The sequence below is a fragment of the Polyergus mexicanus genome, unplaced genomic scaffold (assembly GCF_030449975.1).
Source record: "Polyergus mexicanus isolate NDT 795.1 unplaced genomic scaffold, iyPolMexi1.0 SCAF_17, whole genome shotgun sequence".
NCBI classification, from domain to species: Eukaryota; Metazoa; Arthropoda; class Insecta; order Hymenoptera; family Formicidae; genus Polyergus; species Polyergus mexicanus.
Genome location: NW_027223337.1, coordinates 4,141,487 through 4,213,575, shown reverse-complemented (window position 1 = coordinate 4,213,575; position 72,089 = coordinate 4,141,487). Strand labels below are relative to the sequence as shown.

Here is a 72,089-nt window from a genome sequence, read left to right as displayed (position 1 = left end):
GAAGCGAGGGAGTCCCAAGGACGGGGCGACGAGCGGACTCTCAATCCGGAACCTATTCCATCAAATAGGGAAGAGAGCCGATCGGGCGCAGCCGTAAGCCCGCACCTTTAAGCCGAACAAGAAAATCTGGGAAACTCCGGGGCGATGAACCCACCAACACGGCCGTGATGACAACAAGGATCGCGAGGACCGCAGGACGGCCCTGCGTAACGCGAAAGCGCCACAAGTGGCGCGATAGCGATTTATCGCGTCGACGTGTCTCCTGCAGGACTCTCGCTCGGCACTGTTCGGCGAGGTGTACGAGAAGACGCAGGTTTTCCCAGGAGCGAGCGAAATACCGAACCGATTAAGGGAAGCACCGAGAACTTCCTGCCGGTGGGACGAGTGTCGTCGACCGATTTTGTTGCCGAATAATTGTAGGTAATTAATTCGGATGAGTCGCGCCCTTAATAGTTGTCGAGCCACGCGTTTTGGTGGATTAATTTGGTGAATATTTTTGGTAGATTAAGTCGCACGGCCGACGGGCACATGTCGCTCATCCAAAATAGGCTCTCTCTATTCACTTCGCCGCCGCCGACAGTCATTAGTGTTATTTTCGCGTTTGTCTGTATAATATGTTGTGAATTATCGGGATTTTTGCGTTCACGCGATCGATATTCCGACTCGCGCAAAGTATTGCGCCGCGCGACTCGTACACCACAGTCGTTATCGATAGTTTCCGTATTGTTTCTGTGTATTGTTAGCGCGTGTTTCGTGAGTATTGTAAGAAATTGGAGTCAGGAGGAAGCGAAATCCTCAAAAGTCGTACAAGAAATCTATCGGGTGTCCGCTATTAGTTTCCGCGAGTCATGCGAGTTAGATATTCGGTATTTCAACGGAAAGGTCACCGTCATTGTTATTGAGACGTATATCGGCTTACCGCGAGCCGGACCAACGGATCGATTTGAGTCGTGCAACCATTTTCTATTATGTCGATTCACGAGCGTGCGTAAAGTAGTTACCGGCGTATTCGAGAGATTTCTTTAGCTGTCGCGGCCTAATTAAGTCTCGTACAGCGGAAATCCTCGCGGCCGCAAAATCGAGTTAAAGCGCGTAAGACGCCCGGTAATTTGATACTGTTGCGCACGGTCGTGCCGATCTCCGCGGAAATAATATAGCTTATTCGCCTGTAAAATAATTACTGTCATCCAAGGCTATTATTTATGCGAACTGCTCTACACTCTGGTTTCTTTTCAATATATTATTGTTATTTCTATTTTAACATATCGAATGCTCATTTTGGATCCCGTGTTCTGGACTCTCAAGATTTCTCCCGTCTTCCCCGACCCCCCCCCCCCCTCTACCATTCCGGGTATACTGAATAGCCGCGGAATTTTGCCGTCGCGTTAATTATCGGTCGCGCGATTATCTTTCGGTGTTGCGTTTATCGTGAATGGTGCGGCCTGCCGTACTTGGCGCCCAACTTGGTTTATTTTGCGATTCCGGGAATTTTTGTGGATCGCAAGATCGATAGTCGAAATACGCGCCGAAGGTGTACCGTGGGCATCGGAGAACCGCCCGCCGAATAAATAATTGTTAATTAAATAATTTTAAAAGAAATATACGGTTACAATATATATATATATATATATATATATATATATATATATATAAGTAAAGAAAGCTAATTTAAATTTTTATTTAGAAAATTAATTATGAAAAATATTTATTCTAATATCTTTTGTAAATAATTATTATAAAATTATTTTACATTTACTTTCTTAGTAATTTTTTTAAATTGGTGAAAAACTGTCAAAAACATTTTTTGAATTGAGATTATAAAATTCTTGAGTTTATAAAAAAATAAAATAAAATGACTTATTTAATGTTAAAATATATATTTATTTATATCGTTTTACTTTAATTTAAATTAATATTAAATTTTATTTACTTACATCTTTTTTATATAATTATTTAATTCTATATACACATACATATTAGAATCTATATATATATATATATATAAACATAGTGTCCCATCAAATGTGGGCACCCTATTTGATCTTATAAATTAAAAAATTTAAATTATAACAGATATGTATGAAATACTTTATTATGAACATAGTGGTTGCTAACAAAAATGAAAACGGAAAAATATGCATAATATTTTTTTATTAATATCAATATTTCAATAAAATAAAAGTTATACTCTTTCAGACAAATACAATGATGTGTGATGCTAATATATTTTACATATTATCTTTATATTTTACGAATTTTATCGGTTTGAAATCTCGCAGGTGACATATATCTTTTCATTTTTGATGATGCGATAAGTCTATTTTCTGCCTCATTGTTATGATGAAATGACAACGTGATATACGTCAATCTGTAAAACACGAATTAGAAATTAGTCATATCGTGGGGCCAAAAGCGAAAAGGTAAATGTTGGCCACGAAATTTCAAGCCAATAAAACTCTAGGAGTGTAAAATATTTACATTAAATAATACATTGTTGTATCCGTCTGCAATAGTGGTACAATGATTGTTATTATTATTTTTATATTGAAATTTAATATCATTATGAAAAAATTATGCACATTTCTCCGTTCATAAACACAGATAATTGTTGTAAACATATACGCTTACAATAGAGTTCGGTTTAAACAATTTACTTGTTATGATTTTCCTCTTTTAGTTTTAAATATAAAAGAAGGTCGCCACTTTTGGTGGGACATCCTGTATAAAATGAATTTTTTACGTAAATAATTTTCTAATTCGTGTCTTACAGATTGACGTATATCACGTTGTCATTTGATCATAAAAATGAGGCAGAAAATAGACTTATCGCATCGTCAAAAATGAAAAGATATATGTCACCTACGAGATTTCAAACCGGTAGAACTCGTAAGATATAAACATATGTAAAATATTAGCATTATACATCATTGTATTTGTCTGAAAGAGTATAACTTTTATTTTATCGAAATATTGATACATTAATAAAAAAATATTATGCATATTTTTCCGCGCGCGTTTTCATTTTTGTTAGCAATCACTATGCTCGCAATAAAGTATTTCATAAATATTTGTTATAATTTAATATTTTTAATTTATAAGATTAAATAGGGTGCCCATTTTTGATGGGACACCATGTATATATATAAAAAATACAAAATTGTGCCAACTCTCGTGAGTAGAGCAAAGGACTTTTACATTCAGTTTACTATGTTTTACGCAATGACAAGTGTTGGTACAATCTTTTTGCGTGAAATTGGCACCCGATTTTAACCAGATCAAATTTTGAAGTTTGTTTCTCATAGAATTTCGCCTGCAGGTGATTGCAGTAATAATTGTTTTGTTTGTAGTTGAAATATAAATATGATAGTGATTTTTAAATGACAGTAAGGAATTTATTTATAACTAGAGCGCAACTGGCATCAGATTATAATCTGAAATCGTTTGTAATTGTTTGTAGTACAAGAATTTTTGTTTATAGTTGAAAAATAAATAAATAAATTACCAACAAAATAATTAGTGAAACTACGAAATGTTAACTAACAAAAAGTAGGCAATCAGGAGCAAGCGCAGTGTGTAGGACGTAATTAGATTTATTGACAATAGAAAATTATATGTAAATAAAATTCGCCAATGTTTTGGTCTTTTTTGAGACTCTTTTCAGCGCGAAACAAAATTAATAGATAACTTTTACATAATATTATAAATCAATGATCGCAAATAAATAAATACATAATAATAAATAATAATAAATAAATAAATAATTAATTAATAGATAAATGGTACAACAGTAAAATAAATAAGAATCAACCGCCGCATAGCAAGTCAGTACATATAAAGATCAAATGTCAACGGAATAGAATGATCGATATAAAGATTTTCTTATAATGCTTGTACCACAAACAATTACAAACGATTTTAGATTATAATCTGATGTTGAGCCCAGTTGGGCTCTAATTATAAATTAATTCCTTACTGTCATTTAAAAATCGCTATCATATTTATATTTCAACTGCAAACAAAACAATTATTACTGCAATCACCTGCAGGCGAAATTCTATGAGAAACAAATTTCAACATTTGACTTGGTTAAAATCGGGTGCCAACTTCACGCAAGTCAATCTGTATTACATTTACCTTATATATAAATAATACTAACCTTGTGACCCTTATCTTTTTTAAAGAAAGTCTGCGGACAGAGAGAGGCAAGCGTTTCTACACTTTTGTCCCATTATGTGGACACACTATATATTATAAATTAAAAACACAAAAACGCAGTTTTTTCACTTTAACGTGTTATAACGCGTTATAACGGTTGAGCGATAATCTCTTGTTACGCGTATGTACAAAACATACGCGACGAACTGAGACTGAGCTGCCGCGCACTGATATGATCGCGTACGTCTGTTTGCATGTGTGTGTGCGTACAGCCGACTTACTGCCCGATACATACATACTTACGTACTGACTGCTATAGATATCGCGTTATGATGAAAATGAAAACTAATGCACATCTTTATAAATGTTTATCTTTATAAATTAATATTCTATAACCGAATAAAAACACTGTTTTTATATTGCTAAATTAATTTTATACATAAAATTATTTATATTTTACGAAACTTATATAAAATGAATTATATAGATTATTCTGTATAATTAATAATAATTGTATTACCTTTGTATATTACACATTATATGCTATATACAAGGTGTCCCTTAAAATTTCGAGATTTAAATTTTGCAATGGAATAATTCTGGAAATATTAAATAACATAAATTTTTATCAAATTATTTTTAAGCAGTATTTTCCAAAATGTAATAACTTTCACTTTACAACTTACGATTTAGATGATCGCCTGTGATTCTTTGCGTCTAATAATTGATAACCGAGCATTTAAAGTTTCACTTACTTTATATACAATAATTAATTGATAAATTACCAAATTTTAATATCAATCTTGTTACTAATAAAATACTAATAACATATAAATATATATAAAAATTAAAAAAAAATATATATATATATATATATATATATATATACTTTCATTTTTGTATAAAGTTCCCAACTTCTAATTATCAACTTTTTAATATCAACATGTTTAAAACAAAAATATAATAAGTAATTCAATTCAATACCGAGTTGAACTTGTTAGTTATTATCTGATAATATATATATATCAGGGTTGGGAAGTAACGCGTTACTTGTAACGCCGTTACCGTTACAGTTACTTTTTTCGGTAACTGTAACGGTAATGGCGTTACAAATTTTATTTGTAACGGAAAAAGTAACTTCGTTACATTTTTCGGTAACGAGTAACGAATTTAACAGTTACTTTTATCGTTACTTTTTTCAAATTTTTTGATTTATTTAAGATATTATTCTTGCTATTGTACGTGATAAAATTTTTATCTTAACCGTAAAGCCGTAAGCAAATCGACCAATTAGCATTCTTATTATGTTGTAAAAATGCTTGAATGTGATTGATCAACTTATGGCTCTTGCAGACCAGTGCGATGACGCGACGCGCGATATCCAATGAGAGCTTTATCTTTTCGGAAAAGCAGAGCTCTCATTTACTACCAGTTCTAAGTACCTTGCAACGAAAATTAGAAAATCTCAATAAATCTGACCTTACAGATTGCCATTCATTAGTTGAAGCTATTCAGCAAGGTTTAAATAAAAGGTAACTTATTAATTTGATTAATACATATGTTATTTAATTTTAAATAAGGATTTAATTGAAAAATATTATTTTATTTTAAACTATTGATTCAAAAGTATTAATTTCAATAAAACAAACAATGTCGCTTAATTTACTATATTTGATGTTAGATTTCTTACAATATTTGAAACAAAAGAATTAATAATAGCAGCATGTTTACATCCAAAATTTAAGTTAAACTGGTTAACCGGAGAAAAAAGAAAACGTGCTGAAAATTACTTGGAGGATTTATTGGGAATCCGATCAACTGAAAATTCTCCAAAAGCTGGAAAATCTGACGATCACGATGATTTTTTCATTTTTGAGCAAAAAACGGTGCAAAATGAATCTGAACAAGAAGAATTGCAACGGTTTTTAAAATCAAATAATTGTAATATAGAAATGTTAAACGACTATCCAAAACTTAAAAAACTTTTTATTAAATATAATACAGCTCTACCAAGCAGTGCATCTGTAGAAAGAATGTTTAGCATCGGTGGTTCTGTATTAACACCACAAAGAGGGCATTTAAATGATGATACTATGAAGCAACAAATTTTATTAAAAATTAATAAAGAATTTCGATAAAATTTAATCATTTATTTTGTAATAAACCTTGAATGAAATCTTGCTTACAATTTTTTAAGGACCAATTTTTCGGGACCAATTGCGCGATCGAAATCGTCGCGGGGAAAGTCCACGAAGATCGTATAAATTAGATGCAGTCTTGCCAAACAAACACGACACTGGGAGAAATCGCTACGTTAGAAACGTACGAAACACGGAGAGAGTCGTACGTGCTTTCGAGGATAATCCCGAAACTAGTATTCGGGTAGTTGCTCGAGAACATGATTTATCTTGTGCAACCGTACAAAGAATATTGAAACAAGAAAAGTTGCACGCGTTTCATTATACACGCGTGCAACATTTACGACCAGCAGATTATCCCACAAGACGAATGTTTTGAGAAAATTTTTTGCGAAACATCGATCGAGATCCAAGATATTCCTCTCGTGTGATGTTCAGCGATGAATCGCTATTTACACAGGAAGGAATTTTTAATGCGCATAATATGCACTTTTGGAGCGAGGAAAATCCAAGAGTCACGCGACTTCAAAATTTTCAAACTCGTTGGAAGATTAACGTGTGGGCTGGAATAATGGGCACTGAAATACTTGGTCCAGTTATTCTTCCAGATACTTTAACTGGAAGAACTTACGTCGACTTTTTAACAGAAAATCTTCCAGATTTTCTAGAAGATGTGCCATTATTTGAAAGAAACGAGATTGTCTTTCAACAAGACGGTGCTGGGCCACACAACGCCAGGATCGTTACAAATTACTTAAACGAGCATTTTCCCGGACGTTGGATGGGTCGGTACGGCCCGATACGTTGGCCCGCAAGATCTCCGGATCTCAATCCTCTGGATTTCTTTTTATGGGGATATTGTAAGGAAGTAATTTATAAAACGCTTCCCGAAAATATCGAAGAACTTGAAACAAAATTACGACGTGCTATTTGGAATATCGACGAAGAAGTAATGGAGAACGTCCAAACAAATTTATTAAAACGCATGAGAGCTTGCATTAGGATGGATGGCGGGCATTTCGAGCATCTGCTCTAAAATTTTTTTTTAATCAATTCGCTCTTTTCAGAGCGACCAATACATTTTAACGTGGAACATCTGATTTGAGCAGAATAAAAATAAATTTTCCCAAGTGTAATTTATTAATTACATTATTCTTGCGATCTTGCGATTGACTGAAACTTTCGCATCGTGAATGCAATAATTTCGAAAACATAATAACGTATAATACATGCTTTTTAAAATAATAATTATTTATTATAATTATAAATAGTTATTAATTATGATAAATAATTAATTTTTTTAAGTACGTCATTATACGTTTTATGTTTTCTATCGCATTCGTAATGCGAAGGTTTCAGAAGATCGTTCGTCTTATCTCGCGTCAACCACGCGCCACACGCACGTCGCAACTTGCACGGTACATGTCGCGTTTCTCGCATCGCTAGGCAACGTAACAATGTGATCGCGCAGTCTCCGCGGTACGTCGCTAAATAATAATCGTGCAGCAGTTAACGAAAATACGTAACATGAAGATTCGCTACGCTGCGAGTGAATAGGTGAGTGAGTGAGTGCGTGAATAAGTGAGCGAATGAGAGAGTGTATGAGTGTTGTGTAAAAGAGAGAAAGAGAGCGAGAAAAAAGTGTATGTGTACGTGCGCGTGTGTGTACAAACGTCTCTCTCTTATTCCCTCCTACCTCCCCCCCTCTCTCCTCTCTTTCTCTCTCTCTCTCTATCTGTCTCTTCCTTCCTTTTACGCACACACTCCGTCATACACACATCGCGTATAGCAACCAGCTGATCGCAGCGTTCGACGAGCGGTGATTCGGAACAACTTTCGCTAAAGTGACGTTATTTTAAATACGTATTCCTGACGTAATTCTAAGACATTTTCTTCTTTACCAAAATTTTATTTAAAGCATAATTTTATGTTATAAGGTAAAATAGTTAGCGACTCATGCGGTGGTAATCACGCATCGGACGGTCAGCTGTGGCGTGTTGCGCCGCTCCTGCCTGCCTTCTGTACTCGATGCGTGATTTGCTAACTATTTTTGCTTATAACTCAAAAATTACGCTTCAATTCAAATTTTGGTAAAGGAAAAATCGTCTTAGAATCGTATCAGGAATACGTCATTTTAAGGATGGAAGCTTGTTCTGAAACACCCTGTATATTATATATATTTTATATTTTATATATTTATTTTAAATTAAATAAATTCTCAATAATTATGTGTCCTGTGTTCAACACAAACGCATCAATACAAATAGAACCATTTCTAAAAATAATCTTTATCATTTATAATCGCTTCAATATAAATTTATTTTGAACAAGAATAATTTACGAGAATATTTGTTCATCAAAAATCAAGTCTTTAAAATATACAGTTGGCAATTAACAACGGACAATACATATATATATATTTATTTATTTCAATACACATCACAACTATAACGACCTTATAATTTACATAAACCACGTATTTTCAACAGAAAAGTTATTATTTTGAGCGTTTAATCGCCTTATATGCCTTCCGTGGCAGAGTCTTGACTGCGGAAAAAGTTCGCCGCAGAGCCATCTCGCAACATAATGGCGGTACTGATTGTGACCATGTATAGCATTCGCGAGAAAACATATTTATTATCCTTGAAAAGTAATTGCGATACGCTCAGACATCAGGCTCTTTGGCCGCAATATAAATTTAAATAGTAAGCTTTTCAACAACTTAAAAAAAAAAAAATTTATGAAAAGATTAAAAATTATATAGACTGTATGTAAAATTCACTGAAAAATTAAATTTTTATGCATTTTATGCATATTAAATAGAATTGATGAAATTATATTAGAAACAATCTGTCTATAATATAATTGAACATAAATATGCAAAATAAATTTAATATTGAATTTCTAAACAGAATATTTATGTATGATGCAAAAAACATTTATCAAATATTAAGATTGAATGTAATTTTATATACTAGACAAGTTTATTGAAGATATCAATTTATTTAATACAAATAAAGAAGAAAGAGAAACAAATTTAGGAGATTGATTAGATATTTAATTTTAAAATATTTGTTATGTATATATATATATTTGTAAAATATATATACCATATATGTGTATATATATATATATATATATATATATATATATATATATAATTACATATATCTATGTCCAAATATTTTAGAATTAAGTATCTAATAAATTTTCTAAATTTGTTTCTTACTTCTATATTTTTATTAAATAAATTTATATCTTTAATAAACTTTTCTAGTAGATGAAACTCTACAAAATTACCTTTTTAAAAAAAGGTAAAAAAGGCGCCAAGTATATGCATTAATTGTGAAAAATTGGTATAAATATTTATTAAAAAAATTTCATATAAAAATAATATCAAAAAATTGCGCCAGATGAATAAAAATTTATGCTACAAAAGTTTCTTTTTTTATTATTATTTAAATAAAAACATATATTAAGAAACTGTTATACAAAGTAGTTTTAATTTCCTAGAAAAATAATGATATCAAAAAATTATGCCAACTGAATAAAAATTTGTTATAAAATTTTTTCATTTTATTATTTCTGTTATTAAGAAAAAAATATATTTAATAAATCACAATATAATTAAAGTAGTAGGGCGTATAGCTAAAATAGAAATATTCTATAATTAAATGCACAGTATACACACATCTGACGTTTTAGGATATTGTAATTTTATTGTAGTTTTATTAAAAGAAAATTTCGCACAAACTCTAAGTCGCATAAAACAAACTTACACCAAAGCAAAGTATAGAAACTTGTCGTGTCCGGGTCGCATTAAAACCTTGTCCCAAATTTATTGTACAATATCTCATATTTATTGAACAAATTTATTGTACAATATCTCATATTAAGTGAAAATTATTTGCATCATTCATATAATAAAAGTATTATTATATTAAATATTTACATTTTATATAAAATTTTATTAAGTTTTATACAAAAGGCATGTATCAAAAACATATATATAATAAGTTATAAATCTACTAAAATTTCAACTATATGGGAAAATAGGGTAAAACCGGGTACCTTTTTAGATATGTCTTCCTACAAAAAATCTGAGAGTAAAAAAATTTTACCGACCGTTACTAGCCTTTAATGAACCTTAAACTATAAGAAAATAAGGCTAGTTGCTGAAAAAAAATATTTAGTTACTAAGAATAACAAGATTTTGTGGAGAAGTCAAAGTACCCGGTTTTGTCCTACCAGTAGGGTCAAACCGGGTACTCATTCGAAAATATGCAAAACACCGTGTAATTACAAAATCTAGATTTATTTTAATCAAAAGAATATAAAGATTATTATATTCACAAGAAATACAAATAAAGATATCCTCTTGTTCGACATTGCTGCAGGACTTTTTTATTTAACTTTTTAACTTTAGGGATCCCAAAAAGCTTTTTTTAGCGGTTTCTTTTTCTGAGCGTTAGTTTTAGTTTTTAACTGCTTTTTGTAGGGACACAAAGTCAGGATAACAGGTCTCCTTCTTTTCATTATATCAAATATGTAAGTATATATATATATATATATATATATATATATATATATATATATTACATCATATCACTTACATATCACTTACATATCACTTACATATTATATATATATACTTACATATTATATATATATATATATATATATCCGGTTTTGCCCCAACACAAGGAAAGTAACAAATACGGCGGTATTCCCGCATACAAAGTGGCGATCAAAACTAATATGGTATACTCTCTAATATGTACGGAATACTATGTTACACTTACCGAAACAGATGCTCTATACAGAAAAAGTGCACGACGACTCGATTCTTGCGATAACGATCTTTTGTGGACCAAAAACTTTGAATTTCTATTAAAAAAGAAATATCGTGTGCACAGGGGCACGGTTTGTTTTAAAATAATGATAGCGCCAATTTACAACTAATAATATAAGTTAGACATATATAGCAGTATTTATTACGAAAAAACAGAGTCACCCGATTTGATCCGCCTACCTGGTTTTACCCAATTTTCCCCTATATGGTATATTATCTACATATATTATCATTTACATATATAATTAAAAAAAAAAATTATATACAGGATGTAACAGAGCGCCCGTATCAGCAATTTTTTGAGGAAACAACGCATTTTCGTGAAAAATGTTTCATGCAAAAGTTATAGAGCTCTAAGTGGCGTACTATATAATAATATTAGTATGATCTTGATTAGCACCATATATAAAGGTCATATAAAAATCACTTTGAATTTTTTAAATGGAACCTCCTATTTTTCATTCTTATAGCTTACCTCGAGAGCTTTCTAAAACACTATGATAAAGTATTTTTTCATTAAGTACTTTTTGAGTTATTATATATTTTATTTGACATATTTTTATACAGAAAATTAAATATCTCGTAAAACATTTCGCTAATTTTACCGTAATAATCTTATGTACAGAATAATAAGACAAATCAATTAGTGCAAAAAAAAAAAAAAAAAAATTAAAGAAAAAAAAACAAATTGTTTAAAGAAATACATTGTATATAATTTTCTTAGAAACAATTATTCTTTTATACTAATTGATTTGTTTCATTATTCTGTATATAAAAATATTACGGTAAGATCATCGAAAACTAAATGTTTTACGAGATATTTAATTTTTTATATCAAAATACACTACGCAAAAAAATTAAAGGGCCACTTTCTTCCTTCTACAAAAAAGGCAATTTTCAAGTGGCTGCAACTTCGTCGCATATAATCAGATTGAGATCAATAAAAAAGCGTTACAAAGCTTGAAGTTTCTAGTTTTAGAATCTTTTAGTCAAGTTCAATTCCTTTCATTTGTTACGAAGTTACATCATGAAAAAGCAACGTCCGTCGATTGACTAAATTTTTCAAAAGTTTGTCAAAGAATGACGAAGAAACAAAAAATTATAGCACAATTTCGTTAATTGGATTTTGAAGAGCAGAGTTTTATCTTTAATTTGCTTTTTTAATGAATGTCCTACGATTTCTTTTCGCCGAGTTATTCACTACTGAAGTAATGAAAAAATACTTTATAGCGTTTTGGAAAGCTCTCGAGGTAAGCTATAAGAATATGTAATGAAAAATAGGGGGTTCCATTTAAAAAATTCGAAGTGATTTTTATATAACCTTGACGATGCCATTCGAGATCATACTAATATTATTATGTAGTACGCCACTTAGAACTCTACAACTTTTCGCCGAGTTATTCACTACTGAAGTAATGAAAAAATACTTTATAGCGTTTTGGAAAGCTCTCGAGGTAAGCTATAAGAATATGTAATGAAAAATAGGGGGTTCCATTTAAAAAATTCGAAGTGATTTTTATATAACCTTGACGATGCCATTCGAGATCATACTAATATTATTATGTAGTACGCCACTTAGAACTCTACAACTTTTGCATGAAACATTTTTCACGAAAATGCTTTGTTTCCTCAAAAAATTGTTGAGACGGGCGCTATGTTACATCCTGTATACAGGGTGGGGCATTTATATTGAGACACCTAAATATCTAAAAAATAAAGCAAGATAGAATGAAATGTTTCAGACAAAAGTTGTTTGGTTCTAAGGGGGTCATAAGATGGTGCCATTAGTTCGACCTTGGATGGAGGCGCTTTGGAGATTTCAATCTCAATCTTATTTCTTAAAATAGTAACATCTCAATTTTTTTACATAAATCGATTCCCTGCAATATTCTACATAAAAACTTTTAGAGGTATGATGGCTAAAAGTTTAATAGTTTACGAGATATTTTATATTGTATTTTATTACTTTACTTCAATGTACCCAGACAGCACAAAACATCCTCAGGATCATCCTGAATATGTCCAGGACGGTTCAGGACATTTGTAGGATGTTTTAAGATATTATTATAAATATATTTATAAAAGTTTAATATATGCATACATAATTATTCTTAGTTGTGTCGGCTAATTTATATAATTTAGAAATCTTAAGTATTATAATAAGTATTAATGTCCTATAAATGTCCACTGGATAACCCCTGGATGTCTGTAGGATATATCTGCCCTGTCTATTATATTGGATGTCTTTTGGATTTCCAGAGGACATATACATGTGCAATTAATTGTTAACGTTAATTTCGTTTAATATTAATAATTGAGTTTGATGCGCACATTTTCATATATCCAAAATTATTATTTATTTAATATTTCATGAGAAATGTTACCGTTCGCAACATTCCAAAAACTTTACAAACAATAGTATTCAACCGCTGGTTCGTTTGTTTACCGCTATGCGACACGCGAACTCATATTTGAGATTTGGTCATGAGAATTATATAAAGCTTGCAAAGAGCAACTGACAGGAAATTACAAATGTAATTATTTTCTATCAGTTCAATTTCTGATGCAATCCCAACATAGGAAATTCAGATATTGGATTGTTTAGAAAATATTACACAACTCAAACCCGGGAGCCAAACCTAAAATATTCATGTACAGCACGAAAGCCTCAAATATTAATGAACGGTGAACTATTTTTAATATTAGATTTTTAATATTGGCAGTAAATAACAAAACATAATTTTAATTTATATTGAAATTTTAAAATTTGCTCCTTGAAACATACAAAAAATATCCTTAACATATCCTATAAAAATCCTTAGGATGTTCCACAGGATCTCCCTGGATTCTCCAGAGATTAATATACGGCTATCATTTACTCTTCCTCAGGACATCCAGAGGAGATCTGAGGATTACAATGGGATATCCTGAGGATATCCTACATGTATGTCCTGGATGCCCTTTGGACGTCCTAAGGACATCCTTGTGCTGTCTGGGTAGTTTCATCGTTTGACATGTAACAATTAATAAATCTTCTTATAATATTCCTATGCTCAAGACGAAGCAACAATTTTCTGAGAATGGAAGAATGAAGTATACATTGAATAGTAACATTAGCATAGCAAGATATATTATCAACATTTGGAAGTCCTCTTATATGCCATAAAGTAGAATCATTAATATCCTTATCATTAACTTGACATTCCAAGATATTTTTTGATGATATTGCCCAAATTGTATCACGAATCTTGTGAACACGTTATTTCAAAATATTAATATGTATAAGATCTGGCCTGTATTGTGTTCGCAATCTATTATATTCTATTATAGCTAACTCATTTGCTTTTACAGAAAAGGGATCAAAATTTATAAGGTGCAATCCAGAGTAGTCACTCGTGAAAGAGCGACATATACTTGTCCACAACTGAATATAGAATTTCCAACTTCCACAACAGCATGTTTTAAACTCAGACCTTGACTTTTATGAATAGCCATACCATAACTTAGACATATAGAAAATTGTTTTCTTATAACAAATGCTCTATCCATTACTTGAAACTTGACATTTAAACGTTCTATAATATGCTCTATTCCTGATGACACTATTATCTTAATTTTTTCTACTTCATTGTCAATTGCGCTACGTATAATTGATGTATTTGTACCAATCGTACCATTTACAAGACCTAAACTAACATCGATATTTCTTCTAACCATTATACGTGCTCCTAATTTGACAGTTATGATTCTTGCTAATCCAGCTGTTCGAGAACTATCTTCATCTTTATTTAATATCTTCATAACTTTTTTCTTTAAATATGGTGCACATTCTGCCAGATCTTGAGCAACGAATTCTATCTTATCCGAAGAAATACAATTTAACATTGCAGTATTCAAAATATCGCATAATGCACAAGTTGGAAGTAAGCAAACAGTATCCATTGGTAAATTTTGTAAATAATTACATATTTCTTGTAATCGGTCGTTACAATTAGTTTCTCTAAAATTGATTTTCCTCGTTTCTAAAATAGTTACGTCCGAATCTGTAATTGTTCCAATTCGAATTCTCGTTAATATATCTCGATAAGAATTATCACCTTGTTGTCATACATTAATTTGTAATTCATCATAACTAAATAAAGACCATAAATTTATAGAACCCATTGCACCAATGTATTTCTCAATTTTTGATTTTGATAATTCAATAAAAGGCGGATTTTCATGCACAGGTGGCAATGGCAATAAATCTCCAAAAAGAAGTACCATATATGTTTTTTGCCGAACCATCCATTATCGCAATCTATGGTATTAAATATCTCTGTTAATCGAAGATGTATGTACATTAAAGTGATATTTGAAATCATTGAAGCTTCATCGATAATTATTAAAACAACATGTTTAAGTTCCTCTCGTATAATTTTAAGAACTACATCAGAAAGTTGTATATATTTGGCAGTACGACCATGTTCTACCGGTAATTGAAATAATCTATGAATAGTAAGTCCACCAATATTAAAAGCTGCTATATCAGTTGGTGCAGTTACCGCTGTGTCTTTTTCAATATATTTTTTAATCCAACATCTAATAGTTTTTATCAAAAAACTCTTTCCAGTACCACCTTCACCGCTTATATAAAGTCTAAGAACTTCACTATTATCATCAGATATACCAGCAGTAATTTGATCAAAGATTCGTTTTTGATCAATATTGCGTCACCATTTCATCGACATTAACTTCAAATTTATTGCCAACATCTTTAAAATCTCTCATAGCTCCTTCAACTTCGACAGGAACACATTCTAATGCACCATTTTCAAGACAATCATTTTCATCTTCATTTTTTGTAATTTCTGATATTTGTTCATGATACTGAAGAGCATCTTTCAATTTATATTTGTAACGATGCACCCCGGCGTTACCCTCCATCGTTACGCCGATCCGCCGGAAGTTTGCCGCCCGACGAACACCGGTCGGGCAAAATGCGGAGGCGCTGAGCGCCCATTCTTAAACGATAGACAAAACGCGTAAACATCGAACCGCCGTTAAGCGCGCGTAATCGTCAAGAGCCGGTGACGCACTCGGGTACCGATCGACCGATACCGAAAACATCCGAGTCGCGCGCGCCGGTTCTATGACGAAAACACTGTTAAGACAATAGGCAAATTACGCAGACGCGTGCGTCGGAAAAACCGTATAAATAGGGCGCGTTTTCGTCTATCTGGACCAGATTTTCCGATCCGCCAGAGTCAGAAAGACGCCTGGAGAATATCCTAGATCCATAAAAAGCTCCTACGAGAGAGAAAACGGGGTTGGGCGTACCCAGCCTCCGCTGAGAGTTTGCGGTATCTCAAACAAATTATCGTTAGAGGCAAAACGGATTCGGGCGTACTCGACCCCGCCGAGTGTTCTCAACACTTCGCAGATTCCCGACCGCCTGCGTGTACCGGCAGCATTCACGTGGAGGGGAGTTCTCCGCCACGGACGGGTGTTCTCGTCATCCGCCACGCTCCCGAGTCCAAGCAAAATCCCCATCGCGACTCCACTAAACCGACGCTAGTAAAACCCGCGCGCATTTCGAAAATTTACGGCCGACCGCCATCGATACGCCGAACTTGCCATCGATACGGAGCGCTAAGTCCCACACCGAGGGACGATCGGCATCCCTACCACGACAACGATCGACGCGCAGGAATCGATACCACCACCCCTACGCGACAAGGGACCGCCCACTGGGATTACCGAAATTACCGCCCGCACGATCCACGATCCGATAGCTAGCGGGCACCACGCGAATCCGCGCCGTGCGATATACATATAATCGATAATTCGAATTTCGAAACGGCCGGAGATTAACTGCGCTGCATTGTATGCAATAACGCCCGCACTTGTATTAACCACGCGCCATCCATATACATACCCGCACCCTCTGTATCATACTGACTTACACGCTCATATTCCACGTACACACACGCCCCAGGGTAGCGTATATTTTGGCGATTTCGCACACATCTTATGCATATACACACACATATATAGTTCGTACACTCACCCACCCATTGTACCTCGCAAACACGCTCTAGCGCAATAAATCTTCTTGTTACAATTACATAACTGTGCATTCGTATCTCGATACCCCTTTTTCGAGCTCAGGATCCCGACCGAGCTGTTCTCGTCCGTCTCGCGAAAGCGGAACGTTACATATTGTATTAAAGAAAATGCTTCTGCATAATTATCACATTCATTCTTTAATTCACTAATATCTCTCCATAATTGAAATAATAACAATAATGAAAAATAGTAACGCTCTGGTTGAGTATGAACATTATATTTGTAATGATTGATAAGATATCCACGTTTACGTTTCTTTAAATATAAAGATTCACCAAGCACGTAATATTTTATTGTCTTAGAAATTGGTTTAGTTTTCGTAATATCATACCATTTTTCATAATTTTTCATGTTTACAAATTAGTAGTATTCTAGTTCTTTAGGTCTGCTTGGATAATATGTATCAATTAGAGAAGGACAAAAAATATCCATAGATTCAGAATTTAGCACTTCAATCTTTTTGCGAGATTTAAGTTTTCTACTTCTAATCATATTTACATCTAACCATCAGTATCATATAATAGTATTCCTAATAAAGCGTCAGCAGCTTCGAGAGCTCCACATTTCCTATGATTCAACATACGCATTCCAATATTCCAAAGATAACTTCTCAACGATTTTGTTGAATTTATCTTTTCAAATGTATCTTCTGCGTTATTACTCTTTTCTGCTTTGGAAACATATTTCGTAATATACTAACAATAAGTTAATAACGTAGATTTTTCACCTACAAATTGAATATCCATGTTTCCTTCCAAGCAATAAGAATAGCTGAATTATAATCATTAATATTGACTTCCTCTTTAGATCGTGGAAAATCGTAGAGTCTGCTTTTTGTTTTCAATTTTCTTCTATCCGCTATTGAAACAGCAACGTCTTTAATTTTCAAAGTATCTGTTATGGATCGTAAAAAGCCAAATCTGCATACTTTAAAAAAACTTTAGTTTTTTTGGTGCGCAAGCAGTATTTATTATGTTTATGTCGTTGATGTGTATTTACACGTCGATATAATTCAGGTGATAACTGTTTATTTGAAATTCTACAAGTGACATATTTTAAAATAAAAGAGGTAATATCTTCATTAGAAGATGTACTAATTATCGGAGCATCTTTTATCCAAATTAACAAATGAAAATGTTGCATATCTCTACCTCAGTGCTCGGATTTAGTTGCACATTTCGGCCCGATTCCGTGGTTCACGCCTATTGCCCCCCCACTCACCGCTCGTACGTTAGCGACGAGTCGCCAGATATGCGTAACTAAGGACCGCGACGCTTTGTCTCAGGAACGTCCGTATATAAGAATGCCCAAATATAATAATAAGGCAATACTTCTCTATAATTAAAAGTTTTTCTTCAATATTTTATATCAATGAAATATAAAATATTGAAGAAAACTTTTAAAATTTTGATAATTTTCGCGGTGCATTTAAAAAAATATTGTCTTATTTATTATATTTGGTCATTCTTACATATGAACGCTCCTGAGACAAAGCGTCGCGCTCCTTAGTTACGCGTATCTGGCGTCTCGTCGCTAACGCACGAGCGGTGAGTGGGGGGCAATAGGCGTGAGCCACGGAATCGGGCCGAAATGTGCAACTAAATCCGAGCACTGCTCTACCTTGATATTCACAACGCCAAAAGTAATGAGTGACCTCTTCGATTAGATTATCAGGTGAACAAATAAAATCAAGCATAGCTTTAAATTTATTATCCACGAATCTTGAAGTTGATACAGGATCAAGAGCAATAAGTTCGTTTGCAGATTTTTGATTGGCAATTGGTTCATTTATTTCTCGAAGATATTCTATCAAATCGATCCATAACCACTCACATGGACTGATGGTAAGAAATCAAGTAGCAGATCCATAATTACATATCATATGCAAATTACTTCTAGGTATTCTCCAATATTGTTCTGTATTACGTAACTTTGAAAATATAGTACTTAAATTAGATTCAAGCTGCTGGTTATATAATTTACGAGGATTGGTAACATTCATTTTATGAAATATTCCACTATTTAATTGTCGCATATTGTTATCATGTAATAAATAGAAAAGATATTGTATATTTAACCGAAATTGTGAGTGTTGCGAGTGTTGATAAGTCTCATTTTAATATATTCAAAATCAGTTATTCGTATATTTCTATTGTATCTTCATGCTGTCCATTCGCACTATATGGATATAAATCAGGAAAACATTTTATATCCAAATCATTGTTACAATTATCCAATGGAATATTATGAACTTTTATCATTTGATAAAGTGTAGTTATAGATTCATTTATTCTTTTTTCATACATTGGATATATAGTAAATTGTTCATAATATTGATTTGTTTGCGACATTTGAGTCAATAATATCTTACATTCTTCCTTAGAAGTATTATTTTTTTCATTTTCTTCATTATCTTCCCCCAAAATTATGTCCTGAAATTCCAAATCATGTTCCTGAAACTCAACATCTTGTAATTTGGAATGCAACAAATTTTCAGGAGATGTCGGTAGTATAATATATGAATATATAGTGTAACGATGCATCCCTCCACCGTTACCCGGTCGCCACTCGATCCGCCAGAAGTCCGCCGCCCGACAAACGGTCGAGCATAATGCGGAGGCGCTGAGCGCTCATTTTTAAACAATAAAGAAACACGCCGATTTATAACCGCCGTTTAAACGCGCGATTACCAGGAACCGTCGCCGCACTCGGGTAACCGTACCCGACCGTTTCCGAAACTACCCGAGTCGCGCGCGCCAGTTCACCGTTAAACAATATGCCTTAAAACAATAAGGCATATTACGCACGCGCACACGCCGAAAAGCGGTATAAATAGGGCGCGTCCCGACATCTCGAGACCAGATCTTCCGCAACCGCCAGAGTCTGTAAGACGCCTGGAAATCCAGAACGATCCTTTATAACGCTCAACGAGAGACAAAACGGGGTTGGGAGTACCCAGTCTCCGCCGAGAGTTTGCGGCATCTCCGAGAGCGATCCATCCAGCCTTACACGAGAGAGGAAAACGGGGTTGGGCGTACTCAACCTCTGCCGAGAGTTCTTGGCACCTCAAGTAAATCCGACCACCTACGTGCAACGGCGATCGTCCAGTGGTAGGGAGTTCGCTGCCATTGACGGGTGTTCCCGTCAACCGTTGCACTCCTGCATTCCACGGAAAAGACCATCCCGGACAAAACTATAACGCGCTATACGCGCACCGACAGTAATTCCGCGACCGCCATTTACGCGATCGGACTCGCCATTAATACGGCGCGCTAAGTCCCGCTCAGGGGGAGGATCTATTGTATATCCTGCCGCGACACCGATTGACGTACGAGAATCAATACAGGCGCGTCAAACGACCGCTCACCGGCCCAACCGAAATTACCGCCCGATAACTAGCGGCATCTGCCGAAATCACGACCCGCGATCCGTAATCGATATTATATCGAACCGTCGAAATCGCGCTCCGCGCCGCGCATACATGCATTGATTCGGATGCACCGCACCCGACACGACCTCACCGCTATCCGATTCCGCATCTTACACACACACGCTTGCATTATTGTCACACACATACCGCCATTCGCATTACATATATACTTTCGATACTCTGCTAATTTATTATACGCATATATTATACATTCACGCACGCACTCACTCGCCTATCGTCTCACACGCACACAACTACACACGCCCACACACATACATCGTTTACACACATACACTCACACTGTACACACACACATTTATACGCAATAAATTATATTTTACCCAACAATCCTTTCGTTCGTCTCTCGATACCCCCTTTCACGAGCCCCGGATTCCGACCGAGTTATCCGTCACCGCCTCGCGAAAGCGGTTTATTACAAAAGTAATATATTTGCCCAATCGTATCAAATAATGGGTGAAGAATTAGAAAATCAACGGTATTTAGAAATGGAGTCTGGTGAATTATTACCAGAATTACAATTATTTACTTTAAAACCAGGTATGGTTTACCAGAATTACAATTATTTACTTTAAAACCAGGTATGGACCGACGTCGATATAATGCTCAAAGAACTAATGAAGTTGCTGCTGTTTTTTATACAAATGCTGATGGAGAAATTCCAGAATCATACGTTACAATATGTAATAAAAATACTAAAACTTTGCAAAAAGTTAGTATTATGGATCCTAATGTTGAACCATGGATATATCCATTGTTTTATTCATATGGTACTCAAGGATGGCATCGTCATTTAACAAAATTAAATAGTAATAGACGAATAACTAGAGGACAATATATTAAATATCGTATGGCCATTCGTAATGAATTTAATGTTTTTATATTAGGTCGTCGCCTATTTCAGCAATGGCTCGTAGATAGTTATGTAAAAATTGAAAAAGATAGGATTGATTATTGTAAAGATCATCAAAAAGAATTACGTATTGAAACATATCAAGGTTTGAGAGATTATATACAAACTATGGCAGATAACTTAAATGGACGTATTGGAAAAATGGTTATACTTCCCTCTATGTTTACTGGATCACCGCGTAATATGTTACAAAATTATCAAGATGCAATGGCAATTGTTAGTAAATTTGGTAAACCAGATCTTTTTATTACTATGACTTGCAATCGAAAATTGCGTGAAATTGAGGAAAACCTCTTACCTGGTCAACAAGCTTGTGATAGACCTGATATATGTGCCCGTGTTTTTAACATTAAAAAAGATTATTTAATTGATTTGATTGTTAAACAAAAGTTTTTTGGTGAAGTAGCAGCGTTTGTGTACGTTATTGAATTTCAAAAACGCGGGTTGCCACATGTTCATATACTGATTACATTAAAATATAATTTTAAAATAACAACTCCACAGATTGTTGACAAATATATTTCTGCCGAAATTCCTGATCCATCTGAGAATCGGATCTTATATAATATAGTTATGAGACATATGATTCATGGACCTTGTGGTGATTGGTGTTTGGTAAATGGACAATGTTCGAAACATTATCCAAAATCTTATTTAGAAGAGACTAGAATGGATGAAGATGCTTATCTCTATTATCGTCGACGAAATAATGGTAGAAATTTTGAACGTCCTGGTGGATATGTAGTTGATAATCGTTACGTTGTTCCATATTGTCCTATTTTGTCGATTATATTTAATTGTCATATTAATTTTGAGGTAGTTTCAAGTATTAAATCAGTTAAATATTTGTATAAATATATTTATAAAGGACATGATGTTGCTGCTATAACTATTGAACCAATAACAGAAAATGTAATTATTGATCATGATGAGATACACAATTATATCGAAGCTCGTTATGTTGGACCTGTAGAAGCCAGTTGGCGTATTCTTGGTAAAAAATTACAGGATAAAAGTCACAGTATAATACGTTTGCCAATCCATCTTCCTTACGAACATAATATTATAATTGAAAATGAATTTACTGAAAATGCAATAACTGCTGCTTTAAATCAAGTTACTAGATTAATAGTAAAGATAGTTAATAGATTACTTCTCATTGAACTCACGTGATGAAGAAGCAAGACAATATTTATACATCGAAATTCCACGCTATTATATATTTAAAAAAGAGAAAATTAATGATAGAAATATATCACGTTGGGTAAAACGCAAAAGTCATTATAATTGCGTAGGATGAATGTATTCTGTTAGTCCAGCACAAACAGAATTATTTCATTTACGATTATTATTACTCACAGTAAAGGGAGCTACAAGTTTTAATGACTTAAGAACTGTAAATGGACAATTTTATCAATCGTTTTCAGCGGCATGTTTGGCTTTAGGTTTGATAGAAGATGATGATGAATGGAAACAAGCTATGAATGAAGCTGTTGGATGGATGATGCCACGACAACTTCGTAGATTATTTGTACGTATATTATTATATTGTCAGCCATTACATCCAGAAGAGTTATGGGAAAGCTTTAAATTAGTAATGTCAGAAGATTACATCCGACATTTTGGTATCTTACAAGGACAAGAGAAAGGATATATGCAGATTAATAGTATGCTTTGTGCTGAAGGTAAAAGTTTTGCTGATTTTCCACAAATGAAACAATTGACAGAAAGTAACGAAAAAAATGATTATATGACTCTTGAACAAGATATGGAAATTGGTACCAAACAATATAAACAATTAAATGATAAGCAAAAAGAAATAGTTGATCTTGTATTAAGTAAATTAGATAATAATACTAATAATAATAATTGTTTTTATATCGATGGTCCGAGTGGATCAGGTAAAACTTTTATATACACTACTATTTATCATTTAGCTAAAATTAGGAATAAACGCGTATGTACGATGGCTTTTACCGGCATTGCAGCGACGTTACTGCCTACTGGAAAAACGGTTTATAAGATATTTGGATTGCCGGTTCCGTTATTTGCTGATTCATCATCTGCTATTAAAATCCAATCAAAGGAAGCTCAATATTTAAAAGAAATAGATATTTATATTTGGGATGAAGCGCCAATGGCACCACGATATGCTTTAGAGATTATGGATCGAACATTGCGTGACATTATGAATAATAATTTACCTTTTAGCGGAAAAATTGTTTTGTTGGGCGGTGATTTTAGACAACTTTTACCTATTAAAATACGTGGTACTCGAAGTGAAGTTGTGAATCTTTCTATCAAGTTTAGTTCTGTTTCGAAATATTGTATTTCATAAATTATTCTTTAAAACAAAATATGCGAGTTCTTCCAGAAGAAATTGAATTTGCAAAATTTCTATTGGATATGGGAGATAGGCTATTAAATGATTCCAATGATAATATACAAATTCCTGAATGTTGCATAGCACCTATTAATGTTGATATTGTAGAAGATATATATGGTGATTTAATACGAAAAAAGGAATTTAACAAAATAGCTAAATGTGCAATACTTTCTGCAAGAAATATCAATGTAGATGAAATCAATAAAAAAGTTGTAGAATTATTAGATGTAACTAATGAACGAATTTATACAAGTATAGATAGTACTGTAAATTGTGGTGATAATGGTGATATTGGTGAAGCTTTGTTACCAGAATATTTAAATAGCTTGTCTCCATCATCTCTTCCTCCTTATGAATTACAGTTAAGACCAAATTGTATTATTATGTTGATTAGAAATCTTAGTATTAATGAAGGTCTTTGCAATGGTACAAGATTAATAATTATAGAACTTACTGATCATTTATTGAAAAGTAAGATTTTAACAGGTGATAAAACAGGAGGTATTGTTTTTCTAAATCGTATAACATTATATTGCGAAAATATTTATCCTTTTACTTTTTCAAGAAGACAATTTCCTGTAAAGTTAGCTTTTGCTATGACAATTAATAAATCACAAGGACAGACATTTAATAGAGTAGGAATAGATCTTCGTAAAGATGTTTTTAATCATGGGCAACTTTATGTTGCTTTCTCGCGAGTTCGTTCTTGGCAAGCATTAAAAATTTATGTTGGTAATCAAAGAGATGATTCTCATGTTAAGAATTATGTGTATAAAGAAATATTTTTAAATTTTAGAATGTTAATTTATTATGTAATATTTTGTTAGATATTTTTATTTAATTCAATTTTATATTATAAAAAATATATTTATAATAAATAATAGAAAGATTAATAAAAAAATTAAGATTAATAAAATTTTTGTTTTCTAAATTGAATTAATGATATTGTAACGATGCACCCCCCATCGTTACCCGGCACGTAGCCAGCCGGAAGTCTGCCGCCCGGCGAACACCAGCCGGGCAGTGGCAGAGGCGCCTAGCGCCCTTTTTTAATCTCTCAAAACCGCGGTTGTGATAAACAACTATACGGCCGTTATACGGCCGCCGTTACGCCGAAGACCGAGCATCGCCGAGCGCTGCCGGAAGATACCGAGCGTCACCCGCCGAATTGCCGCGTCGTTTCGCCCAGGGGAAGCGACGCGTTTACCGTAATTTACCCGCCGAAAAACAACGCGTCGTTATCCCCACCCGGGGGCGAACGACGCAATTACCGATAGACGCTCGGGTATAAGAAGACAGCGTTTCGGCATCTCGGGACCAGAACGATTCCTGAATCCGCTCGAGCTGTACGCTCCGAGATACCAGAAACCGATCCTGAAAATCGTAGCAACGACGGAACGTGGGGTTGACGTGTTCGCAGCCTCCGCCGAGCATTCTCGGCTTTCGTGCAGTCTCCGAACTCCTGACACAAATCCGACCGACTCAACGAGAGCGGAGTGTTCGCCGCTCTCCTCGATTACGGTCTATCATTCGACCGCTCCAGCTAGCCGGACCGTGGGTTTGCGAGTTCGCTGCCCCGTCGAGTTTTCTCGACTCCGCCACGCTATCCTCAACTCCGCGAACGGAAGCAGGGACGGAGAGTTCTCCGCCCGGTCGAGGGTACTCGATCTCCGCTCGAATTCCCCGACCACTGGGAACACGCGATTAATCCCGCGACCACACTAATACTAATATTATAATACTATAATTATAATTATCGCGCCGAAATATCTACCGCCTAATAGTTCATTCTATTCCACGCGCCGTCAAAATAAACACGGCCTTGCCGTATACGCGCCGACCGACCACGCCCAATTTCTTGCGCGTCTCGCGCGCCGTCAAAATAAACACGGCCTTGCCGTACACGCGCCGACCGACCGCGCCCGATTTCTTGCGCGTTTAGCGTGCCGTCAAAATAAACACGGTTACGAATATTATAAGCGGTTCGATATATATCGAACATCGCGCACCGAATAACGAACGCCCGTTGCATCTAGCGCGCTGCATCATCCGCCGCGCGCTCACTATTGTAAATCGACCATTGCCGAAAGAGGCAAATAAAGACAATATCTAAATCTTTCGTGTGTCTCACCTTTTCACGAGCCCTGATCCCGACCGAGTTTATCCGCGCACTCGCGAAAAGTGACCCCGTTACAATATTATAATGGTACAGTATCATGTGTTAAGAGAGAGAGGCGTCATGGTACTGCGCTAAGGCTGTTCATGGAGTTCACAATCGCCAGTGCCTTATTAGCTCTCCGAACAGATCTCGCAGCGTTTGCGTCTACGGCGCGACAGTAAGTTCCCCGAACGCACCCATAGAAGTATTACGGTAAGATTATCAAAAACTAAATATTTTACGAGATATTTAATTTTTTATATTAAAATATGTCAGATTAAAATATAAAATAACTCAAAAAGTACTTAATAAAAAAAATACTTTATTATAGTGTTTTGGAAAGTTCTCGATGTCAGCTACAAGAATACTAAATAAAAAATGGGGATTTCCATTTAAGATTTTAAAGTTGACCTTCACCTGACCTTCAAATGATTTTCCAAGGTCAAACCATTGTCACCATCTTATGGCCCCCTTGAAGCCACACAACTTTTGTTTGAAACATTTTTCGATTTAACGCAATGTTTCTGAGATATTTGAGTGGGTCCTTTAAAATGGGACACCCTGTATATATATATTTGTATATGTAATTTTATATGAATATTTTTCTTTTGGATTTATATATATATATTTCATTTTTATAATAATTATGTAATAATTTTTTACAGTTGATACGCCATTTTTTTTATTCATTCAAAGTTTGGAAGACTTTATAAAATTAAGAGACCGTAGGCCAAGGGACAGTAGAACCTTTTCTAACCCAACGTCCAGGAAACTTCATATTTAAGATATTCCGTGCAATACTATGCATTTAGCCCATCTTATGTACCTTCAACTTTGAGTTTTAGCCCTTCAAGGTCATAACATCATAGGTCGTTGTATTCGTCTTCTCATAAGCTACTTTAAAATGGCAATTAAAATATATGATCTCATTCACAAAAAATATTAAAGACCTTGACATCTTGAAGAATATGACCTTGAAACGAATAACCTTAGTATCAACCTCTCTTCCAATCAAGTAATTCTGTCTTTGACTTTTTTTCTTAATAAAAGTTTTTTCCTAAAAAGTTGTATTTCTTTGCTATTAATAATTTATAAAAAAAAATATATATTTTTTAAAACTAAAAAATCCATATAATATTAATTTATTTATTTTATTATTGGCATTCTATAAGAATTAATAATGTCATTGTATGACTCTTACGTGAATTTGTATTATATGGTGTAAAACTATCATATTATCATAAAATTTTTTTCTTGTTTTTGTATGTTTTTAGTACGAAAATGTATAAAATATTCAGAAAAAAATATAATATTTAAAAATGTAAGTAATTCAATGTGATTTTCTAAATTATATGTTTTAATAGATTTTATATTAAATAGTCAGTCAGTCGGTAGTTATAAAATTATTTATATACATATTTTTGTTTTTGAAAATTCAAATATATACAGTGTGTCCATTAAATAATGAGACTGATTTCTTATAAGATAGCCCTTGAATTAAAATAGTAAATGTGTTTAGAGTTCTGACTGTTAAAGAGTATTGAACTTGCAAGTGCAACTGTTAAACTGGATAACGCAATGATGTTTGTGCGGCAATCGTCAAAGTAAGAATGTGTGACCAGAACGAGTCAGAAGTCATGAAGCAAAAATCTGTATTAAAATTTTACTATAAATTAGGGAAAACCGCCACAGAAGCGTGCCAAAACGTAAAAAATCTGACAGTAATTCAGATTTGACTATCATCAATTTACATATAAAATAATTAATGAATAATTAAATAGGTAAACAATAAATTATTTTTTTCTTATATTATTTTTTTTTAAGCTTTACTTTTCTGAGTAAAATTAATAACTAAAGTTGATTTATATAAAAAAATATATGATATTATCTAAAAAAACGAAGATAATTTTAAAATATATATTGTAAAAACGCATGCCGTAAGAAAACTGTTACATTCGATATAACTCCTCATATAAAATTTGAAGCTTTGATTAAAAACATTTTTTGATTATTGCATGTGTACAAGGAGATAATTTAAATTATATATAGTTAAATATCCCATCTTGTATATGTATTCTCGTTAATGAAAACAAAAATTATATGCTATATACAATAGATTACTATCGATATCGATATCCCGCAATCGATTTGCGTGACGTATTCGATTACAATGTTACAACGTTGCTATGTGATTAATAAATTGCTATGCAAATAAATATTAAAAACTGAATGACGAATTATTATTGATTTTTATTAGAAGAAGTTATTACATACAGAGAAAGTCGTTTGCAGAAGGTCTGAGATAAAAGTTGTGCAAGATTCTAAGGAAGAATTTTATATAAGGTATTAATATCCTTTTTTTTTTTAATAATTGTTTCTTAAAAATTGCTTACGCTTTACCTTATATTCTTTTTCTCTCTGTCTCAAAATACATTATATACATTTCTTATATAATCACGCGAGCAATATTTTATAAAATTTTATTTAATGATAAAATTACAAGACTAACGAAGTATAATTATATTATGTGATTTCGTTAAAAATTTTCTTATTATAATTATAATCTATTATTATCTAATTATTTAAAGATTTTTATTTCTTTAAATCTTTAAATAATTTTTATATTTTTAAATCTTTAAATCTTTAAAGCTTTTTATCTTAAAACATTAATCTGTAAAAAATCTTTAAGTAGCTTTTTTGTAAAATTAATATTTTTGATTTAACATAGTTTATTTAAGTCTATTTTTTAACATAGTTTACTTAATTTCTACATTTATAATGTTAAAGTATCTGTTAAACATAACTATAGATACATATACCATTTTTTTTCTGTTTATAGAATATATGCAGTCGCTCATATTAAAAATATTGTTTGTAATTGTTTTGAATATTTTTTAATTTTTTTATTACTTCTATAGTGAAATAGTAGGATATGTGGATGGCATAGAAGCCCCACGATACGTCGGCGACCAGCAGCAATATAGAGTTTTCAAGTTTTATATGAATAATAGTAATGGAAGACGTATACAAATTATTGTATGGAATGATGATATTAAAAATGTAGCACCTAATATAAAATTAAATTATGTAAGTAATTTTTATTTTTCAATTTCTTTTCTTTGTATATAAAACGTTATTTACAAAACATATATCAAAAGAGAATATATAAAAGTATATATATATATATATATATATATATATATATATATATATATAACACTTATATATATAATAAACAAAGCAAAAACATATTGTTGCTGAATATTATTGCTTCTACTTGAATAGCAAGGACATCGTAGACCAACTCACGGACAACAACACAAAAATAAATATTGGTAATAACACACTTGAAATTCGCCTGCTTATATCGAAAGCTAAAAGGATTATAATTTCTAACGTATGTCCTATTATTCCTCATACAACTATAGAAGAAGAATTAAAGAAAAAAATGGATATCATTTCGGTTTCTCAAATAACATCTATTAGAGCTTGTTTAAGTATTCCAGAATATGAACATATTGTATATTAAGTTTTCAGACAGATGTATGTACGTCCAGAAGACGTTCAAAAAATTCCTGAGAATATGTAAATTAATTATGACGATACTACTTATTGGATCTATCTAACTGCGGAGAAGCTAACATATTTCCTGTGTAAAGAAGAAGGGCACCTTGCAAAATACTGCAAAAATACGGAATCAAATTTGCAAAATTCTTATCATACTAATGCTAATAAGGAGCAAACAACAAACGATACTTCAGTTAGCAATCATTTACAGGAAACTAATAATTTATTAATCCCAAAAGAAAGTGACTCTCTATCGACTACTGGACATAAAAGACCTCTCTCAAGCGTGGTATCCACATCCTCTAACCAAAGTGATTCCAATAATTTAAACACACAAAATGATATGAACGGTAGAGTATGGAAAACAGGAAAAAAAACTAAAAGGCAACAGATCACAAGCAAAATGGACATAGAAAAACAGTTATAACCAGCTAAGGAATATTTGACAAATAATGAAGAAAAATACTCTCTCACTTTCAATAACTTTATAGAATTTCTGATAAATACATATGGAAATTCGAACATTAAAAAAATTGCTCAAAAATACGCAAATGATCTGATAGCGCTAAATAACATGTTAACAGACGCATACGGCCTTATTAGCGAACGAAGTCTTAAAAGTAAAATTACACGACTCAAAAAAAAAAAAACTAAAACCCTCTACAGACGATAATATAGAAGACATGTCTAGTGATGCTGTAAGTTCTGGAGAAGATAATGTCACACAATCTCACTAATCATCAAAATAAATGAAAATGAACGCACAACTGCAATCAAGACAACAAGGTACCGATCTACGAATACTGTTCTGGAATGCGAGAAGTATATTAAGACATAAAGAAGAACTTGAAGATATATTAAAAAACATAGACATCTTTGCGTGTGTAACCTGGTTAACACCGGAAAAAAACCTACAATTTACAGGCTTTAATACATATAGAAAGGTAGAACACCCCTCTCACCTGGAGGGGGTATAATAATAATAATACGAAAAAACTTAGCGTTTACAGAATTAAAAAATTTAAACATTCCTGCCGATACAGTGGAAATTTGTGGAGTAAATATCACTAATGTAAACTCTTCTTTAAAAATAGTAGTATGCTACAGAACTCCAGGTTTTATCCACTCTCAAACACAATGGGAACACATAATAAGTAATATTATAAAAGATAAGAACTGCATACTAATGGGGGATTTTAATGCCCACCATAAGCTATGGAACTGTTTGAACAATGATAGTAACGGTGAAAGACTATTACATACTATCGATAATCAAGACATTTTTCTTCATAATCTTAATTCATCTACATATATAGATTTCTATAGAAATAAAAAATCAAATCTTGATCTTATAATGTCAACAATGAGCAATGCAGATAAAATTCATGTAAGAATACATGATGAAACTTGGGGCTCTGATCATTATCCTATCTTTATAAATGTAAATACTGAAAAAACATACTATTATAAAAAAACATTTAAATTACACTCTATTCGTACTGATTGGAAAAAAGTTTTAGGGTGCCTAGAAAAATCTTATGAAGGAACCTTTGCGAAGGAATACGATTCGCTATTAGCGAGTGAAAAATATAAAATCTTTATTAACTTAATAACAAATACTATTAAACTCTATACCCCCCAAAAAAAATTGTTAATCGTTCCATGCATAAAAATCCGGTTCCTTGGTGGGATTCTGAATGCAACAAAATTAAAAGATTAAGAGGCGCTTATAAAAAATGGGAATACACAAAAAATTTAGAAGATCTGATAAATTATAAAAAAATAACTGCTGAAGCTAAAAAATTGTTTAAAAAAAAGAAAAAAGAAAACTTTAAGGAATTTGTAAAACACATAAATTTCCATTATAAAATTCGCCTGGAATAGAAGTAAAATCTTAAAAAACAAATACAATACACGTAACGGAAAATTTACAAACCGAAAATCAAAGCGTTATCGCTCTTAGTAAAATTAGTCCCCCATGGATTCCTAATGATCCAGATTACCTACCCAAAAGCAAACCTAATAAATTTTTCAACAAACTCTTTGATCTAATGGAATTCAACATTGCTTTAGATTCACGTAATGCTAAATCTGCTCCAGGCTTAGATGGAATTAATTACGAAGTTATTCAAAATTTACCCATAAAATATAAATTAATTTTGGTAGATATTTACAATCAAATGTACACAACAAACAACTATCCAACAGATTGGATGCATTCTTACATTCACTTCGTTAAAAAACTGGATGGAAAAAGTGTTCGTCCGATAACTCTTACTTCATATCTCTGTAAACTTTTTGAAACTATTATTAAAAATAGATTACAATACTGGACTGAACATAATAATTTACTACCGGTCAACCAAACAGCCTTTCAGGCTTCGTAAGGGTCAATCCTGTGTAGACAATTTAGTAAAGCTGAGCTTACATATAGAAGAAGAACTGATACATAAAAAAGACATCCTTTTAGATGTTCAAGGTGCATTTGATAACATTAACAGTGATATCTTGTTAAATAAATTAGCTGCTATTGGCTGTGACAATCATCTTATACGATTTATAAAATTTCTTACATATCAAAGAAATATTCACACTGATATATTAAAGAACGAAATCAGATTAGTTTATAAAGGTCTACCACAAGGAGGAGTTCTCAGGCTCCTTCTTTACGTATTATATGTCTCTGACATAACGAATAATATACCAAAACACGTTTTCGACTCCCAATTTGCCGACAATATCGCAATCTACTCAAAAATTTCTCCATTCAATAAATGTAAAAATCTTATTAAAAAAACAATAACAATAATCAAAAATAACATACATTCCCTAGGACTTGAACTCTGCCCACAAAAAACAACACTACTACATTTTAATAATAAACAGGTTACTCCGGGTCAGACTGAAATCAAAATTGATGAGCATACTATTAAGTCTAGTGAACCCAGTAAACACGCAGGGCTCATTTCCGTAACAATTATATAATATTCTATATGTATATATTACAGATCATTAAAATGAAACTATAACGTATCAGTTATATCAATAACATAATAAATCTATAATTGTTGCATAGAATTGTTATGTAATTTTGTCGTTACTTTGTTATGTAACATTTTTACAGTTTTGTGAACGTTAATGTGCATACTCTAAAAGTTTCGTAAATGCTACGTAACTCTAACGACGTAAATGTAACGTTATAATAAATACGTAACATTTATACAGTTTTGTGAACGTAAATGTGCATACTCTAAAAGTTTCGTAAATGCTACGTAACTCTAACGACGTAATTGTAACGTTATAATAAATACGTAACATTTATGTATTTTTGTGAACGTAAATGTGCATACTCTAAAAGTTTCGTAAATGCTACGTAACTGTAACGACGTAATTGTAACGTTATAATAAATACGTAACATTTATGTATTTTGGTGAAATGTAAATGTGTATACTCTAAAAGTTTTATAAATGCTACGTAACTCTAATGACATAATTGAAACGTTATGTTAAATACGTACCAATTATGTATTTTGGTGAATGTAAATGTGTACACTCTAAAAACTTCATAAATGCTACATAATTCTAACGACATAAGTGTATCGTTATGTTAAACATGTAACATTAACATTATTTTATTGATGTCAATGTATACATTTTTGTTAAAACCTTGTAAAAAGAATTCGTAAAAGGAAAAGAATTATGCAGAAACAAGAAAATGAAAGATTTTGAGAGAGGAAAGTTGCGATATATTTATTTATAATTTAAAAGCAGTAACAATATATCAATCATGCCTTTTTTAGAGAAGAACTACAACATCACAAACGCGTGCTCCGTGCACACCATATACATTTATTGTGTGTGTACCACATTTGATTTTTTTTTGTGTGTATACAGGGTGATTCAAAACAACTTTTAGTTCTTAAAATGTCGTATTCTTGAATTAATTCTAAGACGATTTTTCCTTTATCAAAATTTTATCCGAAGCTTAGTTGTTAAATTATAATATATGTATACACACACACACACACACACACACACACACACACACATATGTAATACACAGACACACACGCACACGATAAATGCGTGTGGCGCACGCAAAGCGCACACTTGTAATGTCTAGTAATAACAAAATTTCCATATCGTATTACACATAAAAAAATATATACCATTGTTGACATTTTTGAGTGTTCTGAAAAGATGATAAATGCATATAATATCATTGAGAAAAACGTATTTGAAACATATTTTCTTAATATAGAGTTATAAATGTGGAAAATAAAATTATATATTAAAAAAAAAATTTTTAAATATGCACCAGATATCTTTTTTTGAATGATATATGTATACTATTTTTCTGTTATGTAACATTTATGAAATTTTTATAGTATACACATTTACATTTATCAAAATACATAATTGTTACGTATTTAACATAACATTTCAATTATATCATTAGAGTTACGTAACATGTATGAAACTTTTAGAGTATACACATTTACATTCACCAAAATACATAAATGTTATGTATATTTAACATAACGTGTCAATTATGTCGTTAAAATTACGTGGCATTCACGAAACTTTTAGAGTATACACATTTATGTTCACCAAATTGCATAAATGTTACATAATAGAGTAACGACAAAATGACATAACATTTCTATGTAACAATTATAGATTCATTACGTTATTGACATAACTGATACGTCATAGTTTTGTTTTGTTCATTTATAACATATAGAATATTATGTAATTATTAAGTAAATATACGTTTACTGAAATTTTTTACTTATGTTCTTTGTGCAAGACGCATAATTAGTAAATTTTTCTCTACATTATGCATCTGTGTAAGTTATGTGAACATGCCCTAGGGGGTAAGTCTGTGATTGGCTTATTGTTAGTCGTATTAAGTATACGTGCAAGCATAGACATAGTCGCTGCTACTTGCGAGCGAGAGAGAACGCAAGGAGCACGGAACAGAGTATGTCCTTTTCTACGTGTATCTTTACCCCCACTCCTTAAATAAAGGCAAACGCTCGGTCTAGATATACTATGTCTATGCGTGCAAGGCTGCGTTCGGAAACATCACTCGTGTGCACACGAGTGTCGTTCTATCTTTGTTATGTACCAAAAGTTAAACAAAGATAGAACGTCGCTCGTGTGCACACGGGTAATGTTTCCGAACGCAGCTCTAGTGCGCAATCATCGTACAAAGCATCCCAAGCTTCTGCGCGCTAGGCTTTACTTTTCAATATGGCCAAATCTACGAAAACAGTAGTTGTGCGTGTGAAAAAATTGTGTTGAAAGTGTGAACAGTATCGAGATATTGGTAAGTATGAAATAAATATTAACTTAATAATTAATGCCAACAAATGATAATTGTTGTCTTGTGGTAAAAAAGCTATGCTAAAGATTGAATTCCTCTTGTGCAGTGAACAAAAGATACATCGCGTACCACGTGAAAACTGAAAACCACGTGCGCCTAACAAAGGACAAAGGACCTCGTGCCGGCGAAAGATACACCTAGTTTTGCCTCATTATTTTTATATTTTGGCATTTTTATAGTAAGTACGATTTATTTTATGCAACATTATTTTTCCCATGTTTTTTTTACAATATTTGTTGCACGGTCATATAATGAGAAAAACAAGAAATCTCTTATTTGCACTACTTTTTGAATCAGAAGCTTGAATATTTCGAGTGTAAAGTTACATCATTTCTTAATTATAGATTTTTTATTTTTTATTGCATTGCGGCATACTAAATTCCGGTTTATAATTTTTTTATAATGATCGTAATGGTAATTCCAATGATAAATGATATCAATTATGAAATATAGCTTTTATATTGTTGAACAAGATATCTGCATTAGAAAAAACTGTAGATATATTTTTTCGAATACTTCATATATTTTGAAAGTTTATTATTGACTGTTTTCATAATAATTTTTTGCAAATGAAATAGAATCTTATAATTAATAAATATTTTCTATGCATGAGTCTTAATTTTTCAATTTGGTATTTGATCGTGAATTAATTTGATGTAAACTGATTTTTATTCAAGTATAAAATATTTAAACATGATAGCATTAATTATTACAAGTCATTACATAATGAAGTTATAGGTCTTAAAAAATTGTAAATATTATGCGTGCAATATGCTTATATAATTACTTTAATTTATAATTTATAGTTTATAATAACATGCAACGTAACAAAAAAAATTATTCGTGTTTAATTAATTACAACACTAAAATACATTACAAAAATATTTCCGTTAAAAGACATTAAAAAATTATGTAGGTTGTTTCACCATAATTGTGAGAAATCAAATTTTTCATATATAAATGAAATACTATTTAAGAAACATAGATTGCATTTTTTCTGAAATTTTCTATTAGCGTCCTTAAAATATTACATAAATTATATTTTAATTATTGAATTAGTTTGTTTCGATAAAAAACTGCAAATGTCTTAAAACATTTTTTATTTGTCAAAATATTTTTAATTCTCCATATAAGCTTCCTATATATTGTTTCAGTGAAAAAGGAAAATATAATATAAACAATAATATCAGGCAAACCCAAACCTATATTCGTATACATAATCGCAATTCATCTATTTCCTATTGCTTTATAAAATTATATTATGTCCAAATCAAAATTAAGACTAGACATTAATTCTTTAACGCCAAGGCAGCGGCGACGTATTTTCTTAAAAAAATTTCGTAATATCTGCCAAATGACTATTAATTCAAATTTGGAAATTCAAAATAATATCGTAAGTTTATCGAATGGGCCAGGTAACATCGAACAATTACCTCAGCAGCAAAATGTACTAAAAGAAATTGATATCGATTATTCCAATGTAATGAACACTCATAAGTGTACAGAAAATAATCATGATTTAGTTTCTGAACATTCGGAAATTAATATTGATAAAAATAGTCTTCAGTTAAGTATTTCAAGTGATAAATTTTCTAAAACAGAATTTTGTAAAACAGAACTTATTAACGACATCCGATTATGGGCTATTGAAAATCGTGTCAGTCATTCTGCTATTAGTAGTTTACTGAAAATTCTAGTAAAATACGGCCATAATGTTCCGATTGATGCTCGAACTCTATTTCAAACGCCCAAACAAGTAGACATTATTGAAATGACACCAGGAAAATATTATCATGCAGGTTTAGATGATAGTTTGAAAAAATCTATTCGTAAGCATTATTGTCGAAATAATTTACCATCTCAGATAAATATTAATGTGAATATAGATGGTCTTCCTTTAACAAAATCTTCTGGGAGTCAATTTTGGCCTATTTTAGGTAGTATAGTTGCAGATATTTATACCGAACCGTTTATAATTGGTGTTTATCATGGTTTTGAAAAGCCAAAATGTTGCAATACTTTTTTGAAATATTTTAAGGATGATTGTTTAGAAATTTTCCGAACTGGCATTGTAGAATACGGCAAAAAAATAACTGTGAAATTGAACGTATTTATCTGCGATGCTCCTGCAAAATCGTTTATCAAGGGAACTAAAGGACATAATGCGTATTTTGGATGCGGTAATTGTATTCAAGAGGGAGATTACATAGAAAATCGAGTAACGTACCCAGAAATTAATGCAATGTTAAGATCAGATGAATCTTTTAAATTAAGAAAACAAGAAGAACACCATAAAATCACTTCAAATCTTGAAGATTTAAACATTGGAATGGTTACTCAATTTCCTTTAGACTACATGCATCTCGTACTATTAGGAGTAATGAAAAAATTGTTGCAGTTTTGGATTAAAGGTAAACATAATGTTCGTATGGTTGCAACTCAGATAACTCTTGCTTCAACTTCTTTATTATCTATGTCATTATTCCTACCTAAGGAATTTGCTAGAAAGCCAAGGAAATTAGATGAGGTTGATCGCTTTAAAGCCACCGAATTAAGACAATTATTATTATATACTGGGCCAATAATCTTTTTTAAAAAATTATCACGTGATAAATATGTTCATTTTTTGAGTCTGAGCATAGCAATTCGAATTTTATGTAGCAAAGAATATTGCGTACAACTGCTTGATTATGCACACAGTTTATTATTGTATTTTGTTGAAAATTATTGCACATTATATGGTCGTCAATATTTATCATATAACGTTCATAATTTAATACATTTGTGTTATTATGTAAAATTATGGGGAGTGTTAGATAAATTTAGTGCGTTTAAGTTCGAAAATTACATGCAAAAAATTAAATCAAGAATTAGATCTTCGAGTCGGCCATTAGAACAATTAGTCAATCGTTGTAAAGAAGAAGATAATTTTAATATAACAAATGTAGAAAAGAATTATCCAATACCAAAAGTACGTATTATAAATGGCAAAAAGATAATAAAATCAGTTCAATGTAAAGGTTTCTATCTAAGTACAAGAACTGCTGATAATTGTTGTCTTTTGTTAGATGGTACAACGATTTCACTTACGACAATTTATTTTAAAAATAAACAGATTTACATTATTGGCAAAAAGTATTTAAATATTAAATCATTTTTTCGCATTCCATGCAACTCTTTAAATATCGGAATTAAAAAATTAACGAGTCACAGTATGAGTTAATTACTATTCCATTGTCTGATATTAAATTAAAATGTGTAAAACTGCCTTTATGTGACGAAGAAGCTGTGATCTTGCCTTTACTGCACCAACAAGATATATGTTTATGGCGAGTACTCATATTGATAGAATATATAATTGAAAACAATATTAAATTAATTAACAAGTTTTACTTTTTTACAGATTATTAATAATGGTAAAAAATTTCGCTGTCGTAACTTTTCCAAGCGATGGGAATAATGAAGAAGAGATCGTATCAGAAGTTCCATCTTTATGGCTTTCTTCCAATTTAACAGAATGCTGGTGGCCATCGGTAAAAAATATAAACATGTTTATTGTGAAACAAACTCCACCTGTTACTAATAATCCTAAATGGACACTTTATCCTATCAAATTTCATGGATATTATGGTAATTTATATTTTACTTCAGAATTTATGTAATTATTTTTTTAATATTTTAAAAAAATAATGTAATTTGTAAATTACGGTTTTGTCCTAATCAAGATTCATTAGATGAGGCTAGACAAAGAGCAACGAATTATTCTTCAAGCGATGAAAATAATACAAATCAAATAAAGAAGTCATGCACAAAACGGTCACTAAATACAGTTTATGATAATGAATCTGAATCTGATTCTGATGACTCACGTTCAATTATACCAAATCCACCATCAATCCACAATGTCTCACAATCAGCCAAAAATATTCAATCAATCTCAAATATTTTGGATTCAACAATTGTTAATAATATTGATATGGAAATTCTTGATGGAACTATAGTACCTCACAAAAATAATTTTTATTTTAATTCTTTTATTCCATTTTTATTATCTCTATAATAAAACGGTTTTTTTTTAAATTATAGTTATTGTTTATTATGAGTAATCTAATACTTTTTTAATATTTCTAGATATGCAGGATGTATATACGTTAGTGTCAGAAATGTCAGATAAAATGGAAGGTTTTGTATTTACTTTTTATCTTATAATTTTATTAATATCTCTTTATGGCATTGTTTACTCAATATTATTAATTTTTTAGATAATTTTGAAAAAATATGTACAGCTATAACTACAATTTCATTAGACATACAAACTATAGATATTCGTTTAAAAAACATAGAAACACAACATAACCAACATAAGTCTAAAGACTCTGCCAGGGATACATCAAATATACAAAAATCTTTTCCGTTTAAGAGTATAAATGAAATAATAGCTTTTGAAAAGAATTTATCAGAAAATGCAGATGAGTACAACAAATTTGTAAGTTTAATTAAGTTATTTAAATGCAAATTTTATTTAAATAGAATAATGTAAATTATATTATTGGTATGTTTTATTTCTAAAGATGCTGTATATATCTCGCATAGGCGGAGGGTCCGCTAAAGAAAATTTAATTCGTATATATCGAACTTTATTTTCTAATGAAGTTGCCAAGGTATCATCCTGGAAAGGACTACGTAATCATTTTAAAATAAGTAGTTTAAAGTCTATATTGACGGGAATACAAGGTAAAATATATTTTTATATTTATAAATAAATTTATAAAATATGCAATTTAATTTAATGTAAAATTTTTTTAATAATTCAGCAACAATTTTGACTCAACATCAATTCACAAACAAAGAGTTTGAAGACATCACGAAAGAATGGTTTCGCCAAGGTGGTCAAAGGCTTAGCAGACAACAAAAAGACTCTGAAGAAGCAAATCCGCAAGTTATTTAAATGTCTCAAAAGCTTATTATTTTTTCATTATAATCTTTTTTCTTATTAGTCTATGAGCTTTCGGCTTATGATCTTTTTTTTATTGGCCTAGAGTCTTAATTAACATAAGAAATATTTTTTTTAACTAATGTTTTTTTTATATTGAATGATTTTAACACTAAACCTACCACGACTGGTTAAACAATCGGTCAAAACGTTATCAAAGTTTAAAAATTTCTGCATTTGGTATAAATAAGTTGTCGGTAGATTTAGTGTTAAATACTTAAGTTTTTAAATTTTTATGTTCTAAAATCTAAAATCATAGTCTGCACTCTTTTCATTTTGAGTTCTCAACGTCATTATTTGAGTTAAATACTTCTTTTAGGAGAATTAGTAGAATTAAAGTATGCATTATGTTGATACATTTAATAGTTTATCTAACAATCTTTTTAATTACAAAAAGTATAATTGCTTTATTGTTTTTCTTTCAAATGAAAATCGAATTGCGTTTCCATTTTTGTTTAAATTAGATTTATTCTAACGGTACACACTTATATTATTAACAAATGTGTTATAATTAACGAATCATACATGAATCTCAAAGATTTTGACAAGTGTGTTTATGAAAAGTTTATGGATGTAAAAATTATAGTTTTCATGTGGGGAAAAGCCTAAAAAACTCATTTCTTATTGATGTATAGCGTTAAAACAAAAAATAATATCGCGAATACTCGAGTGTACCGTGAAGTTTAAATTTATCATATTAATTACTATTATAATAAATTTATAATTTATAATATTTCTAAATTTAATTAATTTATAATATTATTAATTGTTATTAGTGTACTATATTTTGCAACAAAATTAGGAAATTATTGTACTTCGGCGTAAAAAGGCGTAGAAAGGATGAAATTCAAATTGATATACTTTTCGAAAAAATTATCACAGAATGATATTTAAAACAGATTTTAAAGCTAGAAAACATAACTTTCCAATGCTCTAACGGAGATTTTTCTAACGATTTTTCTTATACAGATTTTATTACAAGTGGTGCTACTTTAAAATGAGCTTTGTAATTGTAGAAAAAAACTTCAACTTTAATAGGCGAGTACGTAGAGAACAATTTTTTCATCAATTCTATTAATTGTAATAAAACTTAACATTTTCTCTTTAAAATGCTTTTTTTAAACAGTTCTACGACCATATGACATTTTTTTTGCAAAAATACGTGAATTTGATTCTTTTTAATTTTGTGATTCTAATTGTTTGCAAAGTATATTAATTAATACAATATAAGTGCAATTTGTTATTTAAGTTTGAAATTATTATTAGCTATTAGTATATTTAAAGTTTTCTCTTAAAAAAAATATCTAAAATTATGTAATATAATTTAAATTATCATTATAATTGTAATTTGAAACAAAAATTAATTTTATAAATATTAATAATATTTGTTAAAAGATTTATTCATAAATTTGTTACAAGATTCATTTATTTAACAATTTAGCATATGTGGAAATAAAGAGTTGTTCAAGAAATCAAGTTTTTATTGTTATATATATCCATATCTTTATATATACACGATTTTCTAAACATAAATAATATAAGTTAATTCTCTTAATTTTAATAAAAAAACAACCATTAGTAATTTTATCCAATCAATAATTTTGCGCTGTATATTCAACTATAGCAGAATAGTTTCTTCATTTTAATCATTGATAAATATATATGTATTATTAATATATATATTTATCAATGATTAGACTGAAAAAAGACTATTCTATTATAGTTACTTAATTTCATGTCTAAATTTTAGATATTTGTTATTTGTTATTATCTTTTTGTTACATATTATATACAGCATAGTGTTGCTGTATATAATACGTGACATTTTGATCTAAATGTTACCTGTAAATTACATAATGGTTACTAGAACAGATAATATGTGTTCTGTAAATAATATATAAATATTACAGAACAGTGTGTACTAAATTCTATTATAATGACGTAATTTTATATCTAAATTTTATGTATCTATTACGTATTATATACAGGCATAATGTTGCTGATATTTTCATCTAAACATCATTTAAAAGTTGACATAATCGTTACCATATCTGTTCTCTCAATGTTACAGAACAGTGTTTACTATGTTCTGTTACAGTTACGTAATTTATATATATAAATTTTATGTATCTATTACGTTTTAAAAGTTGACATAATGGTTACCATATCTGTTCTGTCAATGTTATGTAAATGTTACAGAACAGTGTTTACTATGTTCTGTTATAGTTATGTAATTTCATATATAAATTTTATGTATCTATTACATTTTAATTTCATGTATCTATTATGTTTGATATACAAGAATAATGTTGCTGACATTTCCATCTAAACGTTACTTAATCGTGGACATAACGGTTACCACAACAGCGAACAGCTGTTTTGTAAATGTTCTGTAAAAGTTACAAAACAGTGTTTATTGGGAAACTACTCGTTTTTTGGGTATAACTTTTGACTACAAAGTGACTTTTATACCGTAACTACTTCATATAAAAAAAAAATGCATGAAAGCCCTTAACATCATAAAATTTTTGTGTGGAACATGGTGGGGTTCAGATCCAGAAACCTTATTAATCTTATATAAGAGTCTTGTGCGCTCACATATTGATTATGAATGTTTTGTATACTTTCCAACACGTAAAGACTTAAGAGAAAAATTGAAAAAAATACAATATTCAGCAATAAGATCAGCTTTGGGTTATCGTATTATATTAGCACCCCAACAAACATTTTATTAGCAGAATCAAAACTCCCACTCATTCAGGATCGCACAAGGATCTTGGGCAATAGTTATGTAAGTAAAGTCCTGACTAACACATGTACACAAATTAACAAAACAATAAACCAATATTATTTAAAAAATAAGAAAAAAAACATAAAAAGAATAGACTTCTAAAACAATGCATTGATGAAACGCTCAATATAACAAAAAATTTACAGATCCACAATCATTATAATATTTATAGCTTTGATTTTGAAACAGTTACTACCTCAATCCCGATCAATACCAAAATTGGAAAACCTATCTTATGCAAACCCTAACACTTTTCTCAATAAATTTATTTCAAAACAAAATACATACACTATATACACAGATGATAGTAAAATTAACGGATCAAACTCAGTAGGAACAGCTTGCATCTGCAAAGAATTAAACAATATTAAAAAAAGAAGCATTACAAATACTGCTTCTGTTTTTACGGCGAAATGTATTGCATTAAATGATGCTCTAGACCCAGACAGCACAAAACATCCTCAGGATCATCCTGAATATGTCCAGGACGGTTCAGGACATTTGTAGGATGTTTTAAGATATTATTATAAATATATTTATAAAAGTTTAATATGCATACATAATTATTTTTAGTTGTGTCGGCTATTTTATATAATTTAGAAATCTTAAATATTATAATAAGTATTAATGTCCTATAAATGTCCACTGGATAACCTCTGGATGTCTGTAGGATATATCTGCCCTGTCTATTATATTGGATGTCTTTTGGATTTCCAGAGGACATATACATGTGCAATTAATTGTTAACGTTAATTTCGTTTAATATTAATAATTTAATTTGAGGCGCACATTTTCAGATATCCAAAATTATTATTTATTTAATATTTCATGAGAAATGTTACTGTTCGCAACATTCTAAAAACTTTACAAACAATAGTATTTAACCGCTAGTTTGTTTGTTTACCGCTATGCGACACGCGAACTCGTATTTGAGATTTGGTCATGAGAATTATATAAAGCTTGCAAAGAGCAACTGACAGGAAATTACAAATGTAATTATTTTCTATTAGTTCAATTTCTAATGCAATCCCAACATAGGGAATTCAGATATTGGATTGTTTAGAAAATATTACACAACTCAAACCCGGGAGCCAAACCTAAAATATTAAAGAACGGTAAACTATTTTTAATATTAGATTTTGATATTGGTAGTAAATAACAAAACATAATTTTAATTTATATTTAAATTGTAACGATAGGACTGTTACTACGGGCCTGACCTGTTGCGTCCGACAAATATATAACTACCTATACACGGCTTGCTTATTCATCCAACCCTACCTGTCCCGCCGCCGCCTCTCGCTCTGCATGCGCTCTCGCTTCTCGACTCGCCCTATCTCTCTCACGGTCCCCACGCGGAATCGACCCCACTCCCGGGCCGACAGTATAGTGGGAGGCCCCAGCCGGGTATATAAGCCCGGCCAGCCGAGGAATCAGGACCAGATCCCGTCCTGCCATCCAGCTCCTGACACCGATCTAACCACTACCTAACACCTCTTAGGGCAGAGGTTGTACTCATCCCCGCCGGATTGAACCGGCTCTCTATACCTCGGGCCAAGGTTGTACTTGGCCCCGTCGGGTTGAACCGACTCCTGTCTCGACCGCTCCACGGGCTGAGGTTGCACTCAGCCCCGCCGGGTTGCACCGGCTCCTACCTACCTCGGGCCGAGGTTATACTCAGCCCCGTCGGGTTGAACCGACTTCCGTTGCCAAGGCAGTGCTCGACGTAACACTCGAGCCTGCCGGCAATACCTCGCCACCTAACCCGATCGTAGCGTATAAGTGCATGTACCGACCGCGTTGTAAATAATAGTCGCACGATAGAGATAAGTCCGCTAGTTCTAAGTCTCGTAGTCTTAGACCTGCTAGTCTTAAGGCCTGTTAGTGCTAAGTCCGCTAGTTGTAAGCGCATCCTAGTAATAAGACCTGTCTAGTACTAAGTCCGTTAGTTATAAGGCCTGTTTGTAATAAGTCCTCTAGTTCCAATCACGCCGTTAGCGCCTGTAAATAAGACCGGGAACAATTACCCGCCGAGCCTGTCTTACGCTTCTCGCCGCTTTGCAACCATCGCTTTGCGCCTCCGCTTTGCGCACAGCATCCTGCTACCAGCAACACCGCTCCACGCACGACACCGCCAGGCCCTGCACGCTGTATTTATCTTTCTCTCACGGAATAAAGTATTGTTTCAACCTTTACTGTGTCTCGTAAGTTTGAGTCTCTCCTTCTCTCGAACCCGAACACCGACGAGCCGATCCGAGCGTCGAGCGAGGTGACCGCGTTATAAAATTTTAAAATTTGCTCCTTGAAACATACAAAAAAGATCCCTAACATATCCTATAAAAATCCTTAGAATGTTCCACAGGATCTCCCTGGATTCTCCAGAGGTTAATATGCGGTTATCATTTACTCTTCCTCAGGACATCCAGAGGAGATCTGAGGATTACAATGGGATATCCTGAGGATATCCTACATGTATGTCCTGGATGCCCTTTGGACGTCCTAAGGACATCCTTGTGCTGTCTGGGGACATTGCTCTTCTCAATCCAGACCATAATTTCAAAATTTTTTCGGACTCCCTCAGTGCGCTTTTAAGTCTTCAAAACCCCAAAATAGATATAAAAACTAATAGTTATATTTTTATAATTAAAAAGAAATATGATGAATTCAAGCAAAAATCCTCAAACAGTAATATAGAACTGCTGTGGATCCCATCGCACATAGGTATACAAGGGAACGAGAAGGTTGATATGTTAAGTTAGCTAAAACAGCGACTGAAGCACAGCCAGATAATAGTATTACTATTCCATTTACTGATTTCCATGAATCACTCGAATACAAATGCAATCTAAGTACCAAAAAGTATATTAAAGAACAGGGTCAAATAAAAGATTATTTCAAATATTACTACAAAAATAACAATATACCATGGTTTGCAAATAAAGGTCTCTCAAGAGAAAGTATTGTCACTATTAATCGTTGCAGATCAGACCATTATAATCTCGCTGCATCCTTATCACGAGTAGGCATTATGAAAGAAACAAAATGCGAATGTAGCGCTAATATACAAGATCTAAATCATATAGTTTGGCAATGCCCATTATTTGACACCCAAAGACTGAAGTTAATTGAAAAATTAAAAAAATGCGAACTATACCTACCTTTAGATATAAGATTAATACTCAGTAAGCCAAATATTGAAGCATGCACACATGTATATCATTTCCTAACAAGATGCAATTTACAGATATAAGCAAATATATTGTACATGACTATTTTGTTAAAAAGACTTATATACTTAAGTATTGTGTAAGGTTTATATTTGACATATACCTAAGGTAATTGTATGTCTGTATATGTGTGTATATGTATGTATATATGTTTATGTATGTATATGTATATATATGTATATATGTGGATGTATGTGTATGAGTACATGTATATATCTATATAAAATAAGTTGAAAAAATTGTTAAAATCATGTAAAGCTGTATAACTTTCTATTGAGAGTTTTTTTTTAGTTTAAATAAAAAAACAATCATTTCAAATTTGGGTAAATATAACCCACTTAATTTATCAGATGTAGAGCCAGAAAATGTTAAATTTTGTGACGTTATGAATAATACAACACGTGTCGGTAAATTTTGCGATTGTTTACATAAACATATAAAATCCCAGACAGCACAAGGATGTCATTAGGACGTCCAAAGGGCATCCAGGACATACATGTAGGATATCCTCAGGATATCCCATTCTAATCCTCAGATCTCCTCTGGATGTCCTGAGGAAGAGTAAATGATAGCCGTATATTAACCTCTGGAGAATCCAGGGAGATCCTGTGGAATATCCTAAGGATTTTTATAGGATATGTTAGGGATATTTTTCGTATGTTTCAAGGAGCAAATTTTAAAATTTCAATATAAATTAAAATTATGTTTTGTTATTTACTGCCAATATTAAAAATCTAATATTAAAAATAGTTCACCGTTCTTTAATATTTGAGGTTTTCGTGCTGTACATGAATATTTTAGGTTTGGCTCCCGGGTTTGAGTTGTGTAATATTTTCTAAACAATCCAATATCTGAATTCCCTATGTTGGGATTGCATCAGAAATTGAACTGATAGAAAATAATTACATTTGTAATTTCCTGTAAGTTGCTCTTTGTAAGCTTTATACAATTTTCATGACCAAATCTCAAATACGAGTTCGCGTGTCGCATAGCGGTAAACAAACGAACTAGCGATTGAATACTCTATTGTTTGTAAAGTTTTTGGAATGTTGCGAACAGTAACATTTCTCATAAAATATTAAATAAATAATAATTTTGGATATATGAAAATGTACGCATCAAATTCAATTATTAATATTAAATGAAATTAATGTTAACAATTAATTGCACATGTATATGTCCTCTAGAAATCCAAAAGACATCCAATATAATAGACAGGGCAGATATATCCTATAGACATCCAGGGGTTATCCAGTGGACATTTATAGGACATTAATACTTATTATAATACTTAAGATTTCTAAATTATATTAAATCAGTGCTCGGATTTAATTGCACATTTCGGCCCGATTCCGTGGCTCACGCCTATTGCCCCCCACTCACCGCTCGTGCGTTAGCGACGAGACGCCAGATACGCGTAACTAAGGAGCGCGACGCTTTGTCTCAGGAGCGTTCATATGTAAGAATGCCCAAATATAATAAATAAGACAATATTTTTTTAAATGCACCGCGAAAATTATCAAAATTCTAAAAGTTTTCTTCAATATTTTATGTTTCATTGATATAAAATATTGAAGAAAAACTTTTAATTATAGAGAAGTATTGTCTTATTATTATATTTGGGCATTCTTATATACGGACACTCCTGAGACAAAGCGTCGCGGTCCTTAGTTACGCATATCTGGCGACTCGTCGCTAACGTACGAGCGGTGAATGGGGGGCAATAGGCGTGAACCACGGAATCGGGCCGAAATGTGCAACTAAATCCGAGCACTGCTCTATATCGGCTCCGAGAGTCGATCCCGTTCGCCCGAGCCATACGTGGCCCAATCGCATCCCGACATGCTCAGCTGTTATTATTATGAGACGCATGATCGGCGGTCACGCATCGAACAAACAAGTGTCTTCGAGACCTTCTCGAAGACACGATACATAAACAAACAAGATATGAAATCCTTCGCTTCCTACAATATCATACAGAATTACTTACAATAATTTTCCCACAGCAATCATTAAAGTAAGAGTGTGTGACTGGAGTGTGTCAGAAGTCGTAATGCAACTGTAATAAAGTTTTACTATAAATTAGGAAAAATCGCTATAAAAATGTATCAAGATCTAGAAAAAATTTATAGTAATGATTATTTGAGCTATGAACAAGTGTTTTGCTAATTTTCAGCGTTTAAAAAAGGAGCAGATTCCTGAAAGATAAAACACGCTGTAAACGACCAGTTTTTACACAGCCAGATAGTCATTACTGTAAGATTATTTTACGCCTTGGTACGCTTGCTTCTATGACAGTTTCCCCTAATTTATAGTAAAATTTTAATACAGCTGTTTGCTTCATGACTTCTGACTCGTTCCGCAGTCACACATTCTTACTTTGACGATTGTCGCACAAACATCGTTGCGTTATCCAATTTAACAGTTGCACTTGCAAGTTCAATACTCTTTAGCAGTCACAATTCTAAACACATTTACTATTTTAATTCAAGGGTTTCCTATAAAAAATCAGTCTCATTATTTAACCTTGTATATTTGAATTTTCGAAAACAAAAATATAAATAAATTATATATATATAATACAGTATATATAATATAAATAAATTTGTAAGTGACTATTTAATATAAAATCTATTAAAGGATATAACTTAAAAAATCACATTGAATTACTTACGTTTTTAAATATTATATTTATTTACTGAATATTTTATACATTTTCGTACTAAAAATATACAAAAAAAAAATTATATTGTAATAATGATAGTTTTACACCATATAATACAAATTCAAAAATTTACGTAAGAATCACACGATGACTTTATTTATTCTTATAGAAAGTCAATAATTAAATAAATAAGTGAACATAACATGGTTTTTTTAATTTTAAAATATTTATTTTTATTTACATTTTTTTATAGCAAAGAAATTTTTAACTATTTATACATTTATTATCATTATATTATTTATACATTTAATTATTTAATTTAAATATTTGTTTAATAAAAGATCACTTTTTAATCAGTATAACGTTAATAATATAAAATCGTAATTTATTAGTTCATCAATTTCATTCCTGCTTACTTTTCTTAGCCTTTGTAAGAAAAAGGCGATATATATATATGTGTGTGTGTGCGCGTGTGTGTATTTCTGTGCATTAATAGCAAATTATGTTAAATTAAAAATATTGATATTACAGGAGAGCTATTTAATGATTTTTTTTAAGTCTTTAAATAGCTCTCTTGTATCAATCAATATTTTTGACATAATTTGCTTCTGATGCACAAATACACACACATACATTTATGTATATATATACATGCACATATTTATACATGTATATGTGTATATAAGTATGTATGTATGTATGAATATGTGTGTATATGTATGTATATATGCGTATCATATGTGCATATTCTAAATAGATAAATATAGTAAAGAAATAAAAATTTTTCTTTAACAATACATTTATACCTCTTGAGATGAACTTTCTTCTATTTTCTTTTTTTTAAGCGTACGATTAACACTTAATATCGATGCCAATGGCATACGTCCTTCTAATCTTGTAATATCTTTTATATTTTGTACTAAAAAATAAGGCGGATCTCTCAACTGTAAAAATTATTACACGATTATTATAAAAATGAAATGTATAAATTCGAAGAAAATATGTTCATATAAAATTACATTAAATATATATCAATATGTATTTATACATATAAGATATATTTATATACATATTTTTTTATTTTACTATATACAGGGTGACCCATTTTAACTTAGGCAGCCAAATAACTCGAAAAATAAGCACACTACGAAAAAATGTTTAGAATCAAAATTTTGTCATTTCGAGGGGGACGTACAATGACGTTAAAATGAGCCCCCCCACCCCTTCCCCTGGGCGGTGAGGGGGGGCTCATTTTAACGTCATTGTACTTCCCCCTCGAAATGACAAAATTTTGATTCTAAACATTTTTTCGTAGTGTGCTTATTTTTCGAGTTATTTGGCTGCCTAAGTTAAAATGGGTCACCCTGTATATGGGATATATTTATATACTTTTTTTCTTATATGATAAAGATTTTTTCTAACTCGATTTTTTGCTAGTGATTAAAAGAATAATTACATTTTATTAACATTGAACCAAAGCATATTGTACATATATACATACACACACACATATCTAAAACATTACAATATGTTCATATATTTGCTCCTTTATATATTCTTTGTCCATATACATATATAAAGAAAAATAATAAAAAGAATGATTGAAAAACAATTAGAAAAACAATTTCTTTTTGTTTATGTAAGAAAATAAAATATTTAAAAAATAATTAAAATAATAACATTTGCTATGTTATTTTTTTGATAGAAATAAAATTATTATTAAATTATATAATTCTGTCTATATATAAATATATTTATAATTTTTTCTACGTTCCCAGTCAGCCAGGTCTGTTCTAACAGATATTGCCAAGTGCTTGCTACAAATTATTGTCAGCAAAAAGGCTACAAATTTGGTACAAGAGTTGTTATTACCGATTAAGCTGGCAGATTGCCGGCAAGAATCAAGCAAAGCTTGCTAACATAACTACACAGCAAATTGGCGGCAGAAACCGAGCAAAGCTTGCTGACATGACTGACATCAGATTGTCGGCAAAAACTGAGCAGGATCTAGAGTGCGCAATCTGATGGCAAATTGGCAGCAAAAACTGAACAAAATCTGCAGCTTATTACAAAGTATTATAAAATAGTTCAGTCGCTTATCGCTATGCGGCGCGTTATTCATTATCTATACCCGTATTCAAATTCTTGTCATGAGTGTATATAAAGCCTACAAAATGCTAATAATATTATAATATATATATTTCTATCAGTTCAATTTTTGACATAATTCTTATATAGGAAATTCAGATATTGAATTGATTTTTGGCAAATCGGACAGATAATTGTTCGGTTTTCACTTATTCAAAACAATTTCTGTCCAGAAAGATCTTTAATTTTATAAATTAAGTTATTTGAATTTACTTATATGTTTTAACATATTAATATATGATTTTATATAATGTCTAATTATCTAATGGTCATTTTATGACCAAAACTTATCATCATTTTGTTACTTAGGGTTAAGGCTTTAAATCTATTTAAATATATACTTTTATATGAATGGCCAAAAGCTGCAGAATTTGTTCGGTTTTTGCTGACAATCTTCTATCAGATTGTCTTGCGCAGATCTTGGTCGATTTTTGCCATCAATTTGGCGTCAAATCATGTCAAGCTTTGCTCGGTTTTTGCCGTCAATTTGCTGTCAGGTTATGTCAACAAGCTTTGTCACCAAAACACAAGCTTAATGCGGACACAGATGGCACTGGATTTGTTACCAAGTTTTGAGCGAATTTGATGCCAATTTGGCAACAATTTGTTATCAAATTGCTTACTGGGTTTATATATAAGTACATGTAAACAATTATTTCTTAAAACTTTCTGAGAAGAACAAAACAAAAATTACTTTTCTAATTATTTTTCAATCATTCTTTTTATTATTTTTCTTTATATACATATATGGACAAAGAGCATATAAAGGAGAAAATATATGAACATATTGTAATGTTTTACATATGTATTGTATGTGCGTGTGTGTGTATACAGGGTGTCCGACATATAAGTAGCCAAAAGAAAAGTGGAGATAGATCGGGTCAACCTGAAGCAAAAAGTCCTATACCATTTTGCTAAATTCGCAATAATTATTATGTTATTAATTAAAATGTCTGAGCCAATAAGCGCGTGGGAAGCGGTAGGCCGGAATCGATAGAAATGTAAAATAGCTTACTTGTTTATGTCTCTTAGCGTCGGAAGTATCAGCTGAGCGAGAGAGGCGGAGTCACGCAGCGAGCGGCGAGCAACACCGCGCCGAAAAATAATTATCACGCATCGAGTGACGAGCGATGTCACAGCGCCGGAAAATAACTATCCTCTCGAATTATTTTTTCGATGGCAAGAAAATGATGCGCTATCATTTCCACACCACCTTGCGGTAGATAGCTTGGTGCGCTCTTTTATAGTGATTTCCGCTGTAGGCCTAATCCACTCTCAATATTTAATGCAAAAATTGTTCGAATTGTCGTCCTCCTTCTCGTATGCAAAGTTCGGCCCTTCGAATAATGTTGCGCGTAGCACGGTATGCCATATCCGGCGTAATGGTATTAAAGACTGGTGTTCAATTCTCGATATTTTTTACATTGGGCAGAGGAAAACCTGTATGTCGTCCGTGAAGGCGCGTTCCAATATCGTTGGTCCATAAACGTATGGGCGAGAATAATCGGGAATCAAGTGATAAGTGTAAATAAAAAGAGAGATCTTTTCCTTCTTAAAGTAAAATATTTTTGTTCGGAATTTCCAGATCGGTCCGTATCTTTACCATATCGTTTAACTGGCGCAATATATCAAAATTTTCTCGAGAACGAGTTGCCAGGCCTTCTCGCGAATGTACCGCTTCGCGTGCGGGTGCAGCTGATTTTTCAGCACGACGGAGTTCCGGCTTATTTTCGGAGAGAAGTACGCGATTTATTAAACGCATGTTATCGAGATAGGTGGATAGGTCGTAATGGCCCGATCATCTGGTCGGCAGACATGAATGTATTAAACTTTTTTGTATGGGGATACATAAAAAGTCTAACCGAGCACCGGCGTAATGATAGAGAAATCGAGGTACGTGAAGTTATTGTTGCGGCCTTTAATACCATTACGCCGGATATGGAGCACCGTGCTACGCGCAATATTATTCCAAGGGCCGAACTTTGCATACGAGAAGGAGGACGACATTTCAAATTTGTAGCCGCGCCTTCGAATTACACGTCCACATTAACAGAATTTATTTGTTTCGCCGATCGGAGAGATAGGACGTAAATGATTTGTCGGGTTTAGTTGGTTGAAAAGTGTTTATTCCTTTCGACACCAACTCCCGGACCGTCTTAGGTAATCGCACGCGACAGCAAGATATAACCGGACACGCGAATTATCGTTTGAACTATAACTTTATGAGCGTTAGGCGTTCGGTGTGCTCCCGGTGAAGGCTTGCGACGAAGTCTCTTAACGAAAAGCCCTTCTTTCCGATCCACGCACAAGAATCCCGGTCGATACGTGTACCACAAAAAAGGAGGAATTTCGATCGTTCGATTCCGAGAGCCAATCGGCTATCGACAACGAGGTGTTTGTCAGAATCGAACGATACGAAGAAACTACAAAAACGGAATGAAAACAAGGCTTCGCACGTAACGTCTCGCTTTAGAACGTTCGAGAAACAAGATTAATAATATAATTTATAAAACTCTTACTTTCTTGAACATCCCGCTCGCCTCGTATACCGGGTAGGTTACGAAATAACTGGTTAAATCCTACCAACATAATCGATACACGGCATCTTAATGATAATTCTCGATCAGACGGTCCGAAGAGTTCTACAGCAAAATTTTAAACATACAATAATCGGAGAAGAGTATAGATAAAGATCGTTGGTGATTCAATCGAAATACATGAGTTAACTTAATCAGTAAATCTTAGCATAGGGTTATTTGCATAGGCGTTCTTAGAATAGATATATATAAACGATACATACTCAGAACGTGACGATAATTAAAGTCAAACCTAATGATTAACGCATAAAGAAAACGCAAATTAATTTAAGAGCCAGTGTCACTTGATATCGGTAGCTGACAGATCTGCGTTATTGGTCGCTTTAGAGTGGTTTTGGCAGTACGCAATGTAACTACTCGGACATGCCCATCCGATCCCGGATGTACGTCTAATATTCGGGCAAGTTCCCATTTCGAAGGAGGTGCCAAATTATTTTTCAACAGTACCAGCTCGTTAATTTTGAGCTCCGGTTTGTTTTCTCGCCATTTACGCCTTTGTTGCAATGTATGCAAATAATCAGAAGACCAGGAACGCCAGATCTGCTCTAAAATCGCACGCACTTGCTGCCATCGAGACAGCCGATTCGAATCGATATCTAAAACAGATTCTTCAGGCGGGCTTACTAACGGGCGACCGACTAAAAAATGACCCGGAGTTAACGCGGAAAAGTCATTCGGATCATCATGTAACGCGGAAATCGGGCGGGAATTTAGGCAAGCCTCGATTTGACACAGCAGCGTAGCGAACTCGATCTGCGATAATGTTCGAGAACCAATCGCTCGTTTCAAATGAAACTTTAATCCTTTGACACCGGCTTCCCAAAGTCCGCCGAAATGCGGAGCCGAGGGAGGTATAAAATGCCATTTTACGTTATCATTAGCGATAGCGTCTTGTATTTGAGGGTCGGCGACAAGTCGCTGAAAGGTAGTGTTTAATTCGCGGTCCGCGCCTTGAAAATTAGTGCCGTTATCACTGTACATGTCGGATGGAAGACCGCGACGGCTTGCAAATCTCCGAAATGCGGAGAGAAAACCGTTAGTAGCGTAATCATCTACGTATTCTAAATGGACGGCCTTTGTCGAGAGACAAATAAAAACGGCAACATAATATTTTTTGGATCGTTGACCGCGGCCGTCTGACGGAATAATATTCATCGGCCCGGCGTAATCGACGCCTGTGTGCGAGAACGGAGCCGAAGGCGTGACGCGGGGCTGGGGGAGATTCCCCATCAGCTGTTGCGAGGTACGTGCGCGTTCGCGTACGCACTTTACACAACTACGTATAAGAGATTTTACACTGGTGCGCGCTGAAATTATCCAATAATTTTGGCGTAAAATTCTTAACATTAATTGAGTGCCTCCATGAAGAGAGGCTTTATGAGCTTGAGCGATTAATAAATCCGAAATTCGATGTTTCGGTAAAATTATAGGGTGCCGTTCATCATAGCTGAGTGACGAATTGTCAATCCGCCCGCCAAGGCGAATTAATTTATCTTTCCCGAGAAAGGGATAAAGCGATAACAAAGAACTGGATCTTGTAAACAATTATCGTTTAACGCTTGAATTTCGGATGGAAAATGACGTTGTTGCACGTAACGGAGCCAAAACAAGGAAGCTTCTTTGAGTTCGGCAGCGGACAAGCACGTCGTATTCACGTTCGTATTGGTCGCGCGACATTTTAGATTATTAATAAAACGTTGCACGCGTGCCGTGACTCGAATTAACTTCTTCCATGTAGAGACTTCGTTCGGTAATTTCCACTCCAGAATATGTTGAGCATGACAAACGATCGTATTTCGCGTTTCGGTTTCGATTATCTGACGATCGGCCTCAAGTTGATCTTTTAATTTATCATGGATCGGCCACGCGGTAGAAGGGGAACGCAACCAGGCAGGGCCGGCCCACCAAAGTTCGAAATCGCGGAGTTCAGCGGGTGACAAACCTCGCGACGCGCAATCCGCTGGATTTTCTTTAGATGGGACGTGATTCCATTTAATCGACGGCAGCCGAGTTTGTACTTCCGATACACGATTCGCCACATAAGTAGTCCATCTTGATGGATGGCCTCGTAACCATGCGAGCGCGACCGAAGAATTTGTCCATCCGTACATCGGAATATGCTGCAAATTTAACGATTTTTGCGCGAATTCTAGCAATCGAGTTAATAAGACTATGGCATTTAATTCTAGACGCGGCACGCTAATCGTTTTAATCGGCGCTACCTTTGATTTTGCGGTTATTAAGACTACTGAAAACTCGCTGAGCGATCGGAGAATTCTTAAATAAACGACAGCGGCGTACGCTTGATTAGACGCGTCGGCGAATCCGTGCAACTCGATAGCCAAATTTTCCGGATGCATTCCAGTCCATCGCTGAATGCAAATTTCTTTTAAATTTATGAATTCCGCACAATATTTTTTCCAGGGCTCTAACAAGTCCGCCGCGATAGGAAAATCCCAATCAAGTTTTCTTAGCCACAGTTCTTGCATCATAATTTTCGCGGTGATTATTACCGGAGAAACCCATCCCAGTGGATCGAAGAATTTCGCGATAAATGATAGTATCAAACGTTTCGTATTCATATTGACCGAAGGTGACTCGATTTGAAAACGAAACGAATCTTCTCGTGGTATCCACTCAAGTCCGAGCACCTTAAGCGTATCATCCTTATCGAATGTACGAGTGATAGCGAGTTCATGCTCTCCCGGAGGAATGTCTGTTAATAATTCTATAGAATTGGCAGCCCATTTGCGTAAATGAAAACCGCCTCGCGCCATCAATTTCGTAAGCTGATCGCGACTTTCCTTTAGCGACGGAACTTCATCGGCGCCAAATAGAACGTCGTCGACGTAAATAAATTCTTGTACTATTGTTTGTGCTTTTGGAAAAGAATGACCTTCGTCGAGAGCTAATTGATTGATAACGCGCATGGCTAAATACGGAGCTGGAGCAGTACCGTATGTAACTGTAAGCAATCGATAAGATTGTATCGGAGAATTAATATTAGATCGCCAAAAAATCCGTAAAAAATCGACATCGTCTCGATGAACGCGGATCTGTCGAAACATCTTTTCGATATCGGCGGTGTACACATAACGAAACTGACGCCAACGAAGGATAATTGAGGACAAATCGCGTTGTAATTTAGGCCCGGTCATTAAATGATTATTTAATGTAGAACCATTGCTCGTTTTGCACGACGCGTTAAATACTACGCGAAGTTTCGTCGTGCTGCTAGACTCGCGTAGTACCGGATGATGCGGTATATACATCGCTTGGTTAAGCGTCGGATTTTCGTCGGAGACAGGTTCCATATGACCCATAGATTTATATTCATTTAAGAAAGAATGATAGGGTTTCGCGAGATCCGGATTTTTTCGTAGGCGTTGTTCTAATTTCGAATAAAGAAGCGCGGCAGTTTCGCGCGAAGATCCTATATCGAGCGGAGGGTTGGTTTTAAATGGTTGTAATAAACCGCTTTCGCGAGGCGGTCGTGGATAACTCGGTCGGGATCCGGGGCTCGTGAAAGGGTATCGAGAGACGAACGATAGATGCGTTAGGTAAAATATAATTTATTGCGTGTAAGTATGTGTGTATACAGAGTGAGTGTGTGTATAACTGTTGTGTGTGTCGGTGTGTGTGCGCTTGTATGTGAGTGAAATGATAAGCGAGCGAGTGCGTGTGCGAACGCGAGATATTTACAATGTGTTGAAAATATATGGGCGAGGCGCAGGTGACGTGCAGGTGACAAAACGCACTCGTGTATGCGTGAGTGTTGGACTGGTCTAGCGGTGTGGTCGTGCCGGTCGCGATGCATACGAATTACAATGCAAGGGGTGTGTGTGTGTCGGAGCGCGCTTTCGGCGATTCGATACAATTATCGATTACGTGCGCGGATCTGGATTTCGGCAGAGGCCGCTAACTACCGGGCGGTAATTTCGGTCGGGTCGGTGGGCGGTCCTTAGACGTGTCGGTATCGATCTGATTGCGTCGATCGATGTCGCGGCCGGGTTAGATCCTCCCCCTTGAGCGGGACTTAGCGCGCCGTATTAATGGCGAGTCCGATCGCGGTAATGACGGTCGCGGAATTACTGCGAGTTCGCGGATATCGCGGTATTGTTTCGTCGGGGATGGTTTTCTCGTAGAATGCAGGAGTGCAACGGCCGACGGGAACACCCGTCAATGGCAGGGAACTCCCTACCACTTGATGATCGCCGTTGTACTTAGGTGGACGGATGCGTGCGAGGTGTCGAGAACTCCCGACGGAGGCTGAGTACGCCCAACCTCGTGTTCCTCGGTCACAGAGATTTTAAAGGATCGCTCTTAGAGATGCCGCAAACTCTCGGCGGAGGCTGGGTACTCCCAACCCCGTTTTCTCTCTCTTTGAGCTTGTTTTCAGGATCGTTCTGGATTCCAGGCGTCGTACTGACTCTGGCGGTTGCGGAAGATCTGGTATCGAGATGTAAAACGTGCCCTATTTATACCGCTTTTCCGGCGGGTGCGCGTGCGTAATATGCCTGATTGTTTTAAGGCATATTATTTAACGGTGAACCGCCGCGCGCGACTCGGGTGGTTTCGGGAACGGTCGGTACGGTTACCCGAGCGCGGCGACGGTTCCGGGTAAACACGCGTCGTAACGGCGGTTTACAAATCGGAACGTTTTATAAATCTTTAAAAATGGGCGCTCGGCGCCTCCGCATTATGCCCGACCGGTGTTTGTCGGGCGGCGGACTTCCGGCGGATTGACGGCCGGGTAACGGTGGAGGGATGCATCGTTACATGGTAACCGTATTATATAGCGGCCGTCTTCGGCACGCTGATGTGTTTCGATAAAATGTTGTTTGCATCTTTTATCTTCTTCCGACCGCTGAAGTTCGGAAGAAATTTCCTCGATCTCCCAAAATTTTTGAAGGAGAGAATCGAGCGAAAGAATTGTTACGCAATTTAATGAAGTCGCGGAACCGATAATTGAATTAGAAGTGCCGGTAGGACCGGATAATATCCATCCTAAAGCAGTAAGCTGGGCCGTCGGAGTTTCGGTCGGACTATGTTTTACCTTTTGCTTTAATAACGATCCATATAAATCTGATCCGATGAGCAGATGGATCGGATGATTGCTAAACGGATCCGCGAGAGATAATTTCCGTAAATGCGGCCAATAATCTACGGTTTTAGTCTTTGAGCCAGCGTATGATGTAATTTTTTGATATACGAAAGCAGTCAAAGAAAAGGTTGAGGAACCTCGCCCATTACAAGACTCGAGAGTAAGAGACACCTGAGATTTCGCTACGCCACTGAATCGTTCGCCGAAACACTGTACGTGGAGGCTCGCGCGGGAATGTTTCGTGCGCATAGTTTGACACAACGATTCCGAGATAAAGCTAACAGCCGAGCCTTGATCTAATAACGCACGAACTTTAAATTTACATCCTTCGATGGTACGAAGTATTACCCATGCGGTGGCTAGTAACACGTTCGGCGGATTTTTCAGCGGCGAATGAATCGTTTGAACGGAAGCGACGGCGGTCTCTTTCTTTATCTCAGGGGCGGCTGAGCCGCTCGGTTGAGCGTCTTGTTTTCCGAAACAGAATTTTCACTAATCTTCTGTACTGGTATATTCGAGTCACGATGCAAGAGCGTATGATGTGCTCGTCGGCACAAATCACAGCGTTTTTTACTCTTGCAAGAGGTCGGGAAATGGCCGACCTTTAAACAATTAAAGCAACATTTGTGCGATTTGAGAAACTGAATTCTCTGTTCGACGGATTTACGCTTAAACTCGTCGCATAACATTAAATTATGATTGCCGGAACAATTCAAACATTTTTCGGTGGCTACGTTATTCACCGAGGCCCGATCAGAGCCTTTATTTTTATGAGACGAAGTATCGGCATTTAACTTAGAATGATCGGTTAGTCCTCGAATTCGCAGCGTCATAAAATCTCGAATCTCTTCATACGTCGGAGATGCGGTTGATTTACCGCGTTGCAGATTCCACTCATTACGTGTGCGTGGACTAAATTTTTGCGAAACAATATAGACTAATAAGTCATCCCATTTTTCAACAGGTCTGCCTAAATTTGTTAACGCGGCTAATGACGCGGCAACGGTATCGCGTAAACCTTTGAGTTCGACAGCGGATTCCGTTTTCATAATAGGCAAATCAGCGAAAGCATGAATATGCGCATGAATAATCGCGATTTGATTATCGTACTCTTCGATAAGTAATTTCCACGCACCATCGTAATTTGTGTCTGCAATCTTAACATGATTAATTAATACAGTGGCTTCGCCCGTGACACTGGCTTTTAAATAATGTAATTTCTGCGTATTCGACAGCGATTCTTTCGAGGCGACGAGCGATTCGAATATTCCGCGGAAGTTTTCCCATTCCGCGAAATTACCGGAAAATTTCGGCAACGGGATTCGTGGTAATTGCAACGAAACCGCACCAGACAATTCGCGAGAAGAAATGTCGCTTACCGTTGATGCCGCATTCGGGTCGCACCGGGAGAATTTACCTATCACGTCTGCGAGGTAGTCCGCCGCTTCGTGGTAGACGTCCTCGGCCGTAAAGAATTCCTCCTCGGTGAAGTATTGGACTGTACGCTGTTCGTCGGCCGTTGCTATTTGCTGAAGCTGGACGTTGAGACGTTGACACCTTTCCCATAATGTCTCCAAGGCGTCCAGTCGACTCTTCGCCTTGTATTGCGTGACGTTGGCCTTGCCCATTTTCTTAAAGTTGGGGAACACTCGCTTCATCGAGCTTATTGTAATAGATTGCTCGATGAGGAGGCCCTGCAGCGAGTCCGTCATGACGGTAGGCCGATCAGATGAAGCCTTTCAGCAACAATTTACCACCTGGTGGTTGTAGAGATGCTGAAGCGTGATGACTGGTCCGTCGCACGCGGATGTGCGAAGACGCACTATAATTTTCACTTAACAGTGCAGCGCGCTAAAGCGTGCGACAACTATGTGTAACTGCGGATTATGCAGGTCGCACTCTGAGGTGCGGAGTGCTAAAGAGCACAAAGATTGCACTTAAGCTGTGCAAAGCGCTAAGAAGCACGAGATTTGCGCGGCACTGCTGATTACGCAGGACGCACTTTGAGGTGTGGAGTGCTAAAGAGCACAAAGATTGCACTTAAGCTGTGCAAAGCGCTAAGAAGCGCGAGATTCGCGCGGCACTGCGGATTACGCAGGGCGCAAATAATAATGATACGTTGTGCTGAAGAGCACAACTTTAATAATGCAAAGGAATGCAAAGTTGACTTCGTGCACTTTATTTTCCCGGAAGTCCTTTCAACGCACTCGCGTTATTATTTACGGCAGCGGAATGCGGATAGATGTTTTGATATCGCGCACCGTTCATCTCGCGATAGTTTTTATAAGTGCTGTTACCTTAGCGTGTCAGCGTTCTCACTCGCACTCCGCGAACTGATTACCGAATCACTATCTGTTTTTCCAAAAATCCGGCTCGAAGGTCCATTTAATGTAGCCGCGCCTTCGAATTACACGTCCACATTAACAGAATTTATTTGTTTCGCCGATCGGAGAGATAGGACGTAAATGATTTGTCGGGTTTAGTTGGTTGAAAAGTGTTTATTCCTTTCGATACCAACTCCCGGACCGTTTTAGGTAATCGCACGCGACAGCAAGATATAACCGGACACGCGAATTATCGTTTGAACTATAACTTTATGAGCGTTAGGCGTTCGGTGTGCTCCCGGTGAAGGCTTGCGACGAAGTCTCTTAACGAAAAGCCCTTCTTTCCGATCCACGCACAAGAATCCCGGTCGATACGTGTACCACAAAAAAAGGAGGAATTTCGATCGTTCGATTCCGAGAGCCAATCGGCTATCGACAACGAGGTGTTTGTCAGAATCGAACGATACGAAGAAACTACAAAAACGGAATGAAAACAAGGCTTCGCACGTAACGTCTCGCTTTAGAACGTTCGAGAAACAAAATTAATAATATAATTTATAAAACTCTTACTTTCTTGAACAGAATTTTTACATTAAATATTGAGAGTGGATTAGGCCTACAGGGGAAACTATTGGGTTGAGTAAAAAGTCATTGCGTATTTTTGCAACAGATGGCATTAGTTCAGTTTTGGCAATACTAGAGTCATTCACACATATGTTTATCATATATCGTTTAACAGCTGACGATCTAAGCTTCATTCTAAAAAAAAATTGAGCGATTTGGTTGAGTTTTGGAGATTTTACAACAAGTTGAAGATGGGAGACCAATCTGTGCATTTTCGCTATATTTTACTGTTTTACTTTCGTAAAGGGAAGAACGCGCATCAAGCTTGTGAAAAATTGCGTAAAGTTTACGGTGACAATGCTCTACAAGAACGTCAGTGCCAAAACTGGTTCAAGAAATTCCGCGCTGGCGATTTTGATCTCAAAGATGCTCCTCGGTCAGGAAGGCCCACCGAGGTTGATGACGACAAAATAAAGGCATTGATCAAGTCAAACCCACGTTACACGACACGAGAGATTGCAGAAGCATTGAAGATCAGTCAAAAAAGTGTTCACGTCCACCTAAAAAAGCTGGGATACGTAAGCAAGCTCGATATTTGGATTCCTCATGAACTCAAAGAAGTTCATTTGACGGCGCGTATAAACATCTGCGATATGCTCATGAAACGTGAAGAAAACGATCCTTTTTTGAAACGAATAATATCTGGTGATGAGAAGTGGATTGTTCACAACAATGTGGAACGCAAACGGTCTTGGTCCCGACGTGATGATTCGCCTCAAACGACTTCAAAAGCAGAACTTCATCAGAGGAAGGTTATGCTCTCAGTGTGGTGGGATTGGAAGGGTGTGGTGTTTTTTGAGCTCCTACCAAGGAACCGAACAATCAATTCGGATGTGTACTGTCGGCAGTTGGACAGTTTGAACGAATCTGTCATCCAGAAACGTCCGGAGCTCGTCAATCGTAAAGGAGTTGTGTTCCATCACGACAACGCGAGACCACACACATCTTTGGCGACCCGTCAAAAATTATTGGAGCTTGGATGGGATGTGTTGCCCCACTCAGCATACTTGCCTGACCTTGCGCTGTCAGACTTTTACTTGTTTCGCTCTCTTCAAAACTCCTTGCGTGGAATAACGTTAAATTCAGATAAGGCGATAAATCAGCACTTTGTTCAGTTTTTCGCCAATAAAGACAGGTCCTTCTACGAACAGGGAATTATGAAACTCACCGAAAGATGGCAAAAGGTCATCGAACAAAACGGAAAATATATCATTGATTGATCTTTGTTTTTTATATAAATAAATGACTGAAAAACATACAAAAAATACGCAATGACTTTTTACTCAACCCAATACTATAAAAAAGTGTACCAAGCTATCTACCGCAAGGTGATGTGCAAATGATAGCGTATCATTGTCTTGCCATCGAAAAAACAATTCAAGAGGATCCTTTAAAATTAAATAACATGTATTAATCAAATTAATAAGTTACCTTTTATTTAAACCTTGCTGAATAGCTTCAACTAATGAATGGCAATCTATAAGGTCAGATTTATTGAGATTTTCTAATTTTCGTTGCAAGGTACTTAGAACTGGTAGTAAATGAGAGCTCTGCTTTTCCGAAAAGATAAAGCTCTCATTGGATATCGCGCGTCGCGTCATCGCACTGGTCTGCAAGAGCCATAAGTTGATCAATCATATTCAAGCATTTTTACAACATAATAAGAATGCTAATTGGTCGATTTGCTTACGGCTTTACGGTTAAGATAAAAATTTTATCATGCACAATAGCAAGAATAATATCTTAAATAAATCAAAAAATTTGAAAAAAGTAACGATAAAAGTAACTGTTAAATTCGTTACTCGTTACCGAAAAATGTAACGAAGTTACTTTTTCCGTTACAAATAAAATTTGTAACGCCATTACCGTTACAGTTACCGAAAAAAAGTAACTGTAACGGTAACGGCGTTACAAGTAACGCGTTACTTCCCAACCCTGGTTATTAGTAGTATTGGATATTAGTAGTATTAAGGCAAAAATAGTATTTTACTTTAAAAAATGCATTTAGAAAAAAGTATACATTGAAAAATGCAACAATGGAAAAGTTCAGCTGATATAAGCAGTGTGGAATTTAAGGATTAATGATATGAAAATTTTATATTTCATTTTATTTTTTTTTATTAAAATTAATTTAATTTTTTTAAATAAAAAATAATATATCTATTTTAATATAATTTTATAAAGAATTTTATAATAAATTCAATATAATATGCAATAAAATATGAATCATAATTAGTCCCATGATATATATTGTGACGTGACGTTTTTGGGACGTTCGTCACAAGGGCCGAATGGTCCGTTCGTGGGCGGTTTTTCGGGGGCCTGCGTCTTCCTAATTTAGGGAGAGAGCGGCCCGATGGTCAGATCAACGGAATCTGACTTTCGGTTAGGAAAAATCGAAACTGTAAGCTCGAAATGAGCCCGCGAATTGGTTGTCGGCACGAGATCGAGCGGCGGGATCCCATCCGGCGGAAGGAGAGGAAGAAAGAAAAGCGACAGCCAAGAGCGGGAGTCCAGGACACCCAGGAAACAGAAGACGTCAGGTCGTAGTTTTTCAATATTAACTACATTCATGGTGGTCAATATACCTCGCTGCCGATAACTTTATATTATTATGACAAGAACAGAAGCGAAAGGCCGGAAGGAACCGGCCGAAGGGGCGGCGACTCCACCCGCGCGAAGCGAGGGAGTCCCAAGGCGGGAGGACTCTTGACCATGGGCCTATTTTACGAGATAGGAAAGGGAACCGAACGGACGCTGCCGGAATTCCGCATCTGTCAGTCAAGCAACAACCGATTTTGGAAATTTCGAGGCGAGGAGCCCACCAACACGGCCGTGACAACCGCAAGGATCGCGAGGGCCGCAGGACGGCCCTGCGTAATGCGAAAGCGCCACAAGTGGCGCGATAGCGATTTATCGCGCCGGCGTGTCTCCTGCAGGACTCTCGCTCGGCACTGTTCGGCGAGTCTTGAGGAAGGACGCAGGTCGCCCAGAGCGTACGAGCGAGAGCTAGATCACTAAGGAAAGAGCCGAAGTATTCCTGCCGGTGGGACGAGTGTCGTCGACCCGAGTTTGCTGCCGATTTATTGTAGGTAATTAATTCGGATGAGTCGCGCCCTTAATAGTTGTCGAGCCACGCATTTTGGTAGATTAATTTGGTGAATAGTTTTGGTAGATTAAGTTGCACGGCCGACGGGCACATGTCGCTCATCCGAATTATGTAAAATAGGCTCTCTCTATTCATTTCGCCGCCGCCGACAGTCATAAATGTTAGTCTCGCGTTTGTAATAATTGTATGTTGCGCATTATCGGGATTTTTGTGTTCACGCGATCGATATTCCGACTCGCGCAAAGTATTGCGCCGCGCGACTCGTACATCACAGTCGTTATCGATAGTTTCCGTTTTGTCTCTGGGTATTGTTAGCACATATCTTGTAAGTATTGTAAGAAATTGGAGTCAGGAGGAAGCGAAATCCTAAAAATTCGTACAAGAAATCTATCGGGTGTCTTTGAGCCCGCTATTAGTTTCCGCGAGTCATTCGAGTTAGATATTCGACATTTCAACGCAAAGATCACCGTCATTGTTACTGAGACGTATATCGGCTTACCGCGAGCCGGACCAACGGACCGATTTGAGTCGTGCAATCTAGTATTCTCTATTATATCGAAGCGGATTCACGAGCGTGCGTAAAGTAGTTACCGGCGTATTCGAGAGATTTCTTTAGTTGTCGCGGCCTAATTAAGTCTCGTACGGCGGAAATCCTCGCGGCCGAAAAGTCGGATTAAAACGCGTAAGATCCCCGGTAATTTGATACTGTTGCGCACGGTCGTGCTGATCTCCGCGGAAATAATATATCCTATTCGCCTGTAAAATACAATAATTACTGTCATCAAAGGCTATTATTTATACGAACTGCTCTATACTCTCGTTTCTTTTAATATATTATTGTTATCTTTGTTTTAATCGACCGAATGCTCATTTTGGCTCCCGTGTTCTCGATTCTCAAGATTTCTCCCGTCTCCCCCGAACCTCCCCCTCTACCATTTCGGGTATACTGAATAGCCGCCGTCTGAATATACTGAATTTTGTCGTCGCGTTGATTATTGGTCGCGCGATTATCTTTTGGTGTTGCGTTTATCGGTGCGGTCTGCCGTACCTGGCGCCCAACTTGGTTTATTTTGCGATTCCGGGAATTTTTGTGGATCGCGAGATCGATATTCGAAATACGCGCCGAAGGTGTACCGTGGGCATCGAAGAACCGCCCGCCGAATCAATAATTATTAATTAAATAATTTTAAAAGAAAAAATTACGGTTACAATATATATATGTATATATCATGGAACTAATTATAATTCAATTTAAATATATAAACTTTTACAAATGGCAATATCTCATAAACTGTAATTATAATTCATATTTTATTGCATATTATTAAATTTATCACTAAATTCTTTATAAAATTATATTAAAATAGATATATTATTCTTTACTTAAAAAAAAGGTAATTAACATTGAAAATGAGATAGAGACTAAAATAAAAAATTTTCAATTCATTAAATAGGTTGTTTAAAATAACACCAAATATGACATAATTCGGATAATTTTAAATGAAATAAGTAATCATAATTTTAATAACATGATTGATTAAAAATAATCCGATTTATGTCATGTTTCGTGTCATTTTAATCGCAAGAATCTCATTAATCCATTATAATTATTTTTATACAGATGAAATGGAAAATACAAGTTTCACTTTTTATTTAGAAGATGTTTATATTTTGTAGATAAGGAAAGATCCCCGACGCCCGACGCTGAAGAGTCGACAAAAGCGAGAGCGAGAAAGAATGAAGGAGTAAGTGAGATGACAAACATGAAAGAGTTCTGAAGCCTCGCTCGCGTGACTCCTTTTATCTGTAATCTTTCACGTATATATGCCATCTTACTATAGAAAATAAAACTTTTGTATTTCGCATTTTATATATCTGAAAATAATTGTAATGGATTAATTACATTTTTGCGATTAAAATGACACCAAATATGATATAAATCCGATTATTTTAAATGAAATAAGTAATCATAATTTTAATAACACAATTGATTAAAAATTATCCGATTTATGTCATGTTTAGCATTATTTTAATCGCAAGAATCTCATTAATCTATTAGAATTATTTTGATATTGATAAAATACGAAAAACTGAAATTTTACGAACGATATGTAACCCGAGATATTATAGATAAAGAGAGCCTCGCGAGCGAGACTTCGGAACTCTTTGATGTTTGTCATCTCGCTTGCTCCTCGTTCTTTATTGTATTCTTTCATCCCTATTATTATATTCTTTTATTTCTTCGACTTTTATTCATTCTATATTCTCGTCTTCCTACATAATAATACATTAATTTATTCGTCTTTATTTTATACAACATAAATGAGATATTGTGTATGTCATAAAATAGAAAAAGTATTTCATAAAATAGAAAAAGTATTTAATTATGTGTATTTTTGTATGTACATGTGTTGTATTTAACTATAGTTAAATAGAAAAAGAAAATAACTTGTGTATCTCATTTATGATGTATCAAATAAACATAAATAAATAAAACGAAATGGGGAAAAGACTAAGGAACCAGCACAGAAAATCAAGTGCGAATTTAGTTAATTAAGATATAAAATCTAGCGAACCTTTTCGATCCATTTTTGGATCCTCTTCAGCGCAAAAAAAATATATAAAAAGATATACACCCGTTACAATTGTTTACAAATCAATTAATGCAATTAACGCTATAAAGTTATGCGGTACAAATGCAGAGCATGTCGAAGTCACGTTTAAAATTAAACTATACATGTCATCTGTAGGCTGTGTTCTTCAATGTTCGTAGTAAAGAAGTAAATACGGCAGCATAAAGCCTCCGTCAGTAAAGACAACCATTTCTTTAACGTATGCCATGGCAGAGAACATGCATATCTGAATAATTACAAAATTATTAGAGATCGAACCTACAAAGAACAATCAAAGAACTCACAAAGAGATGGATTCTTATTCCTCATTGTCACCAGATATCGCTTGTTACATGTCACAAATTAAAACGTAAATCACATGCTCAATATATACGAGTGCGAACGGTAATGATAGATTTAAAGAGCAAAACGAAAACACATGAATATAATGTCTGTGATGTGTCTAGAGTATTGTATATAAATATAGGAACCGAAGGTCATAATTTCGGGAGCATGTCTATCGTATTGACATACGCCTCATGCAGGCAATTCGTATCAGTTTGTAGATTTAAACTATTATTTTGTCTTTTTATAAAAACCATTTCAGATATCAAACGTTTATTATAATACGATTCACTATCCAATATTTTAACATCGTTCCACTTAAAATCATGATCAAATTGTAATCTGTGGTCAGTAATAACAGAATGAACAGAAGTATTACGTCGAATGTGATTACGATGTTCGTTGATTCTCGTTTTTAATTGTCTGCTCGTTTGACCGACATACGATGCATCACAATTATCACATTCGATTTTATAAACCACATTATTACATAATTGTTTGGGAACATGATCTTTGTGTACTTTGATGAAACGATGTAGTTTGTTTAGGCTAACGTACGAAAGTCTGACGTCCAAATCCCTAGTTATACTTCTGAATCGCTCAGAGATTGATGGAACATATGGAATTGTGAAAAATTTTTTTCCCTCACTAGTGTCATCCTTATTATCAGAGAAATTATGACTATGTTTATTGTAATTACTAAATAAATATTTGAGTCTATCTCGAAGGGTCATAAACATAAAATCTAATGGGTAGTTATTGTCCAATAAAATGTTAATGATAAAATTTAAATTTCTTTGATGACAACTGGGATGAGAGAGTAAAAAAGCCCTGTCGACCAGGCGGATATGTGCTCGCATCGTCCCCACCACCCGGATATGTGCCCGCATCGTCCGCACCATACGGATACGTGCCTACCCCAACCGCACCATCCAGACATTTTTTTCAATTTTATTTTAATTTTCAGTTCTATTCAGTTATATTATAACTTAGTTTTATTTTTAGTTTTATATCTAATTTTTATAATATTATAATTAGAAGTATAAATTTTATTTTAATTTGATTATAAGTTTTATATTAAGTTCACACACACACACACACACACACACACACACGCACACGCACACTATGTATAAAATAAAATTTTAAATAAAGTTTTTTTTTAATATATTTAATTTATTTAAATTTTTTGTTTCTTTCTCTGTCTCTTTCTCTCTTTTTCTCTTTCTCTCTCCTTCTTTCTCTTTTTCTGCTTGTTCTTTATTGTATTTATTCATTCCCATTATTATATTCTTTTATTTGTTTAATTTTTATTCTTTTTATTCTCGTCTTCCAATATAATAATAATTATTAGTTTAATCATTAATTTATTCATCTTTATTTTATAAAATATTGTAACGGGGTCATTTTTCGCGAGTGCGTGGATGAGCTCGGTCGGGATCAGGGCTCGTGAAAAGGTGAGACACACGAAAGATTTAGTTAACAGATATCGTCTTTATTTGCCTCGTTCGGCAATGGTCGATTTACAATAGTGAGCGCGCGGCGGATGATGCAACGCGCTAGATGCAATGCGCATTCGTTATTTGGTGCGCGATGTTCGATATATCGAACCGCTTATAATATTCGCAAAACCGTGTTTATTTTGACGGCACGCGAAACGCGCAAGAAATCGGGCGCGGTCGGTCGGCGCGTGTACGGCAAGGCCGTGTTTATTTTGACGGCGCGCGGAATATAATGAAATATTAGGTGATAGGTATTTCGGCGCGGTGATTATAATTCGCAAGTATTAAAATAGCGTTGATCGTGGTCGCGGGATTTATCGCGTATTCCCAGTGGTAGGGGAGTGCGATCGGAGATCGAGTACCCTCGACCGGGCGGAGAACTCTCCGTCCCTTCTTCCGTTCGCGGAGTTGCGGATAGCGCGGCGGAGTCGAGAAAACTCGACGGGGCAGCGAACTCGCAAACCCACGGTCCGGCTGGCTGGAGTGGTCGGATGAGTGACCGTAAACTAGGAGAGCGGCGAACACTCCGCTCTCGTCGAGTTAGTCGGATTCGTGTCAGGAGTTCGGAGACTGCACGGAAACCGAGAATGCTCGGCGGAGGCTGCGAACACGTCAACCTCACGTTCCGTCGTTGCTGCGAATTTCAGGATCGGTTCTGGTATTTCGGAGCGTACTGCTCGAGCGGATTCAGGAATCGTTCTGGTCCCGAGATGCCGAAACGCTGTCTTTTTATACCCGAGCGTCTATCGGTAATTTCGTCGTTCGCCCCCGGATGGGGATAACGACGCGTTGTTTTCGGCGGGTAAATTACGGTAAACGCGTCGCTTCCCCTGGGCGAAACGACGCGGCGTTTCGGCGGGTGACGCTCGGGATCTTCCGCCAGCGTTCGGCTGTGCTCGGGCTTCGGCGTAACGGCGGCCGTATAACGGCCGTATGATTGTTTATCCCAACCGCGGTGATTGAAGTCTTAAAAAAGGGCGCTCGGCGCCTCTGCCACTGCCCGGCTGGTGTTCGCCGGGCGGCAGACTTCCGGCTGGCTACGTGCCGGGTAACGATGGGGGGTGCATCGTTACAATATAAATGAGATATTGTGTATTATAAATAGAAAAAGTAGTTAATTATGTGTATTTTTGTATGTACATGTGTTGTATATAATTATAGTTAAATAGAAAAAGAAAATAACTTATTGTTGTGTATCTCATTTATGCTTTATAAAACAAAAATAAATAAATAAATTGATCATGTAGGGAGACGAGAATAGAAAGAATAAAAGTTAAGCAAATAAAAAAATATAATAATGGGAATAAATGAATAAAAGAATATAATAATGAACGAGCTGAAAGAGAGAGAGAGAGAGAGAGAGAGAGAGAGAGAGAGAGAGAGAAGGGTGAGTGAACGCGTAAGTAAATATGCGAGAAGCATGAAGCTAAGCGATACGCGATACGTAATAGATAGCGAGCGAGCGATTAGAAAGACACAGAGCGTATGATCGAGAGAGAAAAGATACTGCAATAATGTTAGTGTGTACATGTATATTACTCTCATACGCATGAAAGAAACAAAGATGGTACGATTATGTTTGTCCTTGTCATATAAGATTGCAGCTCCGTCTATCGCGACATCACGCAACTAATCTACTGCTCTGTTTTACTCTTGAGCCTCCATCTCGCACATACACATATGCACGAAAATTTTATTTTGCAAAATCTTTTTTATAAAGCTTCTAAACTCACTTCTCTAAGTTCACTTATACTCTTTGATGAAATGCCGAGTGCGGAGTTTACTGATTAGGCACGTGTAGATTACAAATTTGTTATATTAAGTAAATGTTGACGCAGAAGTCGATTTAATTAATATTAAATTAAAATAAATATATTTTATTATTATTATTATTATTGTTATTATAACTATTAGAAAATGTAAAAGAAGAACGACAATGTAGGATTGAGAGATGTGAATTTAATAAATATTAGTTTTGCCGCTTGAAATCTCAAAGTTAATAAATCTTACTATCATTAAATTTGATATTTGACTTTCTTTAAAAGAAATTTTTTGAACTTATCGATTTTGTATCATTTTATAAATTCATCGCGTACAAGAATATTTTTATTTAACATTTATTAATACAACAAAACAGGGTTGGGAAATAACGCGTTACTTGTAACCTCGTTACTGTTACAGTTACTTTTTTCGGTAACGGCGTTACAAATTTTGTTTGTAACGGAAAAAAATAACTTCGTTACATTTTTCGGTAACGAGTAACGAATTTAACAGTTATTTTTATCGTTACTTTTTTCAAATTTGCTCGGTATAATTTTTGTACAAAGGAATATATTGATAAAAGTTTTGGAATGCAGTATATGGAAACTACTGCAAGCGTATTCTGGTATCTCGGTTTTTTCTATTTTGTAAGATAATGTAAGTTAAAAATTTTTTAATTGATCTTGTATTTTTTTAAAATGTATGTAAAGTTTGTGTTATATATAAAAAAACTAACGGAAATTGTAACGATTAAAAAAGCGTTATTGTTTGAGTAACGATAACGGTAACAAGTTACTTTCTAAAATTAGTAACGAGTAACAGTAACGAGTTTTTAGAAAAAAGAATGGTAATGATAACGAGTTACTTTAATATAGATAAAGTAACTTTTCCAACTCTGCAACAAGATAACATTTATTTATTATTACAATATAAGGTATAAATAATAACAAATGCAAAACATGAAAGAACAAAGAGAACGAAAGTATTATTGCAATTATTAAAAGATATGATGATACGCACGTGTGCACGCATGCACGCACGCACACACGTATATATTTTTTAATGTATTAATGTTATTAATATTTTAAAATAAACTTTACAAAAATATGTGAAATCCGTCTAAAAAAGACATCACAGATGTAAAATATCGCTAAGTATATCTTTCTCCAGCCA

The 72,089-nt window shown here is 34.3% G+C and overlaps 6 protein-coding genes and 1 pseudogene across 9 annotated transcripts; 2 read left to right on the top strand and 5 right to left on the bottom strand.

Moving 5' to 3' along the window:
* Positions 1-14,511: 14,511 nt before the first annotated feature.
* On the bottom strand, positions 14,512-15,030 carry LOC138940533 (ATP-dependent DNA helicase PIF1-like). Its single transcript, XM_070309518.1, has one exon. It carries the CDS (start codon positions 15,028-15,030, stop codon positions 14,512-14,514), a length of 519 nt encoding a protein of 172 aa, XP_070165619.1.
* A 219-nt stretch (positions 15,031-15,249) lies between these two features.
* On the bottom strand, positions 15,250-17,999 carry LOC138940748 (uncharacterized; annotated as a pseudogene).
* Positions 18,000-21,153: 3,154 nt separating this feature from the next.
* Positions 21,154-30,152, top strand: LOC138940532 (uncharacterized). The gene is given in 11 exon segments (XM_070309517.1): positions 21,154-21,241; positions 21,283-21,471; positions 21,589-21,830; positions 22,119-22,326; positions 22,483-22,635; positions 23,042-23,515; positions 23,603-23,628; positions 23,726-23,755; positions 23,839-23,928; positions 23,931-24,426; positions 29,818-30,152. Coding segments are annotated over 11 exon segments (2,331 nt in total).
* A 4,294-nt stretch (positions 30,153-34,446) lies between these two features.
* On the top strand, positions 34,447-40,728 carry LOC138940746 (uncharacterized). Of its 4 annotated transcripts, XM_070309908.1 has the most exons (7): positions 34,447-35,057; positions 35,161-35,292; positions 38,518-38,647; positions 39,246-39,296; positions 39,377-39,600; positions 39,686-39,848; positions 39,929-40,728. In XM_070309908.1, exons 3-7 carry the CDS (start codon positions 38,608-38,610, stop codon positions 40,060-40,062), a joined length of 612 nt encoding a protein of 203 aa, XP_070166009.1. In that variant the 5' UTR covers positions 34,447-35,057; positions 35,161-35,292; positions 38,518-38,607; the 3' UTR covers positions 40,063-40,728. The 4 variants fall into 4 exon arrangements, 2 of the variants coding, with proteins under 2 accessions (XP_070166009.1, XP_070166010.1); XM_070309909.1 differs by lacking the exons at positions 34,447-35,057; positions 35,161-35,292 and adding an exon at positions 38,325-38,443; XR_011448045.1 differs by lacking the exons at positions 39,246-39,296; positions 39,377-39,600; positions 39,686-39,848; positions 39,929-40,728 and adding an exon at positions 38,840-39,066 and having other exon boundaries at positions 38,518-38,744.
* A 13,074-nt stretch (positions 40,729-53,802) lies between these two features.
* On the bottom strand, positions 53,803-54,765 carry LOC138940531 (uncharacterized). The gene has a single exon (XM_070309516.1). It carries the CDS (start codon positions 54,763-54,765, stop codon positions 53,803-53,805), a length of 963 nt encoding a protein of 320 aa, XP_070165617.1.
* Positions 54,766-55,019: 254 nt separating this feature from the next.
* LOC138940530 (uncharacterized) lies at positions 55,020-56,858 on the bottom strand. Its single transcript, XM_070309514.1, has one exon. It carries the CDS (start codon positions 56,856-56,858, stop codon positions 55,020-55,022), a length of 1,839 nt encoding a protein of 612 aa, XP_070165615.1.
* Positions 56,859-57,571: 713 nt separating this feature from the next.
* On the bottom strand, positions 57,572-60,351 carry LOC138940529 (uncharacterized). The gene is made up of 4 exons (XM_070309513.1): positions 59,750-60,351; positions 59,307-59,551; positions 58,315-59,106; positions 57,572-57,804 (listed from the first exon to the last, which is right to left on the bottom strand). Exons 1-4 carry the CDS (start codon positions 60,349-60,351, stop codon positions 57,572-57,574), a joined length of 1,872 nt encoding a protein of 623 aa, XP_070165614.1.
* Between the last annotated feature and the right edge of the window lie 11,738 nt (positions 60,352-72,089).

Bases quoted from the DNA above. Each gene is read 5' to 3' on its own strand.
- LOC138940533 (XM_070309518.1), bottom strand. From the start codon at position 15,030: ATGTTAAATTGTATTTCTTCGGATAAGATAGAATTCGTTGCTCAAGAT.
- LOC138940746 (XM_070309908.1), top strand. From the start codon at position 38,608: ATGGCTTTCTTCCAATTTAACAGAATGCTGGTGGCCATCG. The intron at 38,648-39,245 runs GTAAAAAATATA...TAATATTTCTAG, and splicing joins CAGAATGCTGGTGGCCATCG to ATATGCAGGATGTATATACG. The intron at 39,297-39,376 runs GTTTTGTATTTA...TTAATTTTTTAG, and splicing joins AATGTCAGATAAAATGGAAG to ATAATTTTGAAAAAATATGT.
- LOC138940530 (XM_070309514.1), bottom strand. From the start codon at position 56,858: ATGGGTCATATGGAACCTGTCTCCGACGAAAATCCGACGCTTAACCAA.
- LOC138940531 (XM_070309516.1), bottom strand. From the start codon at position 54,765: ATGGGGAATCTCCCCCAGCCCCGCGTCACGCCTTCGGCTCCGTTCTCG.
- LOC138940529 (XM_070309513.1), bottom strand. From the start codon at position 60,351: ATGACGGACTCGCTGCAGGGCCTCCTCATCGAGCAATCTATTACAATA. The intron at 59,552-59,749 runs GTACGATAATCA...GCAAAAATTTAG, and splicing joins TGGAAATTACTTATCGAAGA to TCCACGCACACGTAATGAGT. The intron at 59,107-59,306 runs GTAAATCCGTCG...TCGGAAAACAAG, and splicing joins GTTATGCGACGAGTTTAAGC to ACGCTCAACCGAGCGGCTCA.